Here is a 72089-nt window from a genome sequence, read left to right on the forward strand (position 1 = left end):
GTGGCCTGAGGGCCTAGGATCTACACGTGTGCTTTGCCTTATGGCACTTAAGTCTAATGACTTTGCTTTCCCAGGATTCTGTTTCCTTCCTCTTGTTCCATCTGACTTCCTCCAGAAGAGGTGTTGTTCTCTCACTGTGGTTATCCAACCTCACCTTTCTTGCAAGGGTCCACCTGCCTACATGGCCACGAGCACATGAACTGAGTGAAACATAGCTCTCCACTCAGGAGTCTGGGCCAGAGCTCCAGTGGGTGGGTGCTTCTTCTCTCTGCATAGCCATTCCAAAATGGGCTAGGAAGAACAGTTCTCTAAGCAACACCACAGTCAGTATCTTCCTCTTCTGCTCAAACCAGAAGCATCAGCAGTTCTGTGACATGTCCTTCTGCTCACCAAAATCTGCTACTCACAGAGCCTTCTCGCTCCCGTGTAATTCAGCGAGAGTAGGAGCAGCCAGAGTCTTGTCATAGTACAAGATTTTATTGTTGTCATGATAATTAACGACTACATACAATGAGCTTTTAATGAGTACCTGCACTCTTTTTTTTTCCTCCCTGTTTGTTTGTTAACTGGGTCATAAAGGAGTTCTGAATGATTTCCTGGATTTACAGTACAATGGAGACCTCTACAGGTGCTTTCCTCCTCAGAGCCAGGCTAACGTGATGTGTACACACATCACTGCAGGTGCCATCGGTGCTCCACTGCTCAGAGTACTTACAGAGTTGTGCAAGCAGCACTTCCAGTCTCTCTGTTGTCAGGTCCACATATTCAATCACAGCTTAGGGCCACCCAAGGCTTTGAGATGCTAGCGATAACCTGCACATTCCATCTGTGCATTTCTTGTTTGTCAAGCTGACCTTCCTCAAGACAGCCATGAAGTTATTCTGCTCTGAGCCAGGAGTTCCCAAGGAACAGGACCATTGGAGACCCTATACACAATGGGCTCAGTCTGCAGACAGCATTCTTAGGACACAATCCAGTGTTATATGGCTCAGACTTGACACTAGGTGGCCTTATGCCATACACATCAGCACTCTTCAGGTGAATTATTTTAATATGCACAAGAAGCAGCTGTTCTGCCATAACAAATATTATTTTGCAAGGACAGACATTTTTCCCACAGGTTTGTACCCCATTCTTCTAAGGGGACCTTGCTGGGGTCAGAAAACTGCAGGGTATGTAGATGTTTCAGATGGAAATGAGTGTTAGCTACTGGACAGGTACCTGAGCCCCATCATTAGCAGCAACAAACATGCCGAGATGCTGAGAGCAGGCACCTGTGCAGCAGGAACAGGACTCGATGGCCTGAGGACAGACAGGCTGGAGTGATGCACTGCCAGAAAACACAGTGGGGTTCCAGCAGCCAGGATCAGATCATAGGTGCTGTTGCCCTTTGGGAAGGCAGTCTCAGCCTTTAGCGTCTGTCTGTCAGTTCTACTGAGCTGCTGCCCCCAACAAGCCTGACACAAGACTGTCCAGGAGCCAAATATCACAGGGTCTCCTCCTAAAGAGGAGAGCATTCTTGGCATGTGCAGCTTCCAACTGTGTGCCATTACAGAAGGAGTCTGATAAACAAGGCAGGAAAGATGGTCCCACTCCTCTGCCAGGCCAGTTCTGCAGGAAATTCCGCACAGTAAGCAGCAGCAGGCAATACCAGCCAGGCAGCATCTGTCACTGATGGAGGCAGGGCTCAGCACAGCCAACTCCACAAAGCAATCTGAGGCAGCATGGATTTCCTCAGCATGGTCACTGCATTGAGCCACACTCAGTGGTGAGTCGTTCCTGCAGCGATGCCTCAGACCCAATTGGTCAAATGAAAACCTCAGAACTGCAGCAACGACTCTTCTTCCACATAGGCTACAGACTGTGAACACTCTGCAGACCGACAGAAAGCATCATCCGGGTGGGTGCCCCCCAGAGCAGGCAAGATGCTGGCAGCCTGCTCCCAGGTCCAGCTTAAGCACATATAGCACCAAAGTGGGTAGTAACCCACTTCTGGAAGCCTCAGCACCATTTAGAATAAAAAATATAAAGCAAAGATATCCTTTCCATTCCTTCTCCCCACCTTTGTCTCTCTGTTTTCCTCTCCCTGCACTTACACCAAGTCTCATTTTGCATAGCAGGGGCCCATCTGGCATTCTGCTCTCGAGCTTTTCTTCCATTAGCTTAAAACCCCAACCAGCTTTTACAGACTGCCCTTACAGAGCTGACTAAGTCCACAAAGCAACCAGAAGAAAACACTGCACAGTGTTTAACTTTCTCCCTAATTGAAGTACACACCTTCCTTTCCAGTTGGCTTAAATATTTATCAAAACATAGAAGAAGTAGCTATGCCTTTCTCTAGGTACAGAGCATCTCACTGCAACGAGTAAATTTCTTTCAAGAAGCACTACTGTATAGTCAAATACATCAATGAGAGAATTCACAAATGATTAAAACACATACACAAAAACCCATCGCTCTGTGACAGCAGGAGAGACATTCAGAAGAAGATGAACCTGCATGACGTTTTGCAGCTTTTCCTCTTTTGGACTGACCAGCAATTACAACTTTCTCAGAGGAAGATATCTCACTTGTGCTTTCCTGATGATATGCAATTTTTAATAGGCATTTCAGTTCAGGATTCAGCTACTGACCAGGAACCCCCATGTGAAAAGCCACCAACTTTAGACCAGCCAAGTGCTTAAGCACATTTACCCTTGCAAAAGCCAGTCTTTCATATACATTTCAGCACTACCACTGTAGTCTCATAAATACACAGGTTTTTTTGTTGTTGTTGTTTTTTGTTTTAATAAAAGGATCGTATTCATCATTTGGTAAAAACGAACTCATGGAACAAAGAAATTAAACTTCCCAGCAATTCACCTAAATTAGGTGAATTGCAAAACAAAGATTGCCAAGGTACCTAACTGTCTTTCCCTTGTAGATGACTAAACATGGAAGAAGTGTCTACAGTTTGCAACAGCTGAAATGAAAAAAGTATCTGGGAACCATCTCCAGTCCCATTAGCATTGGCAGGTATAACTTCAAATGTCAGTGAGAAATCACAGATAGTGTCACCAACATTGGAACCAGTTTTCTTCCCTTCTCCATGAACAAAATCTTCTCTTCTTGCCTTTGCACTTCTTTGTAGGAAAGACGAAGCAAAACAAGCATCTGATAATAAATAACCTGTCTGGCTGGAGTGGAACAAAATCCTTATGCTCATTTCTTTTCTTCTTATTAGAGTGATCACATCATGCATGTAATATGAGAAAGGAGTAAAGCTGTTCTGCTTCCTTGGCAAAGCTCTAGCAAATTTCATAACATAATTCCAGCTTCTGTAGCAACCAGAGTCTTGCTCTGAAATCAGAGTACAACAAGGCAAGGTTTGCTTTAAGTTTCAGGAATGTAATGAGCCACCCTATGATCTTTGGGAGGAGTTGTGTTCTTTGTCGTGAGTGCGCTCAATAATCCATTGGCAGAAAGATGTCCAGCTCCTTTTGAAAGGCAGTCAACACTGCAACAGCAGAATCCAGACAGCTTCTCATCAGCATGTGATGTTCAGAATACAGTTTCATTGTGAAACAGGTGGTCTTTCTCCTCCAGAGCAGAAAGGGGAAGGAACAAAAAAAGACAGAAAAGAGCAGTGCAGAATAATAGTAGGGCTTGAAATGACTGAAAATAGGTGAAAGAAATCAATCCTCCCCTCATCAAATCTGAAGCACAGGAGAGCGTTGAGAAGGCTGCAAGTATTCTCCGCTGTTTTGACCCGCTCATCTAGCAATCTTGTCTAAAAACATAAAGTCTTTCTTCAGAAGCAAATGGAGCCCATCAGTTCTGCAGGAGCTCCATTCACGCCCTCACTCTGTCATTCTCTTTATTTCATCCCATCAGCGAGGCTGGGACATTGCTAGACTGCATGGAGTGGCCCTCGAAACAGAACTGCCTCTTGTTTACAGACACACTGGTAAGCATTTTGATGCTAGGGCTTCACAGCGCTGTCTCTCCCATGCAGACTTTGTAGGGAGATTTCAATTTCCTGCATCTAAAATAGAAGACATCGTAACATTTTAATTAGACAAATTTGAAACCGTAGTAGTCTGAACAGAACTCAATTTAATTGCTTAACTCACTGAAGTAGCCCCAATGAAAGCCACTTTTAGTAACATTGTACTGTGCTATACAACTGGCAGAACAGACAGCAGAAGTATTGAGCATCAGTGCCTTTAAGATCACACAGCAGTGACAAGAACATACTCCCAATGCTCTTGTACAACCCCGCTGTCCTCCCCATCATAAATCAGATCAATTCGACGAGGTTACATATTTCCCATACCTCTTCCTTACGTAGCAGTAGATGATTGCAAGTATCCCACTTGTGAGTATTCCTATGCCAATCCCCACAGCAATGTAGCGCTCATAAGAATTATGCGCGTAGGAATTCAGTGTTAAATGTTCACACCTCTCTCCATTGTAACCTGCAAGGCATCTGCAAAATAGAGATACACCATGTGAAAACTATTGAGAACTTCTGCTCTCTATTTCAGAAATACATGCTGGTTTTAAGTAGCTTTAAACTATGTTGAATGAGTCTGAACTAGGAAGGGTTGGATGTGGTGCTTGGTCAGAGCCTCTTCCTCAAGACTACCAGTTGTCCCAGTCCATCTGGTTTAAAGCTAGCTCCAGTACTGCAGTCACAGCACCAAATACCATCTAAACATACCCTCATAGCAGAGGGTGTGGACGAAGAGTTGTGTGCCCTGCTGATCCTCAGCTGCTGTGATCTCCAAAGTTGTTCAGTACTTTAGAGATACTCAAGCACACCATGGTTCTGATTGGTATGGAAATAGCTGTGAAGTGATGGAGCTTCAGCTGACATCTTCAAATATCCTGGCCTCTTCACAATTCTGATGTGAGATACCATCAAGTCAACACCTCTCTCTCCCCTTTCCTTGGTATTACATTAGCACTCCAGACTTTGCCAAACTTGAAGCCTGAAAAAACTTCACTGGCACATGTAAGCTTTGCTTTGCTGAAAATTAGTCAAATTCCAATAATAACTTGTGGCAGACAAAGAAACAATGCCACTGTTGGCAGTTCTCTAAGAAAGATACTTTAAAGCAATGCTGTTTACTTGCATATGGGTTTCCTCAGTTCGCTGTGGAAAGCACAGAGCCCATTTATGCAATAACTGTGGTGTTCTTCCAGACAGGCCTGCATGAGCTTCAGGAGCCTTGGTTGCTCTGCATAGTCTGCTGTGAACACAGAAAAAGGCCATGTTACATCTAGAAAAAGTACAAAAATGAAAGCATTTGAAAGTATTTTCACAACTCAAGACGAACAGACATCTGCAGAAACAAACTTAATATGTTTGCTGTGATGTGTCTCTCAAGATGGTTCGCACAATGCTGATCAGAACAAACTTCTGCAACATATCAATTTGGCTTTGAGGAAGAACAAATTGCTAATAAGTTACTTCTTAATGAGGAGTATGTATAAAAATGATATGGAAGACTCACCCCGGCTAACACTAGTATTACCCAATGTGCAATCCATCAGAAAAAACATCCCAAAACATCAGGGGTTGAGGATACAACGACAACATATGATTATTCTCAGCATGTTTCCCTGCTAGAATTCAAACAATGAATTATTTTTTTCTTCCAATCCCTAGACAAATCATTGCATTCCTGTCCCTCAGTGCTGCAGCTACAATTTTGTGATGAATAGTTCTCCATGGTTCTATGTCAGCAGAGCGTCCAGTTATGGTTTTAAGTAATCAGCACTCCCCATGTGGCCTCTCTATGTGAGAGTAAGCAAGGGCCACAACTGCTCAGTGTTTAAACTTGAGGGCCTTAGTATTTCAGGGCACTGTCTTAGAGATTACTGATGGCGATTTCCTAACTGAGCATATGCCAACACCAGGCTTCTGTGATGACCACAAACAAAATAATATCATGCAGGAAGGTGACAAGGTCTGCTCAGTGATGAAGCAATGGGGCAGCAGCAGAAACCCTCCTTCTGACTAAGTGCTGAATCAAGCTTCAGAGATGGTACAGTGAAGAACAGACTGTCAGATATGTATGCCTCCAGCCCTTCTGTGGTCAACTCGAGATGTCAAGACACATTTTTCAGGAGCAGTAAGACCAATTCCCCCATTTCCTTAACAAACTCTAGTCTGAGTCATTCCTTAGCCACAATCCAACTGTGTACTCAGCTTGGTGACTTTCTGTCCTTGGCGCAGCTGCATCCCGAACATGGCAAGTGATGGTGAACAGCTGCTCTGTGTTATGACCTGCTGAGGCACTTCACAACTTCATCCATGAAGTTGGTTTGGATATCAAAGAGGTTTGATACTGTCATTACTAATCCAATTGAACACCAGTGCTTTGAAAATAGTGTCCTCCAAAATCTGAGAGAGAAATCTGACTTGGAGAGACTTATAGAGAAAAAAAAATTTCTTGGAAAAGCACAGATGGACTAGCTCCTTGTTTCCAGGGAAAGCTGTGGAAGTGGTAGAAATCAACCTATTTTGAAAATAAAGTTGTTATTGGCTGAGAAAAAGATTAAAAGAAAAAACAAAAAGATGCACTTGTGAATTTTTAAACTAGGGATAAAGCAGACCTACAGCTAGAAACAATGCTAGAAGGTATCCACCAGATAGACATTTTTGGCTGTTACAAAATGACACAAGTTCTGATGGAGGAGCCAAAGGTTATGCCCTATTCTCTGTATTACACCCAGTAACAGTAATGAAATAACGCTACAACTGCTAGCCTGTCCCCATCTACTGGAACCAGCATGCTGTCCCTGCTCAGAAAGCCTCATGCAGGGCAGACACACTCACAACCCTGGATCACGCTCTCTGTGAGGGAACCACCAGCAGCGATGGCACACGAGCTTCAATACAGAGCTCTGGAACTCATTTGGTTGGCATGGGAGCAATGCAAACACGCTCTAGAGATGCCAGCCAAGACACTGGGCTCACTGGCCAAGAGCACAATCAGGAGAGGACCAGGCCTTGGAGAGGTAGATTTAAGGAAGACAAGGCTGATCTCATGAGAAGAGATTCATGATGCTACTCAGTCCACAGGACAGTATGATGAGTATGATGCTAATTGCTGGGGAAAGTACGAGATAAAACACATGGCAAGAACATCTGCAAAGAGCAGCATGCTGAGATCCAGGATGCAGAAGAACTGCAAGGGCTGATTTTCACGATATTGCAAGTGAGAGCTTCAGGGAACAAGCCATTCACACTCATTCATGGCTCTCCTCAGCTTGCAGCACAACAGGGCCAAACCACACAGTATGAAGCAGTTCAACCTGACCCTCAAGTAAAACCTTTCACTGCCCATCCCTGCTGCTCTTCCACCAGGCTCTGAGAAGACATTTACTGCATAGTCATAGTATTGCCCTTAGGTCTCTGCCATAAAGAAAAAGAAATGGAAAAGGTGCAAATACAAGTGTCAGATATGTGGAATGTGCAATTGCCTCTGCTCAGACTTCAGCCCAATATCTCTCCTGGTTTACATCACTTTTGCCAGGAGATGGCAGCCTCCCATCCACCCACTGCTTGGGAAAGCTGCCTTTTCCTGTGGGCAGGAAAACCTCTCTCCCCTGTGGACCGTGGTGGTTAACATGTCTTAGAAACAAAGGTCAGCCCAGAACAGAAACATGACTAGAAAGTGCTGAAGACAAACACTTTGTTACACGGACCACAGCCTCCATAGTTGTCAGTAGAAAGAGCTTTGTCCAGTTTTGGTTGCAAGATCTGATCTTATGTGTACATGAACAAATCCTAAGTGTTAATTATTCTGACATTGCAAAAGTACAAATGATGACCTTCAAAAGAATGATGAGTCTCAAAAACAAAGATTTTCTAACCCATCCCAGAGCATGATGCTAACTCCTATCATATTATCCACCTCGATACTAAGCAAGCTGTTGAACAAACACATGTGCCTTTCAAGTCCCGTGAGGAAAGACAGACAAGCATGCTGTGTAAGCACCTGACAGCTGCCTGCAATTGAGTCACTCAAACAGATCCACCTGGCAAGATATGACACGAAGTTAAAACCTGCAGGTACCTGAAAGCCGAGGCGCGTCAACACAGACCAAGTGGCAACAAGAAGAGCGAGCCACCAAGGCCACTACAGCTCAGCTGTAGAATGAGAGCATCAGAAGGGGAAGAAAGGAGTCAGATCCAGGGTCGGAACCTTCCCTACAGTCACATAGAGGAAGGCTACAAAGACCTCCCTTCAGCTGAAGCTGTGCCTGAAATTCTCCATTCTTGCTTAGCCAGCTCCCAGCCAAGCATCCTCTCCAACCATCATTTTCCCCTGTGAGTGATCCACCTTGAACCTCGAATATTCTGTTCTGTTTTGGGCTTCTCACTACAAGAAAGACATAGAGGCCCTGGAGTGCATTCAAAAAAGGGCAACAGAGTTGTGCAGAGTCTGGTGCACAAGTCTTATGGGAAGCAGCCAAGGGAACTGTGATTGTTCTGTCTAAAAGAGGAGGCTCAGGAAATACCTTATGGCTCTCTACAGCTGCCTCAAAGGAGGTTGTGGTGAGGCAGGGATTGGCCTCTTCTCCTGCATAACTAGTGATAGGACAAAAGGAAATAGCCTCAAGCTGCACCACGGAAGATTCAAGTTGAATGTTAAAAAAAGTTTGTTCTCCAGAAGAGTGCAGAAGTTCTGCAATGGGCTGTTCAGGGAGGTGGTTGAGGTACTATCTCTGGGAGTCTTCAAGGAAAGGGTAGATGTTGTACTGAGAGACACAGTTTAGCGGGAACTAATGGGGATAGCTAGATGGTTGGATTGGATGGTCTCAGAGGTCCTTACCAACCTTGGTGATTCTATGACCATGCAACCTAACATTTCCTAGCCCCGGCACAGCTATACAGGCCCACCTGAGGTGTAAAATAAGGAAGCAGGACATGATCTTGTAGGAGGGATGCAAATGGATTTGTTCTTCCTTGAGCAGAAATGAACCTCCCACAGAAAACTGCCAGCTCCTCCAGTGAGTCCTACCCAGGCATTCAATTTCTTCGGTGATCCTTCTGGCATTTCTTTCTCATCTTCTTGCCAGATGTTTCCAAGAGAAACATTCTCTAACTAGAAGCATGGGTACCTGGTTGATTTGCACAACTGCAACTAGCAGAAATACACATGGAACAATTGTAGTCATGGTTGTGCTCCTGTAAACAAAAATCTATTTGTTAAAATCTGACCCATAATTCCTGCTTTCTAGAAATACTACTGGGTACTTCTGGAGTAACAACGCATATTACTAGTTCATTAAATTCCTGTATGCTCTGAAATAACCAAATCACAGACAAATCATTAAACCAGCACGCAAGTGTTGTACTGCTAAGTCAAACTATTGCTGTCAAAAATCAACAGCAACTTGATTTCTGTGTATATATATATATATATATATATATATACATACACGTGTGTGTGTTTATACTACACAAAGCAATAGCGTAACATTTATAGCACACAGATGAATGCATACGTATCTGTAAAACTGTACCAGTATGAGAAACTAGATACAAGAAGAGAACAGAGCACAGCAGCTTGACTTGTTACAAGAAAAATAAACAGCATATGGATCTGCTAAGAAAACTTGCAAGACAGATGACCTAAAATTAGCACAAGATGATTCGCATGCAATATGTTCTTTTAAAAGTACAAAGACATTAATAAGTATCACAGTTCAAATCCTTTCCTCCTTTACTGACCTGCCAAAACCTCAGGTCCAGATTGCATGGCTCTCCCCAAAGCAGTGACATCATTAGCACCTGAAGTAACATCAAGAATGCAGCTGGCAGGTTAAACACAGCGCTCTGGGCTCAAATGTTGGCAGGTAAATAGCTTGAGTTCACATTTCAGTCAGAATAGAAAGAGAAAAGAGAGCTAACACTCTGAGAAGGGCTGCAGAAGCCGTGATAGCCAAGAGCAAAACTGCAACAAAGAAAAACTCCTGAGTAACAGCAATAAACGTAGCATCACTTTACATTGGTTTGCTGCATTCTCACTTGAGCACATAAAGATTCAGACGGAAGGCAGACAGAAACCAGGCATTACTGAAAAAACAACCATCAAAATTTCAGGCAATCTATCCCAAACAGCCTCAAAATATCTTCTTTTGCTCAGTGATTAATAAACAGAACAAAGCACAAATACCTTCAGTGTTGTTTTTCGTCCAGCTATTCCACATTTCTGTGCTGAGGGATGAAACAGTGAGAGCCGCCTCCTCACTCAGTGCCCCCATTGCTGTGTAATGCAAACAGATGCTGACTGAAACAGAAAACTCAGCACGGCTATTCAAGGTTCATTTCATCCACATAACATTTACTCATTTCGTGCACTTCTGATGCAGTGCAGAAATACAGTATACGAAATTCTTGCCTCAAACCTCCTTTTGCTACAGAGCTACTATTATGATTGAAGGGAAAACAAACATTTTCAGAGTCCCTAAATGCACATCCACTCTGTTCTCCATTCTGTTATCTATGTAACTTACGGCACAGACACCTGCAACATACTACAAACAATGTTGCACCTATTTAACAAAGAAATTTCTCTAGGCCAGGTCTTGGTTCCATTCCATCCTTCCAAACCTTGCCCAGTTTCAAAAAGTAGTGAAACAAATCTGCTTCACATTGCCATGGTTCCCACCCCTACAGCTTATTTCAGAAAGACTGAACTTTTCCTTAGGATAGCCCAGTATACCACGACATGGAAAAGTCCCTCCAAACCCACCTTTCAGCAAAATGTAGATGAGCATTCCAAATGCCATGGCAAGCAGCTGCTTTAACACCTTTGCAACTCTCCTTCGCTGGTGCTCGTTGGCTCCACTTATCTGTGCTGCTGTGTTTTCTCTTGCACTTATACGCCACGAAGCGTCATTTGCTGCTCTCACCAATCAAAAAAAGGTGCGTCTGGCAGCAAGCTCAGCCCTTAGGGCAACCACACATTTATTTAGGAAACTGCTATTATCTAGCACTGGGATCGGGTTTTCTCTTGAAACCCCAGTTTCCTATTACCCGTGGGCATTGTTGTGCATGCAGAGATGTAGTTTTAGAGAGACCTGGCATCTGACAGAGCAGATCAATGATATATGGCAATACCAGAAGGTTGCAAAACAAACAATATCGTGAAAAATGAGATCTTTGGTCCCTCGGTGATAAAGCCTTACATTACTTCTAGGGAGGTGGTCAGCATTCAGCCTGTTGCTTCAGGTGCCAGGGTCCAGTCCCTGCTGTGCTCTAGTTCCTCCTGCACTTCAGCTCCTCCTCATCCAGAAAAGGAATGGTGAGAACAGCCGTGCTGAGACTGAGAAGTGATCAGACAGAGATAACGGTGATATTCCCCATCAGTGACTGCCAGCAAAAGGCTTTGATCACAGCTGGAGCTGTGCAAGGGTGGCCACCTGGAGAGCCGTGCAGATACACAATGAGAGTGATCATGCTTTTTACGTTAAGAACCTGTAGGTCTTTAATACCTGATACACACGTTTCTTAACGCCACTCTCCACAGCCCTAAAAGCTGTCAATTCCTTTGTCACAGGCAGCTCAGAACAAGCAGGACTGCTCCCTCTGCAATGTTGTTACATAGCACTGAGGCACATCACCAGAAAGGTCCAGTTCAGTAATGGAAAAGCAGATCAACAGCCTCAAAACTCTTCACTCTCACCCCAAGAGAGCTGCTATCTTCACTTCAAGTTTCAGTTTCCCCACTGTGAGCTTCAGAAAATAAAAAACTTTTCACAACTTAATCTTTTCTTTAGCCAAAACCTAATGACAGATGCTCTAGCAACTCCGGTCAGCTTGAGTTCTCCCTCTGCACCAAGCTCTTTGGTGATGTATGGGATTCAGTGTAACCACTTCATAAGCTCAGGGAAAAAACACAAGCTGGTTATGCACACTTTAATTATGCGTTCTGATGCTCATGGGCTGCATTCCAGGAGGCTTTTCCCTTCCTTCTGTATCCTGAATGGCTGCATGCCTGCACATTGATCGAGTGCAGCCTGCGCACTCCCCACTTGCCAGGACTGGTGTTTGTGCTACCTGCAGATCCTTTGCTATCAGTCCCAAGCAGGGAGCTTCCTTTCAACATACTTCTACACAATGGGAGTTTAATCCAGTGTGAATGTGAGCAGTGGCTCTGTCGTTGGGCAATGCAGTGGGTGTGGCAAGAAGAGGGCAGCAGATGAGGCTATGGCTGTCCCCACCTGGCCTGATCCAGGCACACGAGCACTTTGCAGGCTGGAAATAAGAATCATAACCCTTCTGCAGATTGCAATGGAGAACAGATGCATTTGGCAGCTCTGGAAACAACTTGCCACTAAGCGAAACCTTGGTCCTGCTGGCTTTATGTCATACTAACTCACTCGTGGGAGGTGAAAAGAGAAAAAGCTGAGGATGCACTATAAGCTGCTGGGAGGATATGACAGAGGCAGACTCATTCCATTGACATAAGCAAAGTGCCTCGAGTTGTTATTCCACCAAAAATGCAGACACTATTTTTAGCTAAAGCAAAGTAAATGAACACAGATTTGGAAAAGCAATGCAAACAGGTGAATTAAAGGTAATGAATGAACACACAAAAGGCTGCTGTTGTTCCACTCTTTAGATAGAAAGGAAAAAAAATCCAACCCAAACTGTATCAAAGTATCTCACAGAAAGGTTAGCAGAACAGGCAAATTTTATTCCATCTGAGCCAGTGATGGGTTAAATTATCTGAGCATTATCTGCACATGCACCTGGATACCCCTAACATTCTCATAACCCCTCATTTTGAACAGATACACGGGTGTCTGCACCATTGATTCCATACACTTAGTAATGGATCTGTCAAGCGATTCTGCAAAAAATGTATTTATGCAAAACTCTCAGAGCATCAGAAGAAACAAGCAGCACAGAAGCAATTCTCCATCTGTTTTTTTTTTTTTTATTTTGGTATGCACTTTTTTTTTTTAATAAACAGAAGTTGTATTTAGCCACACCTTTTTGTATTCTTACTTTTTGAGTAGTCTTGAATCTACTGGCAATCACTAAAGGCTCTTGATTAAAATAAAGTTACCCCAACCAAGATAAAAATATGGAGACAGCAGCCCAAAGTGACCCCCCACTGGCTTCAATGGGAACCAGGGTAGGCTCTTCAAGTTAATACATCATATGCATATTAAAAGTGGCATCCTAGCAGTAATGTGACTCTGACTCTTACACTGCATAAGACTATTCTGAATCCACCTTTGGAACACCTTAGGGTACAGAAACACACTGATAATCATTCCTCTCCCATTTATTTTTATGATTTCTATTTCATTTTACAGCAAGCAGCTTATTATCTCACACAGTCCTCTCTAAGAAGCAAAATATTGTCAACAAATACTCACAGAGCTCAGCCTTATACTAGGAATTAAGAACCCTTCATGTTGCTTCAGATGATAAGAAAATAAACAAATGGCTTAAATTCCAATACAAGCATTTCTACCATGGGTAAACTTTTGATTTTCTCTTCCTCTTCCCCTCTATCTTATACAAAAAGTACATACATAGCAGCTTTAACGACATTCTACCCAACTGAAGTCCAATCCAACCACATCATCTACTCAAAACCTTTTTGTGGCATTATGCATGAAAATACCATCAACCAAATTCAGACATGGAAAGAAAACAATTCTGGCCTCACAACTGCAAGTACTTCATGCAAGCCTCTTGCATATATTTCAGAGGAGAGTTTAGCCAATATTGAAGTACACAGGACAGCTTTAAATGCATACTGAGCATTTGTGTTCACTGCCAGAACTACTGTCTAGTAGCTGAAACAAATTCAAGTCTTTTGTTCCTTTCAGACTCCAGATCACACTGTTATCTAAATGTTTTCCAACTTCTAATTACACCCAGAACATTCCACATTTTCCATAAATATCCACTGTGTTGAAACCTACTTTTCATACAGATTGAGCATATCTAATGCTTAAATAATCTCATCAATAGCATCCCATCTCAAAATACACAAGCATAATTCAAGCTCTGGAATTCAAGTTTAGTTCTTCACTTCCATACACACAGCTGACCAACAACATGGTACCAACAAAGTCTGCACCATTCAATTCAGTGATGCTCACAGTAAGTCAGCAGGAGGTAACATAAAGTATTGTAACATTTTGTAAACCATCAAGTTCAATATAGTTTACATGAAAAAATAAATACAATGTAGAAATAAATATCTTTCTAGTAAAAAATAAAGGTTTTGTATAACAATAAATAGAACAACTTGCATTCTTCTTCTGAGACAGCACACTTCCTCTAGTAAATGAGCTTCTTAGCAACTATCAGCGTGTTCTTCAGAAGCATTGCAACAGTCATAGGTCCCACCCCTCCTGGCACTGGAGTGATGAAGCCAGCCTTCTTCTTCACTTCTAAGAGAAAAGAGAGAAAGGAATTGACTAAGAATGTTTCCAGAAAATTTTTTCTCATTCATTTTTCCAGAAAAGTCCAACTGGCAACAAGCTTAAAGGACCGCGATTTGGACAATACTGAAGAATATGTGAAAAGTTACCGCAGAAGTCCTCAAATCCACAGTAGTTCCAGGATGAGTTTGAGGGACACGGTTTAGTGGACATGGTGGTGATGCACTGACAGTTGGACTAAATGGTCTTAGTAATCTTTTCCAATCTTAATGATTCTATGATAGGATACAATCAGGACCAGAGTTGCAAGGTAGTCCTCTTCTTGTCAATGTCATTATCAAGGCACCAGTTTTGGGCTATGGTTTTCCCACCAGCTTAAAGCAATCTGCCTGCAGAAGGCTGCCTTTTCCTCATGGGAGTACACACCTCCAGCCAGCCTGTGGTCAGCCATCTAAACTGCGTGTGTTTCTGAGGAACTGCAAGAGCAGGAGTCAATCAAAAAGAACAGCTGAGCACAAGCACAGCCTTCTTCCCCCACTGCAACCTGAAGCTTCTATTGAAAATACTCTACCTGTTCTGAAGTTCTGAAGGGAACTTCAGAGAACTACAGTGGGAGAAAGTACAGCTTCCTGGTTGGTTTGTTTTCTGCTTCTCAACATGGGCAAAGAACAAAACAGAGCTGAGTCTATAGAAAAACAAATTCCCATTGCAACAACAGCCAGAAATGCTCTGCTCCTTTAGAGAAGGTGTGGTTTTGTTGTTGTTTAACAAACAAACAAAACCAAAGCAAACCAAACCACAAAACAGCCTTATTATGGTGCTTCCATCAAACCTGGACTGGGAGGCACTGGTCTTACTGAAGTGTCAAAGAAAGAATTTTGACAACTGAATTAGCGGCAACTACCCAGGCTACGTGGCTGTTCAAAGTTAGCATGTACCTTGCTAAGAGATAGATACATCTTTTTTCTTTTTTTTTTAAAGCATTTAGTTAGCAATGCACTTTAGTTTACAGTGGCATACTACTGATTGCTGTAGAGATTTTCACAAGTGCCGCCATGAGTATGCATCATACCATCCCTGCTGTTTTTTTTTCCCCCTTCTTCCCCCCCCTCCCCACCCAAGTGTCTGAAGTAAGGCACGGAAAGTAACTGCAAGCATGTCATATAGACACACTCTATGGTGAGCATTAGTATTAGAAAAGCAGCTGAGAAGAGCTGTTAATTACACCAGGGAGGGCTTTGATTACTCTTCTAGCTGTACCACCAGATACACTGTTAAAATACTTGGAAAGCTTAACAAATTGCAACTTGCAATGCTTTTTGTTGTTACTTTGTTTTTGTTGTACATGCAAGTTGTAAGAAATAAATTAAGGTCCCATACGACAGTTATTCTTAATATTCTCACACACTCTTACTAATTATTCTGAACTACCTGCTCTTTGAGATTGGTGTTTATGGTTAGCAGCTACTGCAAATCCCTAACTCTATGTCATAATTATTGAAATGTACCCACATCTGAAGTGAACACCATCATAATTGCCATACAAATTGTTTCAGCCATTTAAAATTGAAATAAGTCTATTTCCATGGCAATGTTATATGCTTCTCTTTGTGGTGTTATTTGGAATACTCTTATCTTAGTTACCAAATGCTGCAGTTCACAGCTGCACATAAGGAAAGCCTTCCAATGCACATCGTGCACAACATCATTGCCTCTCATGTTAGGAGCTGTACTGAAGAGCACAGGCACAGAGCACAGTGTGCTGCTCTCACAGGTTGCAGAAGATTTTCTCTCCCCATACTCTATCATTACAGAAATCACTGTGGCTCAACGTGGCAGAAACCACAGTTTATATTTTGCATACAACCACCTGGATACTTTATTCACAAAAGCTGATCCAGATATATACACAAAGGCTGCTCCAGAAGTAATGCCTCCTGCTTTATTGTGTTGGCCCACAACATAAGAGGTGGATGTCAGTTGTACAGCAGTAGAGGTTGAACCTTTCCACAACTATTCCACATGCAGTTTTTCTTGTTCATCACTGAACAAAATGCATATCTAACAGTGGTAACCATGTCAAAAAAACAGTGCTTTGTAGCTAAGAATTTGCTCTATGAAACAGTGTTATTGTACTCCTTGTACCTGTTACAGTTTCCATGGAAATAAACAGGAGGCATTACTTTTGGAGCAACCTGTGTAAACAAGTGACAGTTGTCTATGTTTAGGAACTACCATCTGATACATCTCCACCTAGAAGAGTAAATACAGGTCAGATGAATGCAATTCTCTAAGATGAACATTAGTGAGCAAAGGGGTAAAAGTAACATCAAAAATGCAAACAGACTCTCCTTCTCTTATGAAGAGTAGAAAGCCAAAGCAGTCCTAAGGCAGCACTTTGGTGTGACCCACCTCATGTCAGTAAATCAGGTGCTGCACCTTTGCTTCCTTCAGGAGGTCTCGTTTCTGCTTCCCAGCAACAGTAAAGCTCTAACCTAGCTTCTGGAGACCAGCAATTTGTAAAATGTTGGTACACAAATGAGATGTCTATGGGGAAGGAGCTGCTATTTTGCAGCTTCTTTAGAATCTTCAAATCTTCCTTTGATTCTTCAGAAGAAATGAAATGTAGATTATTTCCTTGACAAACAGGCTCTGCTGCTTTGGAAGCAGCCCTTCATTCCTCTGTTCCTTTAAAGCAGGAACATCAGACACGGAATAGGGTTCATCACACAAACCCAGGGCAAGTCTCAACCTGAAGGTGGCTCTGAGTCTGGAGCATCTGCATTGAGTGATGCAGAATAATTCCTGCCTAAGCATTGTTTGCACATGGCTTTATTAGTCCCTGTACAGCTTCTCCAGGATCACTGCATCCGTGCAGCAGTGCACAAGTGTGAATCACGTGCTCAGCAATCATAGTAGATATCCCATGATCTGCTTGCTTTACACAGTCTGGAATTTTCCTCACTGTGCACTGTGGAATAGTAACCTGAAAACAATTATTCCATTTCTCAAAATTCCTTCTGTTTGATATTATCCCCTAATGCTCCCCAGCAGAAAATTAAGCAGCATAGCTACTTTCAAATGCAGCTAATTAGCACAGGCAAGTGGGTGAGATATTGCAACAGCCTTGGGATAAAGAGCAGTGGCAGCAGAAATTAAAGGTCCCAGTGAACATTTCCTTAGACCCCTGCATGAGATGTGGCCTCCTCTGTGAGAAAGAACCTCAACTTCTCCAACCCAAAGCAGAGTGACACTAGCTAGTGGTGCTCCATGGCCTCCTGGCAGCCACCACCCAGAGCTAGCAGTTGCATTTAGCAAACATTCTGTCCACAGCCCTCTTTAGAAGCTCAAGTAATCATCTATTGCAGCTGGGATCCTAGTGAACTATGAAAATAGCCTCCAAGCCACCACGTAAGAAGTAAGGAATGATAGAAAGCCTTTGGAATTTGCAAAATAATAAAAAAAAAAAAGTCTTGCCTTGGCAAAGCACACCAACAGGCAGATCTTCCCCTGAGTTCTACCAGGCAGCAACACAGAGACAGTATTACACAGTTTGGACTTCTATTACTTAGACAAAGAATGTCACCTCTTCAAAATGAACTCAACTAAAAAAAAAAAAAAGCAGTAGTGAAAGTAGTTGGAATACCCATGTTCTGTTTTCAGGACTGCTGTTTGGATAAGCAGCATCAAGAGATTGTTTGGAAAGGATTCAGAAGTTTGAGGAAAAAAAAAAAAGCTCACAGCCTCAAAGGTAGTGCATTGGATGTGGAACAGCAGAAAACAACCGTCAGAATGAACTGTTTCCACAACACCTGCACTTCTACATCCCATCAACTCTAGGTAAGACACAATGCCAACACTTAGGTAAAAAAATTGGCTTTGAGGATGATCATGGTACATTTTTTCACTACCTGAACAAGTTTCAAGGCACTTGTCAGCTCACCCAATGGATTGGTAGGAATTAGTGCTGTAGTTAATCAGAACAGGATACATTTCCCTGGTTCTTACTAAACTTACGTGCCTTTTGGTACACTTGTTCCATCTAGAAGTGAGCCTGGTCCATTCTGTATACTTCAGCTTTGTGAACCTCTCCAGCTCATTTCCAGCTATCAGTAGCCAACTTCATTTCTAACAATATATATCATGAACACCCAACACCACGAAGACTTGTGTGTTCCATGAACAGCACGCCACAATTCAGCAACAGTGCCACCTTCTCACAGGCTGTGAAGATTGCAGTGACAACTGAAGTGCAAAGCTCCTCCCTTGTTTTAGTACAGCCCTTCAAGACCACGTTGCCAGAAGCCTTAAGAAGGCAAACCTCAGCCAGCTGCTCCCAGCAGCACCCTGGGGTGATGCCAGAGTTTTTGGCCAGCAAACCACAGAAAATGTTTGGGAGTTCTTGGTGCACAGCTTCAGAAGCAGCTCTGTGCTCCTAGAACATGGGCAGATGCACCACTACCACTAGGTAGATAGGGTGGGAGCTGAACGAGGATAGCAGTTCTGTGTACTGGAACATGGGCAGGTCCACCACTGTCACCGGGCAGGTCAGGCAGGAGCAGCACAGTAGTGAGCACCTCCGTATCAACAATCAGCTCCAGCAGTGCTGCGCCACCACCCTGCTTTACAGTGACTCCTGAAAACAGTGCTCCGCCCATAAGAGCTGTTCCAGTTGCATGCTCTCTTCAAGCTACATAGTCAACCTCCAAATGCACAGTGTTTTCCTGTCTTGCTCCTCTGAATATCTTACAATTCACATAATAGCACTCTGGGCACCTTTAACCACTTACAGCCAAATGGGACATCGCTCACACTGATGCCCACTTTAGAATACAGATCTCAGAGCTTCAGAACTCATCTTGAATAGCTATTCAATACTCTTGGCCTGTGCTAAGAATATTTTCCACCAGGTATTTCTTACCTTGAGTTTATGAATGAACAGTATTAAAAATATATGTATTTGAAATGTCATCTTGATGTAAGAGATGAAAATAAAGTTCTGTTTCAAACCCACTCCCTAGAGATCAGAGGATAGCATCCAAGTATTGCTAGGATATGACAACCAAATCACAACAGTTCTCACCCACCTATTGAAGCTTATTTGCACTCCCAGAGGTTCTCAGCCAAATGACCTTGTTAAGTCTGCCATTCCTATCCATTTCTTACAACAAAGGTTTGACATAGGATTGCCCAGTTCAGTCTCTCACACATCCCCTTGCTTCCACTCCAAATATTTCCCTACTTCAGAAAGGAGATGATGAAAGAACATACACTAGTGGGCTACTTTACATTACACAGCTGATGTACGTCATGCCAGCTTGCATATTGCAAAAAACATTTTGACACAGGCTTAAGCATAAATTCAGTCAAGTGATCAAAAGGAGGATAAGGATAAAGCAATTCGGTACATAAATAGCCTAGCTTGTTCCATTTCCTAACTCACAAATAGAAGATTTGACACAAGTGATATGGTTTGCATTTTTTTTTTTTTTTTCAACTCTGTACACAGGGACAGTTTTTTTGTTGTTAGAGATTTAGTGAAACTTTCACCGATACCAATAAACCAACAACAACTTCCCTTTGGCAACGCACAGCAAAATGCTACTTGGAGTTGCAGTGGCATAATCGAGGTTGAAGATCCTCCCTCCTTTTTGGATCTTCCCTCCCCCCAGGTAAAATCCTGAGAGCAACCCACAGCAGACATGACAAGACACATACGGTGCATCGCTGAAACTCTGAGTCATGGCACGGCCACTGAATCAAGCCCAGCATTGCATTCAGAAGGTTATGCATTTAAAGAAAACAAACAGAAAGGAGACATTGTCAAGTTTCTGAAAGTCATATTCAAACATGCTAAAACAAACAATCAGAAACAAACGAGAAAAAAGAAATTCCTGGAACTCCTCTCTATACTTCATTTCCATATTCAGAAATGAACTAAAAATTATCTTTTACTTCTGAAGGCACAGGGAAGATAACCACACAAAAAATTGTCCTGTAGAAATGTATTTCTACTGGAACTATTCTACAAATGCAGCAATATATTTCTAAATGCATGCTCAAAGCATCACTGAGCTCATGCAGGTCATTCCATAGACTTCAGCAGACAGATATAAAGTTCATTGAAAAAAAACCAAAACAGGCAGGAATGAAGCAAATGATATAATTTCAAATACATCTAGTGGGCTAGAAACATTCTGAATACAATTAAGCTCTGAGACATTGTGCCAGCCAAGATGTTAATAACTATAAAAAAAAAGCAACAAAAACAGTGGCTGATTTTCATACTTATCAAAATAAGGAACTGTTGAGAACCATTAATAATGTGGGTGAACGCTGTCTAAGCTTCCCACACACAGCTCTGCCAATAAGCTTTAATTTTCAGCTGCAACAATCCTGCTATTCCAGTCTGGAGCTCCTCCAGAGCAGAGAGATTTAATCCAATTACACTATGAACTCGCTCTGCAACACATTCAACATGAAAAGATCAATATGTAACATCATATGTTATCTCAGTTGGGCTTGCCTGGACCAAGATTTTCAAGAGCTTGAGATGAACCCATCTTAATCCTCAGTCTAAAGGATACTTCTGAAGCAGAAGTGAATATTTTCAAATACAGATTTGAAGAGGAAGACTGAAAGCAGGCTTGAAAACTCGTGGCATAACAGTATTTGCTACGATCAGTGAGAAACATACATTATGAAAAGGCAAAAACTGTGGATTGCTTCTGTGTGCACGCACGTGCAAATACTTTTGAGAGGCTTTAGAGATTCTCAGAGTATGAAAGAAGCCTGGAGACAAGCATCTCTAGAACTGTTGCCACCATACTGCCATAAAAGCTCATCGGTAACTCTCAAAGTTTGCTCATAGAAGTAGCACTGCCTTTCCTAAAGAACATATAATTTCTTAAGAGCAGGCATACAAACAAATTGCTTGTTGAGAACAAGCACTTCTGTCAGTACTGAGACATAGGCTATTCAAAGCATTTATTATCAATGAATCCACTTGGTTCACATAAGGAGTGTTTCACTGACCTTCGAAGTCCACATCCCCAACTAATTTGGTCTTTCCAGTTAGAGGATCATGGATATGATTGATGCCTACATCTATCACAGCTGCACCTTCTTTGACCATATCAGTTGTAATCAACTTCGGGATACCTGCAATCATCAAGATATTTTATTAACATGGCCAAATAATCTTAGGCCATCAGTTCCAAATTATTAAGTTTGCATGCACCCCCATACCTCTCCTCCCTCCCGTACTGAAAAATAATAATATATATTTCACTTAATAATTAAGCATAGTGAGAGAATCTGATCTATGTCACCAGCTTATTTTTCATTCCTGTAATATATGAATGAGATAGATAACAGGAAAAAAGTATCCAACTCATATCTACCCAGTGTCAGCCCACTCTGCAAGAGAGAAGCAAAGACTTCCAAGAACAAAATCTTCAAGTTAATTCCTGGACAGACTCAAAAAAACGAAGCAACTCCTCAATTGTTATGGCAAATAAGTATCTGAGTGCAAAGTCACTACATGCTATCAGAGAGTAGGTAATATAAAGCCATCAGCTAACATCTGCATGTTATACAATTATATCTTAAATGCAACATCTGCAATCTTCTTTGTGCACCTGCTTTAAAAGACTTCCTAAATTTATTTTCTTCTATGCAGCCTCCCGCTCTGAAAGACAGGAGATTTGAACTTGGAAACAAATTCAATTTTTGCTTTGCTTCTTGGGCAAGCAGCAAGCTCTATGTTATCTGAGGAACGTCTGCCTCAGTAAGACCATCTCCAAAGGGGGATTCTGAGCTCACCCTGCTGCCCTCCCCCTGAGGGAGACTTCTCTGAGGTGGGGAAAAAAAAGAAAACAAAAAAAAAAAACCCAACAACAACAAAAAAACACATTAAAAAAAATAAAGAAAAAGAAAACACACCTGTATGTTTTGAGACCAGTGTTACTGGAGGCAAGCACTAGCATATGAGTGCTATGACTCCACTTGAAGTGCTGGACCTCGGCCAGCTTGTCATTTGAATCCAGGCAATAGAAGAGCTTTTCTTTGCTCTCCATTTCCCACTCCCCCATAGCACACAGCCTTGAAACTCTGATTTTAATGTTGAGCAAACCAAGACCTCATTTTTTTTTTTTTTTCCTATTCTGATGATAAGATCTGGATACATCTCCTTCATCACACTCTTGTGCAATCAATTGCAGGCTGACTGCTAACTGGATAATGCCTCCGTCTGATGGGGTTAACGATCTGTGCACGATAGGAATGGGAGCATATTAACGGAAGTTGCACAGTTACACCCTTTGTAAAATGGCTTGATAATAGGCCAAATACTTAAGAGCAACAAATAAACTAACCCTCAAAGCAAATGAACAGATCCATTTACTTAAGCCTGCTTTGCATACCAAGCAGGGAGAGATAAGCATTGGAGTAGCAATTCCTAAAATGCAGCGATTGAACAATGTGGGATTTTTTTTTCCTTTCTAGCTTTGTAGAAAACAGCGAAGCATGCTTTAAACAAACAAGCAAACAAGTCCCATAAGATCCCAGTTTAGGTATAAGGACTGTAAAACAGTAAAATACTAGAAAGCAAACCAGCCACAGGCTGAATCAAGCAGTCCAGGAATTTAGCAGTTTCTATACAGAAGGGCCACAGGTCATATCCAGAGGGATAGGGCAAGAAGGAAACTTTAGCCAAAAAAAGCAAAAGCTGTGTGGCACAGAGCTTAGGCAGCTCTGGCTGGAAGCAGAGAACAAGAAGGAACTACATCAATAGCTACAAAGAAGAAAAGCTGCACAGCCAATTCTCTACGGTGGAAATACACAAGAGACAACTTCTGAAGATGGGCATTCTCAAAGCCTAGAGTAAAAATGTGAACATCTGATTTGACTTATTTGACAGCCATGGATGAAAGTGAATAAGAAATTCCTCACAGATAGATAATAGGAATCTTCCTACTATACACACAGTACACATAGTTTATGTAGCAAGGTTTTGGTAGTAAAAGGCTTTTCCAATGTATTCTCTCTCACTTCCTTTGAGAAGAGACAGAGTAGCAGTGGGCAGGGCTGCATGCTGTTTGAAAAAAGCCCAGAGCTGGACTGTGTATCACTTCAAGTCTATCTCACATTGCGTAATAACTGTTGTATCATGCTCCTCTTACAAAAGACACAGGGAGAATGAATGAATGAGAAGAATGAATGCAGCTAAATTGCTACTGAAGTGTTTAACTACAAGCCTAACTGATGACAAACTGTTCAGCATGTAAAAAACCTTGAACTATATTAAATTAGCAGCATGAATGTTGATATTACTGCTTTATTCCCAAATAATGCACATGTTATTTTTCATTCACAATGAACCCACAGTTGGCTAATCACATGTGGGAGAACTGAGCCACTTCTTGTTCCTGACCTGGCACAAGAAAGAGATGACAGTGCAGTGAAGCCCTGAAGGAATGGACATCTTGCTTCAACAGGAAGCAAGGAGCTTCAGACACGTGCCTAGCTGTCTTCCTCTGGAAAATAACTTCCCAAGATTACATTTCAAGGATGGTGAGGAGGGAGAGAAGGAGCACAAGAGTAATTATGCTCATATTTCTCCCCATTTATGATCCTCCTAAACCATACAAGAGAAGAAAGATATCTCAAGTTGCACGGGATACAGAATTTTATCAAAGACTGGTTTGTTTTTAAGTTTAATTTTACTAATATCTATTGATGGAAATAAAAGTAAAACCAAAGATTGCTCAGAAGTAGCACTGCTTATTTCTTTGTCCTAGAAAATCCAAACAAAGTATTTCACAGGTCTTTCAGAGCCTCTCCTTCTGCCACTTGTCATTTTTCTTCCTTTTTACATGATAATTATAAACAAACAAAAAAACTCAGCCATGAATAACACGTATGTGTTACCAAAATTACTATTTAATTTGCTATGTTTGCCCTTAATTCAAACAGCAAGAGAAAGATACCATTGTCTTTTATGAATGGCACCTCCAGCTGATTTAAAGAAAACTTCCTGCCAAAAATTAGATGACTCATGATTTTTGCACAGTACAGAGAATGTCTTAATTTACATAATTACACCTGTATAAACTACACACCAACTGGTTCCCAATCTGGAGTTCACTCTGGAGTCTCCCTAAGGGAAAGGCGTCACACGTGATGAAAAACAGTTTATGAGTCTACAAATACGAAGGACAGGAACGAAGTGCCAGATCACCTGTCCATCTTACAAGAAATCCTGCACACTATAACGCCCTTGGCAAGCATGAGCACCATTTATTTGGTAAAATACATGAAATAGCAAGTAGTGCCACCAATTGACTCCAAGCTTTTTTTGGGGGGGGTTTTAAACACTGTTTTTGGTTGTATTAACCACATTACCTGCAGCTACTATGACAATGTCAGCAAGTTGAGTATGGATCTTGAGCTGTTCCTTTGGTGTGTGCCTATGCGCAATGGTCACTGTAGCATCTCCTGAAGCATAAAGATTGACAATTAATAAAAAGAAAGGGCCTATATAGCAATTACTTTCAAGTACAACTGACTCATTTTGGTACACGAAGGACAGTAAAGAAAACCATCAAGTCTGCTTAGTGATGCATCACTTGTTTCAGCATCGGCAGAATGCTCACAACATTTGCATTTTACATATATGAAGAAGCACTTACTCTTAAAAACTGACAGAGGATTAATTAATGCATACGCTTCGGATTGACATTATTGCTTACTGATATTCCCCCTTACAAGAATGAGCATGGCTGATAATCTGACCAACAAGAGAAGAATACAGCCAAGGCTCTCCTTGGCCTGAACTATGAGTTTAGTAGCTATGACAACAATGAGACTCTAGGGCCAAGAGCCTTCATAGAACCATAGAATCACAGAATGATTTTGGGTTGAAAGTGACCCCTTAAGACCATCTAGCTCCGATCTCCCCTGCTACAGGTAGGGATACCTCCCTCTAGACCAGATTGCTCAAAGCCCCATTCAGCCTGCCCTTGAATGCTTCCAGGGAGGGGGCATCCACAAACTCACTGGGCAACCTGTTCCAATGTCTCACCACCCTCACAGTAAAGAATTTCTTCCTTACATCTAGTGTAAATCTACTCTCTTCCAGTTTAAAATTATTTCCCCTCATCTTATCGCTACCTGCCCTTATAAAAAAATCCCTCCCCAGCTTTCCTGTAGGCCTTCTTCAGGTACTGGAAGGCTGCTATAAGGTCCCCCCAGAGCCTTCTCCAGGCTGAAAAGCCCCAGTTCTCTCAACTGTACTCCTAGGGGAGGTGTTCCAGCCCTCTGATCATATTCATAGTCCTCCTCTGGACCTGCTCCAACAGCTCCATGTCCCTCTTGTGTTAGGGGTCCCAGAACAGGATGCAGTACTCCAGGTGGGCTCTCACAAGAGCAGAGCAGAGGGCAGAATCACCTCCCTCAACCTGCTGGTCACATTTCTCTTGATGCAACCCAGGATATGGTTGGCCTTCTGGGAAGAGCACAATGCTGGCTCATGTTGATTAGATATTCAAACAACTCTTCCATCTAAACAACAATTGCAAACGAGGGTCAGACAGCCAAAGCTTTTTGTCAACTGGAACATCAACAGATTTCATAGAGAAGAAATGTTTTTGAACTCACATGCGTAACACAGTCAACATCAGCATCAATATTTACACAATCTGTACAATTTCAGTCGGATATTTTCCCCACACACTCAAAATATTCTAAGTAATCATTTTACTTAGGTCAAATGCAACAACAGGAAAAGACTAAAAAGATACCGGGATTTTGTAGATGCCTGACCAGCTCTATCTCCCGATAAAGCAAAAACTGCTGAACCTGTACTTTATACCAGAGTAGGAAGTGTTTGAAGTTATCACAAGTGTAAGACCACATCCTTTCGGGTAAACTCAAAAGCTCTGGGGCCTGCTCCTGCATGCACCCACATTGCTTGGCACAAAGCTACAAATAAACCCTGCCAGCAAGACATGAAAAGCCTTGTGCAGATCAATAGAGATGCTGAGGAAAGACCACTACACACGAAACAAAATGTCATTGGATTAGTGACTAAAATAACATATAGAGTCCAACAGCAAGAGTGGTAGTCTCTCTGAGACTGCTCAAAAAATGCAAAGATAAAAGCTATTGAAAGAGATTGTTCCCAGATTCTAATGCCATTCTCCATCAACTATTTGTTCTACTCAGTGTTCTTGTGTTCATCTCCACCTTCCATCCACCATGAACTCATAAGCCACTTTATTAACCATTAAATAAAGATTTTTGCCATCTCAGACATTAACACCACAGATGCTTCCTCTGGAATGTGTCTGTCTAATCTGTGCCTCTTATCTCATTAACTCTCTTCCCCAAGAATCTCATCTTCAATCTGTCTGCGCTCTGAATTCACTGCTCTTTTCCCTTATCTCTCATCACTCCTCTCCTTCAGTTATCACCAGTCCCTTTTCAGCCTCTGCAATCATGGAGAAGTAGATGAAGACATTTGCAGTTAATGTCAACAGGGAAGTGCATATGTGCATAAACTATTTCTACTATTTCTATAAACATAAGGGGAATTCCTAGGAGTTAGAAGTCTTTCACCGATTTTCTATAACTTCCCCAAGTCCATTGAGAGCTTGGAATAAACAACTGCCTTCAAACTACCTCTGCACTTTCTTAGGGTAAAAACATCTCAAGCAGTACATAACGCCTGCATGTCTACTTTCCTTCCTTCTCCCCTCCCCCCTTTCCGCAATATCACCTATTGATATCCAAAGTAACTAATAATAAAAAAAACAAAACAACAAAACTCAAGGGGAACAGGACAAAGGAATGGAATAAGGATAGAATAAAAAGGAGAAAGATATCCTGCCTCACACTGCAACCCCTACTACCAAAACTATACATTACGAGGTTCTTTTGATCTCTTATACTCTATTCAAAGGCTCAGAGTAAACAGTTATCCAAAGCTATGTATGTTCATAGCTTCTAAGCAGTAAAATCAGTACTATTTTCCTCTCCAGAGCTTAAGGAGTCTGTGGTCAGCTCCTGAAGCCAAAGAATTGCTCTCATCACTATTAAGGAGAGGTGGGGAAAAAAAAAAAAAAAGAAAGGATTGTCCCTACCTTCAAAATAGCAGTTCACCTCAGAAAGAGTGGGTTTTCCATTTAGGTGTGATCATGCCAGAACAAAGAATAAGTAACTTAACTTTGATAATGCTACTTCTGATAGAAAAAAAAAAGGATATTAGCAAATAAGGCCTAGCACCATGTTGCTATGTTAAGTCACTAGTTCATAAAATAAGAAGTGTCTTGATCTGTCTATGGATAATAAACTGTTTTGTAAGGAACCCTTCCCTATCTAATCACATATTGCCACCTGCAGGACATTGCAGCTGCAACATAAAAAACATCACAGACGAAGACAGACTGCAGCTTTTCATTTTTGCTTATCATCTCCAAAAAACTGAAAACCTATCCAAAAACATACCCTTTAAAGGAACCTTTAAAGATAATCTAGTTCCAACTTCCTTGCCATATGGAGGGATTCCTTCCACTGAATGCAGCTGTGCAAGGTCCCAATCACAGAATCAATCAGGCTGGAAAACATCTTCAAATTTAAACAGAACTTGTTTCAAAAGGAGGATAAAATGATGACATAACATCAGAAAAAGCCCAGCCCAGAAACTGACCTTTTCTGCTGAGAAACCATCAGCAAATGCATTAGCAATTAATCTCCTTGCTCCAGGTGTTAATGTCATACAAGAGAAAGGCTTTCCCTTTATCCAAATGCTCTGGTGAGCTTTATTTTAACTAGTTCATTAATTGTTAAAATGGAAACATTACAACACCTGACAACACAAACTTACCTCCAGGCCTTTCATGCTCTCCATCAGTATGCAGAAGCATTGAAATGGGCATTCCAACATTCTTAGATCTTCCAGCTACAACAATATTTTTCCCAAATGTTTGTATTCCTTATGAGAAACCAAAACAGAACACAACATTTTATTCTTCTATTTTGAAATACTAAACCCCTTCTTCTCAGTGCCAAAATAATAGCAATTATTTGCTATTGTGGACTGCTGACATCAGTGTGACTTGGAAACCCACAAGGCTGAACTTAAAGTATGAACCCACAAAATAACACTCAGCTTTCACAGCAGAGAAACAAAACTGGCAAGTAATTGAGTTTTTCTGAATCATCCTTTGTAGGCTAAAAAATTCTCTTTCCTGACCACAAAGTGAAATCAAAGCTCTCTTGTCCATTGGTAGGAGCATACTGTACTCAGAAAATAGCACCTATTTAATTCATCTTTTCCCCTTCTAGTAACCAACTGAATATTCCCATTTCTGTTCTGCACTTTCCCCCTTACCCTACAGGGATTTACGCATTGCAGTCTTTTATTTGATAGCTATACAGGAAGTAAGCACAACTCCTTAAAATTCTATGCAACACTAAACGGTAGAAAATAAGTTACTATTCAAAATGCTCAAAGTCTTTGACATGAACTATAATCTACATGTAATATTTATAACACTGGCAAAATATCCCATTCTCCTTGGCATTTCCTTATTATTTAGACTAATCCTCTAAATACCGGTTCTTCCTTGAGAGCAGTACCTTAAAGACAGCCCACATCTTTTAACCCACACCTGACTCTATCCTTCATTCCTTCTATGTTTAATAAAAAGAAAAAATAATTAAATACAGATGAATTTCCTACCTGTCCGCTTTATGATTTCCCAGACAGCAGCAGCAGTGGCAGGTATTACAGATGGCTGATCGAGACACAGGCGTCCAATGTTGATAATGTGAAATCCATCCACATCCTTTTCAGGTGCGATAGCATTACAAACTGTCCGCTCATCTATATGGTCTGGGAAACATTGCTTTCCAATTACACTTCTTTCAACTGTCAAAGGTCATCACTCCTATCTGAATCATTATACAGACAAACACACGAGTTCCATCTAGCTAGAGTAATCGTTTCCCCTCGAAGATAGAATTTGCAACCCCAACCATCAAAGTCTACTGAAAATTAAATGACTCCATCTGTAATATTGCTAATGCTATAGATTCGGTCCAAATTATAGGCTGACACTAAGCTGTGAATGATGACAATAACTATAAAAGTAGAAGCTTAAGCAAGATAGCTCTTGTATGTTCTGCAAGAGTTATCATCACATGGCTCAAAAATGATTTAAAAAAAAATCATAGGAAAATTTTTCTTTTAGTGCATAAACGGGATCTATGTCCTAAATTTTAATCAAATGTAAGGAAATAATGAACTGATTTTTTTTTTCCTTCCAGTTTTGCTTTCAGTTTCCACTTTACAACAAAAGTGGCTTTAAGAATTTGTTAATCATTGGGATCCAGTTATGTCCTACTTCAGAAAATTGAGAACACAAATAATTGTTTGAAACTGCTGAGCTCACAACATAAAATATGGCTTAAATGGTGATACCTGATTATGAAAAAGATATGCATTAGCAAGTGTCATCTCTGAAAAGTTACAAAATCAAGTTCAAAGCCTGCACAGATTTGGACACTCCAGGGGAAGAACGCTGTAAACCCGTATAACCTATAAAGGAAATTCTGTTTGAGAAATATATTTATCTAGTGATATTTCAGTCAATTTTAGTCTACTGCTTCATTGTTTAACAGTTTCCTAAACTTTTATTAGAGTTACACTCAAAGTTCAGTATCATCTCAGAGTTACTATTTATCTCTTATATGATGACAGAACTTCCATTCCAGGCAAGATCTCGACAAATCTCACATTGAGGAAGGTTCAACCTCTACTATCATACCACCGTTATCTGCCTGTGACACTGTGGGTCGACACAATAAAATAGGAGGCATGACTTCTGCAGCAGCTCTTGTTAACCAAACTTGCACGATGACACTGGCCATCACTTGCCTAGCTTCTCCAACATGCTCTCTTATTTACACAATAAGCACATGCTCTCCAGTCTAGACATACTAGAAATGAAGTCCAGTTCTCAAAAGAGAAGACTGATGAAAATAAAAACAGGGAACAAAAAAAGATTCTGAGAAGCGGAGGCAGGGAGCAAAGAATAAACTGTTCCAAAGCACAAAGGGACATGATGTTTATCCTAATTTATCCCACAATTCTCTGCTGCTTACAACTAAGAAAATGTCAACTTTTTCACATTCTATCTCAAATCAACATCAAACATGTCTTCCTATCTTCCAGGCAATTTAAAAGATAGAGCAAAGTCTCCATGAAGCCATTACCACATCAGAAGTACAGTGCTCCAGAGGGGCACAGAAAGGAAGTTTTCCTCAGGCAAAGATGGTAATCCTCAAAGTTAAGTTGCTGCAGCTCACAGGACTGAAAGAACAAAGCTATCCTCTGCTTCTATTTTTATTCCAGTGTTGATCAAAAGCCACACCTGTGTGTGGCTTATTGTGAAAAATAAATAAATATCAACACTCCACACAACAACCCCCCTATTGTGGGATTAGCAGACACTGCTGATTAGGTTTTCACAACGTCTGGGCTTTGCATCCTTCTGTTACAGGATAAGTCAAAAGGATTTTGGAAAATCAAGTACATCAGTTTTCTGCCCATCTCTCACTCAAGTTGCATGGAGGGCACACAGTGTTGCTGCAGAAATAATAATTCAGTAATCAAAGTTATATCCAACATCTATTGTAGAAATAATTTCCTGAAGATTTTCAGTTCATGATGGTTTGGATATTTACCTTTCCTAGATAAGTATACAAACAATGTAACACTGAAAACACACTACTATTCATCAAATGCCTCTAAGGTTTTAGTAAGGTAGACAGCAGCCAGCCCTAAAACAACAAGTTTCACAGGCTGAATAGACTATTTATTCCTAATGTGGTTATGGCAATAGACATATCACAGTTTGTAGGGAAGTCACTACCTACCTGAGAATTTAAAACATTAAAACATATCAGCAACAGATACCTTAACTGACTTAACTAGAATTATGTTCTGATCCTTCCTTGTGAAACGTTCAACAAGCTTAAAAATGACAATTTGCAAGGCTCAAGTCCTTTACTAAACTATTAAAGCAGACCGCTCAGGAGAGGATTGCAATGACTTTGTATTATGTCACCAAAAAAAGAAGTACTCCTGTAAGTGGTACCCAACCATTTGATGGAGTAGCAGTGCAAATAAGATGTATACAATACCTCCCATTCCCAGAGGACACAGCAGTGGATTGGGAATCCAGATGAACTATGAACTATAATCTGTGAACTATGCAACACACAGAGAGGAAGATTTTTATCCCCAGGTGCTTAACCTTTTGTATAAGTTCTTAATATCGAGGACAAGTCATTAAATCACCTGTTTGCCCTAATATGTTATTGCTGGGATAGATGTTTCCCAAACCAGCCCACCCTTTAGTTGTTCCCGACTTTGTGCCCAGGATTTCCTCCTCCTTCCTTGTGTTCTACTTCCACCTAGTGGCTAACTCACTGCAGCAGATGGCAAACTTGTCCACAATCAGTTTTCTCATGTAATGACAGAACTTAATAATGAACACTAGTTGTTATTACAAACATGAACAAAGCATATGCTTCAGTTCCTCCATGAACTCAAAAAAAAAAAAAAAGACAGTTCCTGCCCTTCAGTGCCCAGAAGCTCCTGCCCAGTGCCCACATATCTAAATATGTGATAAAAGACAAGATTTGGAAATAAAGAATAAAGGGGGAAATTCAACACATCACCCAGTCTATTACAATGATTCTCTTAGCTTCGGCAAATCCCTAAGAGAAAGCATACACTGGTTTAATGAAGTTAGAGACTGATATGAAGAGCTACAAATTTTAGCACTAAGTACCATATTGCCACCTGCTGCCGACTGATTCATAAGAGTGAGATTATTGTACAGAACTGGAGCGGGGAAACAATCGACAGGAGCATGCTAGAGGCTTTCAAGCCTTTAGCACAATGCTTATCTCAAATATTGGTGAAAGCACACAACAGGCAAATGAACATTTAGGGCACAAGCAAGAACCACTCTGAGAAAGACTGTCCCATTATCTGCTAAGCAGCATATCTTGGCACAATGCAGGGGAGGAAGACATGGCAAAGGTTTTGGTATTCAAGACAAAATACTGCAATGCGGTAGGAAAAAATAAAATAAAATCAGAGAAGTTAACTTGACAAAGTTAAGAGAAGACTTGCTATTTATACAATAACAGAAAAAGACATCTCTTCATCAAGCCCCTCATTATCTTATTTGCTCTCTTTCTGGAGCCTCTAATGTCACTATGATGCACTTGCAACAGCAAAAGTTGTCAAACATTTTCCTCTTACATGGATCATATGTAGGGAGTGAGATAACACCCACCTGGGAGAGGCAGCTGAACTAATACACCACTAACTGTTGAGTCCTTGTTGAGTTTTAATGTCATATCCAACAGTTCTTCCTGAGAAATATATTTAGGCTTCAGTATGACCTCACTAGAAATTCCTGACAGAAAAAGAAAGACACTTATTTGTATCAGGAAACTTAGGGAGAGCTTACTCACATTGTATAAAAATCTGTTAATGTTCAACAACTGTCTCGAATAAGACTCTCTGGTCTTTAATGCTATATTTCCAGTTATCAAGAGCAATCTCACAACAAAGTTAGTAGTTTGACACAGCAGCTTCAAAATTAAAACAAAGAAAAAATATTTGGAAATCAATGCATATAATAATTTGTCTATAATGATTTGCCTATAACCACGCTCTTGAGAATTATGAGTAAAACCAAATGGACCTAGCTTTGCTAGTAATGCTGGCACCGTCTGATGGCTCTTCTACTTCTGCAGAACCAAACTTACAACAGATTTTTCAAGTCACAGGAGAAGATCGCAGCTCCACCAAAAGCAACAAAATGCTTTCTGCTTAAGCTGTGATGCTCTTCCATTCTGAGGTGATTGAGTCATATTCCAGGTAATCAGTCCCTCAGCTTTACTATTTGATTTATATCTGAAACTCTGCCATTGACATACACGGTTATGAAACTTTGTTTTTGGATGAGATTGCCTGGCTTTACTGCAGACCTACAGCATCCAACAAGCCAGAAATTCCATGAGATGCACCACATACATATGAAGGTAAATATGATGCTATGAAAAAAAAAAAGTTATTCCCCAGCACTCACGTTTCATTTGCAGTTTCTAAAAGTAACAGTGCAAACTACCTCCCAATAACATTTTAAGGTGCACCGTTAAATTTATGCCTTCCATGCACATGACATAAGAATTACTTTATATATCACTGCAACTTTTTCACCTTAGCTAAATCAGAGAAGGTGAGGAAGAAAAAGGTGTGACATAAGATGAAGATCCAAAGGGGGTTCTCTTCCCCACTTTTAGAATATTTTAAAGAACAGTGTCCTGTGCTCACCAAAGGAACGCTTATATTACCTAGTACATACCTACAGCTGCAGCTGCTTTTACCTTATTTCTGACATAGATATGACTAGCTGGGTTGTCGCCTACTAATATGACAGTGAGATGAGGTCTCTTGTTCCCACAGGATATCCACGATTCCACATCCCTTTGAACTTCCTTCAAGACTTGTTTAGCGAGCTTTGTCCCTGAGATAATGGCTGCTTCATCACTAAAAAGACAAAAGTACACACAATAGTCACATCTGGACAGTCCATAACCATGGCACTTCTGAGCACACCATCCACTGCATTAAATACCTGCATATGCTTTGATGCATTAATTTGATAGTAATTCCAATACTACTTGAAAAATACTCATGCAGTTTCCTGCATGAAAGACAGAGGGAAGCTGAAGAAAGAGTCTTGTGCCTCAAGCTTGCCTCAGCACCTGCCACCCACCCCCTTTTCCTCTCTTTCATTGCTGTCATCAAGACCCCAAGCACAGATGTGGAAAGCCCCATGCACCCCATCAGTCTGCAATAACCGAGAAGCCTCCAGCATGCACTGCTTTCAAATGCTACGATCTGCCACTGCTGTATCACGTAATCCAGCCATTAAACACGGACTTTGTTGGATGGGAGACAGAAGCAGGAAGGTATGCAGGAAAGAGATTGGGGCAGGAAGAAATCCTCAAAAGTACCCAAATCCCATTCTGTGGCTTCATTTATGCAAGTCTTCTACATCTGACTGACAGATGAAATCCAGGCTACACTTGTATTAATTACCACAGAGCAATTCTATGAAAACTTTGCTGCACAGGAAAAAAACAAAGTATTCAAAAACCACACAGTTCTGGACCAGAACTAAGAGTACCCAACTCTCGCATTTTTCCTGCTGCTCACTCTCTTCAAATAACGTAACTTTGGAGCAATAAAATGACAATCATACAACACAATAAATGAACACATTGTTGACCTCAATTTTACTCCAGCTTTAGATACATCCAAGGTTATCTTTGGCATTACTTAACTTGATTTTTTTTGTTTTTAAATCAATACACGTGTTTTTATTCTTTTCCTAATGGCCTACTCTGTACTTTCTCATTTTCCACTTCTCTCCTTGCTGTTAGTCACGTTTAGGCCATGTATAGCATTGGCACAAGACATTTGTTTCCATGTACTTCTTTGCCAAATAAGTAGTTAGTGCTTAACAATGTAGCAATGGCATAAATGTTTAAGGATAGAAAGAGCTAACAACCTTCTGGTGCCAAAAAAAAGGTTCTCAATTCACACACAAAAGTCAATAATACTATTTTTGCTCTAAATGCATGGCCAAAGTACTCATTCTTCTCAACTTCGGGCAGCTGATTTCAAGTGCCTGCCTCTCTCTTAAAGGTATAACCACATACTCATTTAGTAGGTCTCAAAGATCAATCCAAAGCAAATGAAGAAAACTTCAGTACTAAAACAAAAACAAAAAACAACCCAGAAACAACCAGCCAAAAACAAAAACAAACAACCCACAACCATGCATGCACACAAATAGAGAACACTCTCTTGCATCCTACAAGCAAGGATACAATGCACATTCTCTATCAGAGCCAGGAGCCTGTCAGTAGGCTCTCCCATGCTTGGATCTTTCTGAAGATAGCGTAGAGCAACTTCTACAAGCCTAAGTGACATGAAGTTACAAAGGAGAAAATAATGGAAACTCATACAGGGGTACCCCAGATACCAGGGACCAAGTCAGTGCCACGCATTAGTTCACACATGCAGAAATGAGCAAGCAACATTCCATCTTTGCATTAAGGTGTGCAACAGTCCAACTGTCTGTGACCTATTCCTTTTTGATGTTACAGTAGAGACACTCAGAAGACACAGAACGAGGTACTAACTTAAAGAATAGCTCTATTTTTTGTATTCCTAACTTTGAGGTGCTTTGGAGTGAGATGCTAACGAGCAGACACATTCACAGCAAACAGCCAGGAGAGCAACTCCCAGTCTCAGAGAGCATCACAGTGAAAATAAAGTACAAAGAAAAGGAATACTTGGCTGAAATACCAAGCAAGCACTTTGGAGACTGACCACGAACCATGGAGCAAGTGAGACAAATCTTTGGAAAATGGAGCACTTCAGGGAGAAACAGATAAGAAGTTCGTCAAGTAATGCATTCTCCTCAAAGGAAGGGAAGAGCCAACCTAAGTACAAAGCCATTCATGGACACTTTTTTTTTTTTTTAGCAGAGCACAGTAGTTCTATAAAGCTTCAGCAAGCCAGTGCTCCATTTGTCATGAGTCACGGGCGATTAGAAGTGCTCCACATACCCACCAGCTTGGCCTTCTATTGGTAAATGGCATGACTATACCCAACTTGTCAATATGGCTACCTCGAGAACCATTACATGTAGCGACCTTTTCATCAGCCTTCCCTGAGTACCACCTCAGTGGCCAAGCACCCAGGAGTTTGGCCTCATCTCAGCCAGTATCTAAATCTTTACAAATCTGATGGCAACAAATGAACAAACAAACAAGCATACAATAAATATTACAGTACTTAGAATACAAAGATTATGTTCTTGTACACAGATACGTGCTACCAATCTGCTGTCTATTTGGTTAATTGCAACAGCAAAGACCACCTTGCATTTACCATTAAACATACATATTCCAGTTACACAAACCCAGATCTCTACCAGCACTTAAACAGTCAAATGAGGACCACTGAGAGATGCCCTAAATTTATTGTCAATACAACTGATCTATCTCATCTGATTATCATGACAGCAAGCCAACATACTATTCTTAGGAAAGATTTCAACAAGCAATTAATTCTGGCAATTAAATTTATCTTTACATATTGTGCTCAATTACTTTGATATCTGTTACTTGAACTTTGCCTGTCACATCAAACAAGATAAGAACCTGTGCTGGCATTTTGCCTCTGTTTTCTAGGAAGGCAGCAGTATTTATTATTTCTCATCATTACTATTAATTTCTAGCAGGTTCAGAATTTTGTCTAGAGTTCTAAGACAAACACAGAAACTCAGAGTAGGTGGAAATGTGCACTATGTTTTGTCTAACAGAAATGCATTTTCAGCTCCTAATAAAAATCACTCTGGGAAAAAAAAAAAGTTGTACAACCATTTGGAAGGTAGCTTACAAAAGCAATAAAACTTCTTGGTCAGATTAAGAATGGAATGACTTCCTACCTTTACAAGCCTGATCTGTATTTGGTTTCTCTCCTGTCTATGTCATATTCTTTGGGGAAAACAAGCCTGCGCTTTTGGAACATGCAGAATGAAGTTTTGAGCTCTATATTGCCTTTACTATAAGAAAGTATGAGACCACAGTGCAACAACTTGCAATTAACCTGCCACATAATTGCTCACATCTGCATATGTTTAGGAGCACAGCTAAACAAGAAAAAAGGCAATTCCTCAACAGATGGCAAGAACATCAGTTCAGACATTTGAAAAAATTTTACTCTTTGAAAGAGCAGTGGTGGATTGGCACCAGCTGCCCAAGAAAGTGGTGGGGTCACAGTCCCAGGGGGCATTCAAAAACCGTGGAGATGTGATGCTGAGGGATATGGTTAGCAGGCATGGTGGGGACAGCCTGATGGTTGGACTTAGAGATCTTTTCCAATCATAACGGTTCTGTGATTATGTGCCAATGCTTCTCAGGCTTAAAAATCTCATTTAGCTCCTTGAACAGAGACAGGACTCCAGAACTACAGCAAATAGTAAGGCATCAGGTGCAGAGGAAGATTGCAGTGCAGCAAGTCAGTCCAGGCACTGTAATCAACATATCCCCACTGAAAACAACCCCGCGTAGCTTCTGAGCGGTGGGACAGCAGCCAGCACCGTCACTGTGCCCTCCACCCCACTGCATCCATGGGTCACGTTCTGCATCCTCCTCGGTTGCGCTGCTGACGACACGCGGGGCATCGCAGAGCGGTAAGCTGCGAACTTAGACCTGCGTCTACACGGCAAGCCTGAAAGCAGGAGCTGTCACAACAGAATTTTTTTTCATCCTGCTCACACTTTTTTTCCCAATAGAAGCATCCCTAACGCTGACCCGATGCAAGCACCCGCTGGTATCCGAGCTGGAAAACAGCAGCTCCCAGCAGGTGAGCACAGCAACAGCGCGCGTTCATCTAGAAATACCGACATTGCCTAAAGAAGAGCCCCATCCGCCCCGGGGAGGGCCCGGCCCGCCTGGGAACACGAGCACCGGCAGGGCCGGGCCTCCCCTCCCTTCAGACAGCCCGAGGAGGAGGAGCAGGGAGGACGAGGAGGAGGAAGGCGGCGTGCCGTACCTGGCGGCGCTCCGAGGGACGCTGCCGGCATGGCGGGACGCGAGGCGAGGGAGGGCGGCCCGCCATCGGCACAGCGGAGCCAGGCCCGGCCGCAGCGCGGAGCACGGGGAGAAGAACGCGGCCACGGCCATTGCGCTGCGGCGAGCGGAAGCGCCGCCGCCCGGAGGGGCCGGGGAGGGCGGTGCCGGTCGCTGTGACGGGCAGCGGAGCTGGGCGGTGCGCTCGCTACAAGACGGGCATTGAGGCGGTGGAGCGTGTCCAGAGATGGGCGACGGAGCTGTGAGCGGTCTGAGGAATAAGTGCTGCGGGGAACGTGTGAGGGATCCGGAGACTTAGCCCTGAGAGAACGTTACTTCATCACTAAAAAGACAGAAGTACACACGATAATCACGTCTGGGAAACTCATAACCATGGCATTTCCTTCCAGTACTGTTTGAAAAATAGTCACGCAGCACAAACCTGGCAGGGGAAATAGGTATTCCCCCTCCCAGACCTGCAGAGCAGTCAAGGCTCTCCAGCACATACAAGAGCATCCTGCCCCCCACTCCCTGCCTTCTCAACACACGTCACCAGCCTGCTTTGACATCTATCACGTGTAGCCCATCTGGCTGCATATCTGTCAGATCTTTGTAACCAGTTCTAGACTGTTTACACGTAGAAAATGTTCTTTTTCCTGCTGCTTTTAAGAATGGGCATAATAAACTTCACAAGCATAAGAAATACTCAGGGTCCCTAGGACTGAAGGTAGAGCACTGGATGCCTTTTCCTAACATGTACCTCATCAGGCATTCACAAGTGTCTCTGTGATGATTATTTCTTGCATAAACAGACCAAACTCAGTCTTCTATCAAGGCTCAGGCCTTGAATACAATCTGCGCAGTTCCTGAAAGGATGACTGCTTTTACCCTTAAAGGACGTGTGGTTAAGTTTGCTGATGTGAAAATGTGAATTCAGATGTGATACTAAATAACTTTGCTCTATGCTACTATGTAAGCAAATAACAGGAACTGTTACTTATCAAATAAACTGTATTTTGTGATCAGTGAATTCATAACTGGATGTTTTTCTGCAAACGGCTTCTGCCGTTTGGGTGTTTTAATTCCACAACTAATTTCCAATTAGACATTCCAATGCTAACCATTAAATAAGGTTCTACGCATTTCCTGCTCACAAGTGAATTTTAATTAGAGAAGCCACAATAATTCAATTTCTGTGCACACTTTGTTTTCACTAGAAGCTGAACTCAAGATTTATGTAAAACGTTGTTGGTGAGTTTCATATTAAAGTGTCCAATGATAAAGATTTGGGACTTTATGAAAAGCACTTAGGAATGCATTTGAAACAGAAGAGTGGTGGCAGCACACTGAGAGATACTAGTCTGACAGTTTTTCCCAGAATTATGATAAGTATACACATGCTTTTATTTGTTTGTTTCCATTTTTCAGACCTTGCGCATGAGTACTGATTGCCTGCCTCGCTGTACTTGTTTGTATTGCAAGACATTTTATATTAAATTTATGTGATTGGTTTGCAAGAGTAGAGCTCCCAGCATCCAAATGCTCAAACTCTGTTTTATGTACATTTTCTCCCTTAATGCATTATCTTCAGAATTAATGTATTATCTTCAGAACATCAATACACAGCTTAAATACATTTGTTAAGTTTGCAGTTAACAAAGCTTTGAAAATAAAAGACAATAGTGAGGTATGTTATTGTATGGCAAAAATAGACTAACTTAAACTGAATGTAATTTTAAGCCATGCTACCATCAATTTCTCTGAACGGAACTCATGAGAGAACAGAAAGATATAGAAGATAAACACTCTAAACTCTTGTAATTCTAATGGTCAGAAGGATATACTATTTTCTTTTTCATATATGCTAGAAAATAGACTTCAGAAAAAATAAAGATATGAAAATATGAGGGTGCGTTCAGAAATGTTCATCATAGCATATGAGTTGCAGTGTTTCAAAGCTCTATAACCATAAAAAACACTCTCCAGTCTCTTTTCTGAATGTTTTTTCTCCAAAATATTTTGCGTAAAGAAACAAAATATGCTTTACAGTTCACAAACAATAGAGAAACACGAGAGAACAATAGGCCAAGACCATACCTAAATTCAGAAATAAACTGCTTGAAAATTTCATTTTATATGATCAATGAATATAAGGATGCTATAACTATGAAATACACAAGAGAACTTAGCAAAGCAGATGATGATAACAAATGGAGAATAAACAGAAAGCTTACCTCTATCCTGGGCTCACTTACAAAACTTCAACGAAGCAGAATCCCAGAAAAGATCCTTCCTCTCTGGCAGTCAGCTCTTAAATGGGTCTGGGAGAGGTGCAGCAAGGTTCCACCCCTTCCATCAGCATAGCTGAATTGCCTTCACCTGTGCTCCTGTGGCTGACTCATTGCTTGCCTCAGGTGATCAGTCAGAGGTTCAGGCCGTGACTCAGCAGTTCCCATACACATTTTTAAAAATGCCAACAAATTACTTTATAAATTAGTTTTGAAAATTATAAATTCCTCCAAGGCTGTCATTCCATACCCTGTTAAATCCTCTGGTTTCTTTCAGGTAGTCAGATCAGTCAGCAAAGGTGCCTCTGCCCACTCACAATACCATAATCTGATTTATTGTCATGGTTTAACTTCATTTAGACAATTGTTTGGAGAGGATTGACAGCCATGTGGAACTGCCTTAGGACATGAACAGTAGATCTTATTGAAGCTAGATGTTCTTGGAATATATACAGACAATCTACCCAGCAGCTTAAAAGCAGCACTCATAACTACTACATCTCAAGACACTGTTTGGTGCCAGCAAAACTTTTGTTGTTGGCAGATACTGGCTCTTGCCAAATGAAATAAAAGTTACTGTATTTTCCTGGAGAAGGAAAGAATGTTTAAAACCTGCAGTAGTTTATTCAAAGAGTAAAACCTAGAAGGTATTTAAGGAAAAGTCCAGAAGTGCCCCTAGGTGCTTGGAGAGAGATAGAAATGTTCTTTATAGGTTTTTTGCATTGTGTGTATACACACAGTGCTCTGAGGTGTATTCTCTTAGTGTGGACATTTACTTCTAAAAGTAACACCACAAGGAAAGATGAGATAGGAGGAAACAATCACGGGATGAAGAGCTTGCCATCTTCAGATTTATACGTCATACTTTATTGCTATTTTTAAAACATCACAAATATTTGTTTAAAAATTCAGATAGTTTTATAAAGTCCCAAAAGCTTTAAAAACAGAACTAAGCGAGCAAAGATTGTAGTAAAAAGTGCAGAGAGGGATGTAGGGGGAACAGTTAGGTCATGGCCTGAGCTGTTGATTGAGCATCTGGTGGAGGGTTGGCCCAAGAAGCACAGGTGCAAACAATTTACCTATGCTTCCCACATGACCAGAATAAGCGAACCCAGGGTTTGCTTCTCCCCCTCTCCTCCCCGGCGTTTCGGGATTTATTTAAAGGTTAGCCTCTGACAGGAGAATGTCTTCTGGAAGAAGGTTACTTCTTGAGGTGGTGTGCTTTGCAGGCAGAGATCCTTATCACCAACTGGGTGAGTTGCCTTTTTCTTTCTCTATGTATGTATAGTAACTGTTGAGTCACAGCCTGAGCCATTGATTGAGCACCTGGGGAAAAGAACCGTTAGCCCTGGGTGCACAGGTGAAGGCAATTTAGCTGTATGACCAGAAAGGGTGGAGCCTGGCTGCACCTCTCTTAGATTCTCATTTAAGGGCTGACCCCTACTCTGGAAGACTCTTTTTCTGGAGGTCCCTTTTTTGTGGAGTTTTCCCTGTGGGCTTAGATCTTCAGTGAGGGGTGAGTAGATTTTTTTTCCTTCCCTTTCTATTGAGTTAGTTTCTCTGTTACTACGTCTCTTGTGTCGGTTTTCCATTGTGTTGATCTTCCTGGTTGTTATGATGTGACTATTGCTGTTCCCTGATACTATTAAAGAACTTACTGGAAGCAGTTTTGCTCTTCACAGGACAAATGAGGGCTTTCATGGAAGTGCTAGTAGGGTATCTATCTAGCTTTTTTTTTCTGTTATATCTGTAATGGAATTCCTAATACCTTGCTGCTAGCATTCATCTAATGTCTGTGTATGTGTAGCACTCCATTTTAAATAGCCTTAAGATTTGAAGCTTAAAAGGAAGAGTAGCGATCTCTAATTTTCCTCGCAATCAATCGTGCTTGGAAAATAAGGGATGAATAAATATGAAGCTACTATTCAATTACAGAGACAAGCAGGAAAAGCACAAGATAAATTAAGTTTTTTCACTTACTCTTTTGGGTTTTCAAAATTACTAAAGTAACCTCTTTAAAAAATCTTTTAGTGAAATGCACTAGCTTTTCATATTGAAGCTTTTTAACTAGCAACGTCTATAGCATCAGACTAGGTATTTTCCAATTCTTTTTTTGTCTGTACAGTATTTTGAGTATATTTTGAAAGTATTTGTCTAAGCATAGGTAGCATTTCTTTTGAAGGACATTTTTGAGAGTGTTTTCTGTTACTTATACTTTTTCAAGAGCAGGAGAGGAAAAAAAAAAAAAATCCAGAAACTAACTTTAGGATTGTTTAGGATTGAAATCACTGCTGTTCATGAACTGGTATTAACAACAACAACAAAAAATAACGTTGGGGATTATCTCTTTAGTAAATTCTGGTTCAACTTCTCAACAGCTGTTGTGCTGGAAGAAAGATCATGCTCTTCTCCATCAGTAATCTGATTAAATCTCTCATATAGTTCATAGATTCTCAGTCATTTAAATTAAACTAGATGCCTTCAGACATTTATTTATTATTATTGCTTTCACCCCATGAGCAAGTTAAGTAAGAATACGATAACAGAATCAGATAAACTCACGAAAGTAATGTGAATGTTGCTTCTTATGAACTTTATTTCTGCTTTCATTTTCTGAAGTACTCACTGTGCTCAAAAGTGATGTAAAGCTCCTTGATGAAGCTGTGCAAGCCCTCATCCAAAAACCTTACACTTGCTGTTTAACTCTTGAACCACTAGTCAAGGGTAAAAGGGAAGAATGAGTTTGATAAAAGCTAAAGACAGAATTGAAATATAGCAAAGAGCTTTAGGTCTAAAGGAATTTCTTATTTTCCTTATGGAGAGTGAAACAGGCTTTTTTTCCTGGCTGGAAGAAAGCAACCTATGAGGGCTGCAGCAGAGGTTTTCATGTTATTTCTTGTCTGAAAGCTGAAAAGAGCTTTGGAACCAGGAGGAGGACTAACCAGAATTATTTTCCTCTTAAGGGTGAGAAGTAGTAGGAAGCAGAAGGAAAGAGGAAAAATGGCCCCCTCAGAGATTAGATGGCTTGGTAGATGTCAGAGTGGGTGGTTGTGGAGTATTTCTCTAGGGTATTTTGTAGCATTGAGAAGACTCAGACAGAAGATTGAGCTTGCAAAGGTGCTACTTTCTACAAAGTATGTCAGTATGTAAATTTCTGAGCAGCTCTGCAGGGTGGGGTCTGTAGGGGTCACAGAAAGTGAGCCAGCTCTGTGTGCTTGTGGCAGGGCCAGTGAACTGCATTTAGTGTTGCATTGGAGGGGAAATAGCCATCAGGTCAAGGGAAATGACTATTTCTCTTTGCCTGGGGGGTGCAGAATTTTATCTGAACCATATCTGTGTAGTTCTGGATTTCTCACTGCATGAAGATATTGACTAATTAGAGAGACCAGCTGAGCTCTACCAGTACCTTCTCAGGGGGCTGGAGTGCACAATGACCTTGGCTGAGAGCAGGGCTTACTTAGCAGAAGAGAAGGCAGGACTTTATATGCAGCATCAATTGCTGTTTTCACTGAAGGAGAGGAACTTATCAAGGAAGCAGTGGCTCCTTAGAGAGCTGCACAGAAAAAGGGAGAGGGACAGCTCTGTGCTCAGCAAGGGAAATTTTGACTGTATTAAGGAAAAAATAATGAACAAGAGCAAGCGCATAAATGAGTTGTCCAGGATATATGTGAAACATCATCAGGAATACTCTTCAAGGATGGAAGATGCTGGGGAATATCTCTCGCTTGCAATTTGGCCTTACTTGGATCAGGTTGGATGAGCTGAATGCCAGAGGTCTCTTCCAGTCTGTGTGTTTCTATGCATTTGAGATCCACATTACTTGTCAGCTACATTTCTCTGGCTATTTTTGAGTTCTGTGCAAGATTCTTCATGCAACTTAACTGAATTTCAAGTTCTGTCTTGCATATGCTTCAGCTCCAATCTTTTTCACCTTCTGATACTGTTATACCTATTTTTAAGAGGTGCTGGCAGAGGAGTAACGATATAGGGTTGCTGATTTGATTGCTTTGGCAGTAGGAGATGGGCTTCTGTGCAATAAACTTTCTCATGATTTGTGGAGAAAATGTTCTTTGGCAGCAAAGTTATTTGGCAGTGTATAAGATGGTGTAAAGTTGTTTGATAAGAGTACTGGTAAGCTTAAACCTTGCTTTTTGAATACATTTCCTCAATTTAATAACTGGTAATATTGCAATACAAGGAATTATATATTTCTTTTGCCTTTGGGTGTTTTGAATGTGTTTTTTTTTTTTTTTTTTACTGTTTCAACCTCTGCTTTAAGTTCGCTCATGCAGACTTCACAAATGATTAGAATTTTGTATAGTAGATGTAGTCTGGCCCATCTCAGGCTAAGGAAAGAGCAGTTAAAAAAGCAGTTAACTGTGCCTGTTCTCCTACCTCTCTCCAACAGTATGATTGTAAGTTTAGTCACCATTTTACACAGCTTCTCTTCTCCTTGGACTTAAAGGGTGAGTGCTGTAAAATGTTTTGTACACCAGAGTACTAGGAAAATATTGTTTGCTACTGTTAAGTAGAATTGGGCATGGAAGAAATTAAGAACTGCATAAAATAAATGGAAGTCTTATTCTGTAACTTTCTTTTGTTTGTAGGGTGTAAGATATTTTACTGTCTGGAGGCTGATTGGCTAGGAAAGAAAATTACATCAACAATATATGACAGACTATAGGAAGAGAAACAAGCCACTGGGGGGATGGGGGAGTGAAGGGGGAGTAGGAATCAATCAATGGTTCCACATAAATAAGGACATTACCTGTGTGACAATCTGGGGAAGAGAAATATCTTGAGAATCCTTAATCTGTAAAAGCATGCTAGTTCAGCTACTTCACCCTCGCAGGTACAGAGGAAGTTGACTTCTGATAAGTCACTTTCAGTTTATGTTCCTGTTTGGGAGCGTTTAAAGGAAAATAGCTTGCTTCCCTATGGAGCTTGATTTTTTTTTTTCCCTTTTTAACTCAGAGTTCATATCTCAGATAATTCAACGTTGCTTCTCTTCAGAAGGTAGGGATCTGATTCTGTGAACTATCTGTTTGCAGAACTGTCCCTTGGGTGTGGAGAACCAAAAGATTTCAAATTCTCCTCTTAATACCTTGTCAACATACTCCATTTGCAGCAAGTAATGAAGTCAGTGATTTTCAGTAACTGATGTAATATGCTCCCTATGATTAACACAGCTAAGTGGGTGGGCAGCCTACTTCTGACTAAAAGCAAAGGCTGGTATTAACAAAACAAATAATTTGGGGGAAAAAGCACTTTTTCTTTGCATGCAGTCACATATGAATCATTAACTTTATATCACCTGTACATTCAAATTGTTTGTTTTTCAAGTAAACATTCATCAGCTTGAGAGAAATAACAGCTACACAAGGATTTCCTTGGTTCTAGCTACATATTTTGATTTCTTACTTGGTCAACAAACTTTCTTGATTTATGGGAGACCCCGGTGGTTTTTTCATTAGTTGTACTTTAAATCCCTACTGATGTTGTGTCATCAGTTTCATTTTTGTTTCTTATCATCTAGCCACTCACCTGTGTACACTAATTTCCCTTTTAGACTTTTAAAAGAAGAAAAATGGAACTTATATACCTGTTTCTGTATTAGACCATTTAAAGTACACATGTATAGCTATCAGCAGCAGCTCTAAAAATCAAGCATATAAAATCAAACATCCCAGAATACAATCTGCTTGGTTTTTTTTCAGAATTTATGAATGTACTTTGTGTACTACTCTGTTTAGACTGTATATATGTGGAGTACATTCCCTGCTCATTTCAGTGAGACAGACTTGTTCAGGCCACAGTGATCTGGGCTGTATGCTTTTCCTTTATAAATGTCAGTTGGTTTTGTGAATTGAGAGTATACCCATAGCATAACTTATGTTGGAAATAAGTTATGTTCTATGGATATACACAGCATTACAACTCTTGTGGTGTTTGATTGTCTTCTGTAGTTCTATTTACAAGTATAGGAAGCAGTTTATGATGCAGCAGTGCTCTTGGGGGGAAGCTGGCATTATAGCAGAATCTGAATACGGCAAGAAATAGAGAAGCATTCCTATAAGTGCATCTGTCAAGCCATGAGGTGCAGGATAAAATGAAGTGACAGGTTGCACAGAAAGAAATAGCATAATATGAAGTGAGTTAGTGATGCCAGCAATTCTTAGTAGTTGAGAAGATAAGGGCTGCGAAGTTGAGGTGGCACTACATGATTTATGTGCAAGAGGCAGGCAAAGTGATGTTTTAAAAAAATGTATATTTTAAGCTGCTAAGGTGAGTTTTTGTGTTCAATTTCTACGTTGCCCAGAATGAGCACTGTAATTAGAAAATCTGTGTTGCTGGGCTTAAGCAGTTTTTCAGTGGCTTACTGTCTCTTGTGGTATAGCTCAAATAGGATGACATGCTGTTTAGAAATATTTCTTGAGAGTAGAGTCTTGCTTTTCTTATGCCAGTTGTATGCTGGCAGGGTCTATTAATTTCAATTAATAACTCCTGACTTTCATTTGTAGAAGTTTGTAAGTATTTATAATAAAATTAAACTTAATTTTAAGAGAAGATATTTGTTTTGTCTCAGTGTGTTTATTTTCAGCCTAGTCATAAGATACTATGTTGGGTTTCAAAAGCAAATCATGCCATGCAAAGTACCTGAATTATTCATATTTGAATTGAGCTGTGGTATTTTCTTTATGAAAATCACTGAGAATGGAAGGAGTATACAATTACAAAAAAGCAATTTTTATAGATGATATTAGCGTGATCCTAGTTTTGAAGACTCCTAAAAATAAAACAAAAAATGTATGAAATAAATAGATACTGGATATTATGTTAAAACAATGTTATTTTATCACCCATATTTTCAAGCTTATTGAACATTTCTATCTGCTGTATTTTTACTCTAGTTGAGCAATTGCAGTCCTAGCTATTCACTTACAGTGGTGAATTCTTATTTTGGAGCTCAGTGTCTCTTTCAGAAGGATGTCTCAATGTTTAATGGTGGAACTTAAGAAAAATTTATTTAGTAGGAGTAGTGAATACTATATAATGCATTGCAGGTTAGAAGTAATCTAAAAACAATGAATAACACTGTCAAAGGAAGCTTGTTGAAGTAAATATACTTCAACAAATATTGTAACTATTAAATGATAATCATCTTAGAGCACAGCAGTACAATAGTTGGTTGTCAGGTCAACTTATAATAGTCACTGCTCACTGCAGGGATAATAGCTTATTAAGAGGCACAGAAAATAATATATATGCATTTGTTGGAGTATGACTGATACAACCCTCATTGTACTACAGCATTCCTGTGTTCATGACAGCTGTGCTGTAAGGGACTTGGGGCCATAAATGTATTTACCAGCTGCTGTGTAGAAGGAAAATCTATTGCAAGAAATCTCTTGTTATAGGAATGCAGAAGAGGTGTTGACCGTTGAATCAAACAGTGGGTTCTCAGGATCACTGTAATCAGGGCAGGCAAAATACCTTTTTGATGTTGAATACGCCTGTTAAAGAACTTCGCCTGAATCTCATCAGTAGTTGGCAAACTCAAGTGCTTTAGCAATGTTCTCATTATTGATGTGTCTATAAAATGGCATAGTATGTTATATTGTTTTTCTGTATTCTCAGTGTAAACTAAGAATATATTTTAATTCTAACCTGTTAGAAGTATAAGCAATGTGCAAGACAAATCTTTGTGCTTTTATACAGCACATCCTATACTGGAAACTTCAGTTTCTGTGCTAATTCAAATCACATTACTGTGCTTGAAAAGAATGTGCTTAATCTGTGAGCTACATATGTACCTTTATTTTAAGATTTTGGGTGTGCAGAAGCAGTCATGTTCTTTACTGTGTTTTTCTAGTAATAGATATGTGAATGTTGTTTGTTAACTGTTAACACAGTTATTATTCATGGTGGAGAGCTCAATGTATTAAATGAGCACTTTATAGAATATTCTTTTAACTTCATACATGTTATTTATCAGTTTTAAATGGCTCCTTGCTCTTATATTATGAAAGAAAATAGATATACCTCAACAATTCCTTTTCAGAAATCATGAGCAATAGCTCATGAACTTAATCTTCTGAAAGATTTTGGAGAAATGCCTTTAAATTATATGCAAGTACATGCCTTCTTGTCTTCCCTACAGCTTACCATGCTTTAGGAGCATGTGTTGATTTATGCATGACCTTGCTGTATGTCAGTATGCTCCCTGATAGTTCCTCTTCTTTTTGAATATACAATCATCTCTAGTTCTATGGTATTGTGCCTAATCTTTCTGAAGAATCATGTTAATAAGGCTTTTGTTTCTCCTGAATGCAATTTCATATTGAACATACCTAGTGTCTTAAGTTCATCACAGCTATGCAGTGCCTGCATTACTGTGTTAATAGCATTCCTAAAATTGTTACAAATAATTATCCTTGAACTACTGAATAATATACTGTATCACATATTCTTTTGCTATTCCTGCAACTAAATTGCAATGGCAAGATCATAAATACGTGTGACTGATGACAAATACAAGCAGTTATCTGTGTATAAATGTGCCTGAATTCTGTAGGCAGGATTACTACTTTGCAAGATTTAACTTCCTTTGTAGCACAACATGTACCAGTGGAAAAGGATTAGTATTAACACAGGAACCCTAACTTTACCACTAAAGACATAACTGCTGTGAAATAACTGAAAAGCTTTTACTAAATCTCAAATTACAATCTTTTTGTTCAAGGAAAGTAGTGATATAGCTATAGAAATTATCAGTATCATAAAGATAGATAAAAACTAGAATGAAAACCCACTACAGACAGGCTGTGGCAGATGTTATTTTTGGAGCGTATTTCTGTATGACTTGTGAGTTTCTCTCATGTATTACTATCAAAGAAAGGAGGAAATAGCTTAACTTCAAGGAAGTGCCTTAGTCCTTTACATCTTTACATCTTTTTCCACCAGAGGGTGGTGATGCACTGGAACAGGTTGCCCAAGGAGGTTGTGGGTGCCCCATTCCTGGAGACATTCAAGGCCAGGCTGGATGCAGCTCTGGGCAGCCTGGTCTTGTGGTTGGTGACCCTGTACATAGCAGGGGGGTTGAAACTGGATGATCGTTGTGGTCCTTTTCAATCCAGATCGTCCTATGATCCAACTCAAAGCACCTGTCTCTCTTCAGAAATAAAAACTATTCATCTGTCATTCTCCAGCTTGAAACTGGATGTTCCCAGGTACTGTTTTCCAGGTATTATAACATCAGTTGCCACAAAACAGTAGGTTCACTATTGAACTATCACTGTTGAATTGAGTTGTAGTGAAAAACTAAAATAACTAATTGAAGTTGTACAAGGTATTTCTTTAAAGGTTAAGGTTAATATAACATACACTGTCAAGAGATTGATAGCAAAGGTGATAATAAGGAGATTGTCATGATCACAGTCCTTAAGTCCATATATGTTTGCTCTTCAGACAATTGTGATTCAACCTGAATTCAAATGATGCATTGAATTAATCAGTTGATTTCTGAATTGTGTAGAGCTGCATTAGGACAGACAATCCATAAGCGGAAAGGGCAACAGAAATACATATGTGAGCAGCTACCCCATCTCCATATCTCTGGTGAGGGATAATTATCAGCTGAGAAGTGGTTATCTCCATCTGAGCTCTAACAATGTTGACAGATTAATATTTCAGAAAGTATTCTGAGAAAGCAGGATTATAGTGTATAGATCCTGATTTTTAAATAAGAATAAGAGAACTGTTCCAATTTGTTTTCTACAGAGCAGTTAATGCAGTACAGCTAGACTCAAAATTAGTTCAGAGCAGGAAAAATGGAGGTCAAATACTTGTCTGTAATAAGTAGAACCCTAGCTTAACTCCCTTGACTTTATTAGGTTTACAGTAGGGAACTTGACTCACTTTCCCTGGCTGAAACTAGCCTCCAGTTGTTGATATTATGAAGTTAATTGTTTGGAACATCAGTCCATGTCAACAAAGCTTTCAGAGTGCTCAATGGGATTTCAAGTGTCAAGCTGTGAGGTTTTTTAAAAATGGTGAGTTTACATTCAGGTAAAACAGTGCCCTTCAACTGTAATAATGAATCACTTCTTTGTTTACAGATGGGTATTCATCATGAGACATAGCGTGTGTAGACACTTTTGAAGGGGGAAAAGAATTACGACAGTAAATGATCTTTGCAACTAAAGCTGGGTATGCAGCAAAATGGGAAGAGGGAGAGCATGTCAAATTATCTTTTCAGAAAGGAATTATGAATGTAAACACACACTGCTGTTGCCTGACCCATATTTAAATAGGAACAAAAGATACAGTTCAATATTAAGATGTCCTTCAGTAAAGACAAATCAGCACAATATGAGGTTTCATTATCTGTCTGAGTTGCTTGGTATACAGTTTTAGACTTAGAAGAAAATACTTTATTTTATAGTGAAAGGCTACATTATCTAATATGCAGCAGCTGCCAATGGTCTACCTCCCTCTGGCAGCCAAGGAAGATTCATCTATATTTGCTGTTCTTCCCTGTACTTCTACAATTTCTTGGAGAGATTAATGTTATTTATTAGACTCGACTGATGAAATTACTCATGATATGATCACACAGTTAATTTAGTGAAATTGATTAGTCTCACAAAGGTAGTAAAAATACAGCTGCACAGGCTTAAGCAACCCAAAAATGTGCACAGAATTATCAGAACTTACACTGTAGTTGCCACCAAATTACTAATACTAGTCATATGATATTTATCAGTTGTATGCTCACCTGTCTTGCAGTAATACCTGTCTCATGCCTTACAAGTCTATATTTGGAATCTAATTTCTTAGTTGTGTCATCTCCAGGGTGGTCAGTATTGTGTAGAGAATTATTTTCCATTGTTGCTCTCCTAACATATTAGTTGTCCAGGAAAACCTCAGAAGTAGAAGTGAGTTTTTCAGATGAGCAGTTTAGAGCCGACGTTCTGTAGCTGGAATGTGTAAATGTGAAGAGTTCCACAAAGCTACTTAATAGCATAATCCAAAGACACATACCTCAGTGAACTGCTGACATAAAGATCTGGATATGACACTTCTTAATTCTAAAGTTCCAAAATTTCAAACACAGTCCATTCTTCAAGAGAGGAATATGCTTTAAAAAATGCAAGTGTAGAAAGTCTGTAATCAGATCATCCGGTCTGGGTACAATCTCTTTTGGGGTAAATAAATTCTAAGACTCCCAAGTAGCCTTTTCTAGGATATTCTGTGTCTGAAAGTCCTGAGAGTAGTCTTGGAGGATCTCTTCACAGATTTAGTCTGTTAGTATCTCAATAGCATAGACTGATAGTGAAACAATGCCCTGGACAAAGTGCTATAAACTTCAGGTGTAGAGGCAGTATTTCTCCTAGGTAACCAGTGATTTGGAGTTAAGGAATGTTTCTGCTTTCCTCAGAGTATGAGAAAGGAATCTATGAAGTCAATTGTTTAGACAATGATACTATTCTTAATTCGTAAGGAAATTGTGCTCTTTTTAAGGATTACAGTTTAAGAAAGCAAGGAAGAGTATGTTGCCAAATTCAATGCAGGGATTTTCTTGGGGGAAAAAAAAAAAAAAAACCTCCACAAAAGAGCAGAACTGAAAGTATGTTATCTCAACAAAATATTTTTAAAGTTACAACACAAGTGGGAACTATTTATGTGGTAGCACACCCAATTGGAAAAAAAAAAAATCAAAATTTACTAGTGATTATTAAGAAATGCATGGAAAGCGTGGCAGATACAATTTGTCCTCATTTAAAAAAAAAAAATTGTAAAATCAGCTTTTCTCTGCAAACTGTAATTGAATTGAAGAAACAGGAATACCTATGGGAAGACATTTGTAGAATAATTCTGCTAGATTGAGTGTTAGGCTAGGTAGTAGATGAAAGTACTGTTGCTACTGTTATTTAACTTGCCATTTTTATTAGTGGTATTGATAATGAATGTAATGCAGTTGTGACTTCTTTGCTGCCATTGAAAGACCCAACTAAATCACTTCATTTGTATGAAGCAGCAAAAAATGCACTGAAGTAATTTTCTTTATCCTTTCTCAGAATATCTGATATGCTTCTGATGATGCTCCAGCAATATTAGTTTTGGAAAAAAAAGAGGGACTTCTAAAATGAATCAAAGATGGTGCAATTACTGGTGCCAACTTGAATTTGATGAAATAATTACATCTTACATCAAGAAAATTTAGGCACAAAAGCTTTTGAAGTGGGTAATGTTATGCAAATCATTGTCAAAGCTGTGAGTTTCATGAAATCCAGGAAGCTGGCATCATCAATTCCATGAGTCTCTTAGAAGTATGGAAGCTGATTATGGGGGCGTAATTTTCTTCTCTAAAGTAAGGTGGTTAAGTTAGCATAAAATGCAGAAAATATTTGACCATTTGAGAAACAGAACCAAGGGTAATGGAATCAAAAGGAAAATTTGTGCTAAAGTTTTTGTTAAAATTGACCTCTCATTTAAATGAGTTAAACATCCATCTTTAAGGCAAATGATCAACTTAACTGTATTGCTTCGTACCATAGCAGTATTCAAGATGCTTCTTAATATACAGGAAGCTCAAGTTATGGCATATAATGTATGCCTTTTGATACATTGGCTAAACACACTCCTGTGAACAACAAAAGAAGCATGCAGCCTTGTTTTCTGCTTTGAATTTCAGAAGAGATTTCAGAATTCATAATCATTCATAATTCAGAATGCCTCATTCATGTCATTGATTTCGGCAGTATGTATGTTTGCAAACAACTGTTTTCAAAGGTAAAGTACAGAAATGGAGCAATATCATCAAAAATCTGACAAACACCTTGAGAATGCTCTAAGAATTGCAGGCACTTCAACTGAACCAGATATTAATGCATTCGATTTACAAAAATAATATCCTACTTCTATGGCTTTGTTACATTTTCTTCAAGTTTTAATAAGAAATACATCTTTAGAAAATATGGCTCAGGCAAGCCAGAAGGTTGAACATCCATGCCTTAGATAGAGAGACAAGGAAGTCAGCCAAGAATGGTAAAAATTTTACTGCAGCACTCAGATTTCCTCAGGTGTTTCTTAGTACTTTGGTTTATCTGATATAGAAGAATAGCTGTTTGTGTGTCAAAACCTTGTTTTGAGTCATCTGAAATTTTGGCCTTTTACCTTCTGTGGATCTTTACTATCAACTTATTTAGAATTAGTATGCTTACACTCTTACATTGTAATTATCTCTATAATTCTAATGAAAAAATCAATTTATTACAGAAGAATTTTCCACATATTTTGCTTATTTTCTTATGTGTGTCACTTACTTGCACAGTGATACTTCTAATATCTAAGACTAACATATTTGTAACACAGAATACTGAGAAGTAGTACATCCAGAGTTACATAGAGGGAGCTCTTGCTTTATTTTTCCATGACAGAAGGTTAAAATATTTCTGGGTAATGAATCATTTTGAGTCATGATGAAAATCATTTGTTAGATGGTAAAGGATCAGATGAGAAAGTCAGCTATTGTATAATAGTTCACTTAAAATGCCAATGCTTTCAGCTGCCATTTCTTTATGTACACATTAAAAGAAGAAACTGTGTGGCACTGAATTTTCATGATACCTCAGTACTCAAAGAAGAAATTTCTTACTCCACTTTGTATAAAATAAGAACAATAACACTGTGAAATTAACTGTGAAAGAGTTAGTACTTGTCATGAGCCCTGTGTAGCTTGGCTCCCTTCTTTATCTTGAATTTGTAACCCTGGGTTTCGTTCCCATCATTGTTAACCTGTTATGTAATCTGTAGATGCAGTTAAGAACCTTTCATCTGTTCAGTGTGCTTGCTGTGTTTCAATTTGCCTTTTCCTGGAGTTGTTTGCTTTTCATAGAATGTTTGAAGTCTAGCTGCTAAACAAACGCTAGAAAGAATGAGGTTTCCTTCCTTGTTACCTATATGGAAACTCAATTTCATTTTTATCACAGATAATGTGAAAGCATTTTCTTTAGTAGGAATCAGAAAGAACATGCTTTGTAGGCCCTTTGGGTAGCAGATTGAGTTCTGTGTGAGGAAAAATATGAACCCACACCTTAGCCAGCATATAACTAATAAAACAAGTACTCTAATTGGTGTAGTTTTTGTGAACCTCTTTCATAACCAATTATCTATCACTGTATTCATCTTACAGTTGTTTAAAGTCTGCAAGTAAGACAGTATTTTTAAATGGTGTTACATGTACAGGTTTTTTTATTTTTAGAAAATGTTTCACATCAAATACAGCATATTTATGAAACAATGTGGAACATCTATAAGCTCTGACATCCTTTACAGTAATTCAGCACACTGTGTTTTTGTGTTTAATAAGATAAAATAGTTGTATGAACTGTCTGGCTGTCAATCCCAAAGGCTGAATAGGTTGGCTGCTCAGGCAGGATGTTATGCTATGTTATACTAGATGTGTTGTGAGGTACCAGGGGGTAGTATTGCCTCATGTCACCATTCCCCTGAGTTATACCATTAAATCTGTAAAGCATGAAAGATTTAATAGATATCTAGAAAAAAACTAATTTAAGCAAAGTGACTAGAACTTGCATGGTTTATAGAGATGGAAGAGTATGTGACGTCTTTCTTTCAAGATGCTTTAGAGAACAAAATTTTTGTCATATTGAGCAGATTAACTCTCCTGGAATGTGGAGTCACTATATCTGTTTATATAAGTTTACAGTAAACATGCTTGCAATTAGGTGTTTACTGTAATAGCAACAATCTGAAGCTTTAATAAGTCCTGCACCTGTGTCTAGAATCAGTGTTCTTGTAAGAAAAATGCTGTTCACTGGCAGCCATAGCTGAAGAGTCCTTATGTTATTTGTATTAGAGTGTCTTCATTTTCTGGGAGCGGGAGGTCAATACTACTAAACCACCAAATTGCAGAATGTCTCAGGTTGGAGCAAGAGATAGAATCTCCTTGTTCAGTTCATTGTTTGGCTTTTTGGGGGGAATGCAGTATGTTGTGCCATAAGATGATGAAGAATTTCTTTCCATGTTTCTTTGCAAATAGTGTGCTCTGTTCCCCAGTGGTATTAAGCTTTGTAGAGTCCAGGCTTGTACGAATTTTTGAATGTTCTTGAATATGCTAATTTGTATGAAAAATGAAAATATATGATGAATGCAATTGTCATTTGCTTCCATCTTATAAGTTGGTGTGTCTGTCATTCATTTAAAAAAAAAATAAATCCAAAAGAAGTAGGCTCATGCCTATGAAAGATACTATAAAAATTTGTTATATACCCAATGTCCCAACACTTTCTTATTCAAAACTGAACAATGACTGGAGTCTATCCAAATGCAGACAAATACGAAATGTTGCCAGTATACTGCCAGTATAAAACCAGTCTCTCTTGCTAGTGTTCAGTGTCCCTAAGGGAGTAGTGACCTGTACACTTCCATCCCTAATAGCTACTTTCCCAGGAACAGAAGGGAAGAGAATGTTTGTACAATCAACTTTGGTGAGTTCAATTGCTTTTTCTTCATATTTTGCTGTGGTCTAGTGGTAGCCAAGGACCCCCAAGAAAGGACCGTCTTACTAAATGAGGTTTCATGAGCAGAAGAAGAGGAATCAGAGGAAGTTTTAACTCTCTACTCATCTATTATGATACATTGTTTTCTAGTCTGTTTTTATAAAGTCCAGTAAAAATTGTCTCATTATTCCTTCAATTTTGCTGTAGCCTAAAACTGTTCATCAACTTATTTGGAATACCACAGCACAGTTCAGTTTGAATTTGGTCCTTTTGAGCACTAAAATATGAGGCCTTACAACAACTGCCCAAGAGCCAAGATTGTATATGGGAGACAAAAGGAGTCTAGGAAGTCTTAAATTAGGATTTTCCCCATCTCAGGCAATGTCTACAGGATGAAACCACCCCCATAGTTCTTAACAGAGGAGGATGTTTCTGATAGCAATCATCTGATTCAGACAAATTCTTAAATAAGGATAAGCAACATAACTCATTAGCTAAGCAGTCTTCCCCTTTGACACAAGTTCCACATTCTATCCAGAGTTTATGACCATGGGAAAGGAAGTAAGAATGTTCCCAGATCTTTATGGGCTAGACAGGCAGAATCTGAGCTATTCCAGAGGAGCCTTATCTTCCTCTTCCATGTCGCAGTTCTGTCCTTGAGTTCATGAAGACAGAGCTATTCACAGCATGTCTAGAAAGACTCAAGAGCTGAAGAAAGATCCTATGCACTGTGAGAACACTACTAGATGAGCAGGGCCTCTTTATTGTAAGCAAGAGTATTGCAAGGCATTTTTATCTTTAATTAGTTCAATTGAACTGCATTCATTGATAGTAGCAAATTGTAAGAGTTTGTGTTAGCAGAACAAGATCTTGCTGGTGTTCAAGTTTTTTCATTTTTGATTAACTGTCATTTAATAAATTCAGATTGCAATCTCAGGAGTATTCCTCCCTATTTTGTGCATATGTGATGCTGAGGGTCTTAAAATGATAGGCACGAAGGTTTTGTAGTGTGGTCTGTAGCTGATGGTGTGCATTACCTTTAATAAGGGAAGTTAATTCAAGAGTGTGCAGCAGGTGCTGATTATGAAGTGAGGATAACAACAACAATTTCAAACCATGCTGTTTGTTTAGTACTAAATTTTTGTGAGACTTTGCTCAACTTCCCTATTGTTTGCTAATCCCATCAGAAGAAAGAGCAATGACTGGAGTATGATAAATAGGTGCAAATATTGTGCTCTGGTTACTAATGTTATTGGATAATATTTCCTGAGTATCTAAGTATCTATTAACTACTCTGCACCCTATGTTTTGACTTTTCTCTAAAGCTAACTAAAATTTTGAGAACGAGATGAATAACAAGAAGAGAAGCAGTGGTGGCTCTCTTGACAGTGGTTGTTTGTTCCCGTAAGTGTCTCCTATAGAATTTGATGACAAGTAGGCTAAAGTTTTCAGCTGAGATTCCTCTGAACAAAATGAGAAACTTTGATTTGATGCAAGGCATGGTAAGCAGGAAGACTCATGTGAATGGTGTACTGCAGGTCTAAAATAAAACCTTAATGCAGATCTGTGAAGAATACCCTGGTGGTACAGAGACAAGGGGAAATCCAGAAGGTATCAGATCAAGTAGTGATCTCAAAGGATTGTGTGCTAAGTAATGTTGCAGACCATGGTTTCCTTCCTTTTGGTATAGGAAGGCTGGCTGCATTCCTGCTGTTTATCTCCACAAATGTGGTCATAGCAGGTAAAGTGAAGCTTGGAAGTAATTTACTGTTGTAGGTGTGTGCTTAATGCGACCTGAAAATGCTTGATAGCTGTGGACTCTGCTTTTCATTATTGTCTGATATCACTTATTTGATCATACAGAAATTAGGGTTTAGACTAAGAGAATAAACAGAGTGGTACTTGGTGAGTATATTTAATTGCAATTTTCTTAAATTCAGACATCGCAATTATTTCTGTGGCTGGGTTTTTTTCTATGAGAATAATTCCTGATGTTTATAATTATGAAGAAGCTGCCCTGTTAAGTGCTGTACAAAAATAACTGAGAGATATGGCTCTGAAAAATATAATACCAGAATAGCAGAAAAGAAAGAGCAGAAATATCTTACCCTATTTCAGCTGCAGAACAAGGGTGTGAGTGTGTTTCATTAGTGTAGAGGCAATTGACTTCATGTTGCTTTTCTTCCAAATAGAATTATTTGTTCCCATCTCTGCTGCAATGAGATGGTGCTGGTATCTTGATAGATGATTTAACTTTGGTGTATACCTTTGGTGTATATGTTTTGGACTTCATTTTTTGCAAAGTAGCTTTATTGTTTTCAAGTATACTCTATTATTGTGATGATTTTCTGACCCTTGTTTTGCTCTGAGAACTACAAAGATAGCTGTTTCTGGTCTGATTCTGTAAAATACTGAGTCCCATTATCTTTAGTAACTTGCATTAGCTCACTGAAGGATCAGATGTAGTCTAACTGCAAAGTACATGATCTAAATTAAAGACTGTAATACAACAGTTAAATTCCATGTCACTCAGTCAATGAGGTGGCAGTTTGGGAAGTATTCATCAGTTTACAATTTCAAGTCTTTCTGGATTATAAATGTTGTTGTCCACTCTGCAATACTGTAATTTCATAATCTGCTTGAGGCCATCCTATCCTTCTCATAATATAATATTTTCAATCTTTGTTAATGAAGGAGAAAGTGCATCCAAAAATATTTATCTTAGAAGTTGATAAATATGGACTGCAAGTATTGGAAGGTACTGCCAAGTCATTATGGTAAGAAGTGGAGAGTAGAGAACTATTGAGAAGATGTTTACACAAATACTCATTGGGAACACCTGGACACATCAGCTGTATTAGTGAAGTTAATTGTTGAGCATGACCCAGTGTCCCTTCAGTCTAATTGCACTGATTCCTAAATGTCTTGAAAAACCAACAGCTGAGCAACGTGCAGCTGGGGGAAGGGTTTCAAATGCAGATGTTTTCCCCTTTTTAACAGTGATTTAGAAAGTTGTTATTTGAGAGATCATTATGATAAACAAACTTTTCCTCATGTAAACTGTGGGGACAGTCTGCCTGCACTCTGCTTTCTCATGAGAGTTCAGTGAAAATAAGAACATGCAGATCTTTGCTCTAAAGAACATATATAAGTCAAAAACTCGCCTGTTACTCACTGTAACATCTTTATGCCTGAGTGTTCATAGCTGAATGAATTCACCAGTGTACTAGTGACTCTAGCTGAAAAGCAACTCTATTCCTTTGTCATGTCAGAATATTTCTTCAGAACTGTTTTGTTTGAAAATATTTGCCTGTTTCTTTTTCAAATGCTTCCTGCAAACTTTGTAATTCTCCCTCAAAATGAAAAAAATATTGGTTAAATATTTCAAAAATATTTCCACTAACTTTGTATATGAGATTCAGGGGTAATAACTTTGAAAACACTTCATGATCTGATCTGAATTAATTGCAAATGTATTTGTTTGATACAAGTTGATACTAAAGACATTATACCACCTAAGCTGGGCAGTATTTTGCTACTTTTTCATGATATATTCAACCAGTATGAGCAATTCGAGCTCACTGGGATTAGCTTTCTCTTCTGTATAGAAGAATATGTAAATATGGTAAAAATACATTAATCACTTAATATTTTTAGCGGAAGAAAGAGTTCAGTTGCCATGAGAAAAAATATTAATCTTCTGTCAGCATTTCTTTGTTTTGAGACTACTTTTTTTAGTGTGTAAATACTATGTGTATTGTACAGATATCCGGTACTGAAGTGGAACTGAGTACAGTTCACAAAACTTTTACTCTATTCTTTTGCTGAATATAGAAAAAGTCAAAGCACTAGTGGAAAAATTAACCTGGCTTTTAAATAAAACTCAGTGCTAAATATCTGTAATCAACATAGGAAAATCTGCCAGAGAATTTCAAGCATCTTGCTTTTGCTTGATGTACAGTTTTCAATCCAAACTACCATAGTTTGTAATCTACTTCACATGAGTGCATTTGGCAGGAAATTACAGCACCAGGTGAAATCAGAGCTTGTGCAACATTCAGGGGGGAAGTCTGAGCATAAATTTTCTTTAACATCCTATGTAAGAATATGCTCTGCATGAGACTTCTCTTTTTTTTTTTTTGCTTGATTCCATATTACATTATGGTAGATCAGATTTAACACAGGTTTCTTTGATCCTTACTTCATGCAGTGCAGAATCAGTGCCTCAGATCTGTGTTGTAAAATTCGAAGTAAGAAAAGTTAGTTGATTGCTTTCTTTTTTATGTTGATTTAAATGGATTGTGTCTAAAGAGTGGAATTGTAGTTACCTTTTACTCTCAACATAGCTTCTGTAGCGATTTTGGGTTGCTTTATAGTTCCATCGGAGATCGAGCAGAATAATTTAAAAGAAATGCATTTGCTCTAATTCCATATCCCTCCTCTTTTCCTGCCTATTTCTGCTTGCTTTCCTGGAACGCATCATTAAAAATGCACCATGTTCAGCATGAAAATTTTTATCTGATCCTGTTTTTTAATATGTACTTTTTAAATTATGATTGTGTGTAACTTTTTTCTTATATCATTTCTACTCTGGGATACAGTTATGATGTGAAAACCAAATTCTTTTTCTATCATAATACTGAATTTTGACCAAATGTGTTTTGATGATTTTTGTATGTTAAGTGAGTTTAATTCATCTTTTATTTAATGAGTGCACATAACTACATGCTGGTTCTCTTTTAAACATAGCTTTGTATTTCCGTCTTGCTCAAAACTTTGTGGTTAATTTTCATTCTCAACTTGAAATACATATTAACACATTCCAGGTACAGCCAACTCTTGTAGAGAACTAGAATAAAATGAAAGATTCTTGGTAGCACTATTTCCTATGGTGGTTATGTTAAGTCGATATCTACAGATAACTTTGCATTTATGCTTTGGTTACTCTACCATGTTCAAATCTGATTCAGCTGGAAGACACTTCAAATATATTTCCTTTCTTAGGAAGTGCCACAGTCTAAACATTTGAGACTACCTGGTAAACCTCTTTCTTTTTTTAGTAAGTGGTATTGGAATGATTTGAATATCAAGCATCACTTTCACCTTCAATTCATTTTAAGTAGCAACATTGAAGTGGAGTGCATAATTCTTATTAGAAATGCATCAGTAGGATGTGCAATGTCATAACAGCACACCAACTAATAGAAGCATTTCTAAAATAGGAATGTTGCTTAGAGTATGATAATTCCATTTACTTGATATATCAAAATTTGATAGCTTTTACACTTTCATTTAGGACTATAAGGATATCACTTAAAAGGAAAAAGCATCCCTTCTGTGGGACAAAATGTCAGTGATGTTAGAGTTCCTAGAGTCCAGTTTGCTTTAATGCAAACTGTGCACTCCCGCTGATCCTGCAAGACTCTGGGAGACATCACTTTTTCCTTCCATGTAGTCAACATATTGACTTATCTGAATCCATGGACTTACGAAACCTTGCTTTTTTTTTTTCCAAGATTTAGTAAAGCACAATTTGTATGACTTCAGTTAGAAACTAGAGGCTTCTGAAAAAGTTTGGCTTGGTCTGAAGTTTGTCAAATGGTTCCCCAAGGTGTGTTTAATATGAAGACTTAGAAAAATCTGAAGTAACAGAAGTAAGTCCTAGAAACACTTAAGTTCAAAGAGTGAACTTTGTATGCAGACGGTTGCATTTTTTTGTAACAGTTATAGCTGACTCACTCTGCTCCCTCGATTACTTTTTTGAGGTCTATATTTGTTGTTTAAAGTGTATTTCTCTGGTTTATCCTATGCAGTAGGGGATAGTGGGAGATGTTCAATCTGTGAGTCCACTTTCAGTCAGGAAATATGATTCAGAATCACAATTTCTCCTATGTCATTTGCTTGCTCTGGTGGGGACTGTTTGCAAGGAGCAGTCTGCTCACTGTTATTTAAATGGTCAGGGTTCTTTGGCTAGCAAGTGTCAAAACCTCATACTTCCATGTACGCATGTGGAGACAGAAAGCACAAATGATGAATATTCAACTTGAAAACATACCATAAACAAGGTTATTCAAATCATAGAATGGCCTCTGTTGAAAAAGACCATAATCATAATCTGGTTTCAACCCCCCTGCTATGTGCAGGGTCATTTTCCCGTGGAGCCAATAAGATGTGTAAAGTAGCATTCCTTATTAGCACTGCAATCTGCTACTGAACTGATATTCCATACTGTTATTCCAATGATCCAACGTTGCAGTTGAAAAGCTTCATTGTACTGGAGCTCAAACCTGAAAAATTCTTCTCTTAGAATGACTCCTTCGTGGATAGGAGTGCTATGTGTAAAGAGTGTAGTTTCTTGCTATCGTGCCACATCAATTTCGATTATGAATAATGTAATTCTTTTTATTTAATTGAGAAATAACACCTTAACACTTGTAAGTGTTCTTTTCTCCATTAAAGTATCACTTCATGTTGAGATTCTCCACAAGCACAGTCAATAAAAAGTCATAGAAATGCATGTATTTCTCCAGTAATACTAAGAAAAAGCATTGTAGACCTGAAGTAGCAAAGGAATGCATTCTATAGAAGACAACCTTCAATTTTTGACAGTTGCTTGCTTTCAAAAAAAAAAAAAAAGGCTTGGCAAGTATTTAAAAAAGCACACAGCAGTGAACAAAAATAGTAACAGAACACTTTGTGTTCAATGGCCATGTTTCAAAATGAAATGAAATTAGGTAGTCCTTTTGCTTTGTTAAATACTGAAAATCATTAAGCCAGTGTGAATCTGTTCAAAAACTCACATGTGTTAATGCATGGCACATTGTAGTAGATATGAAAATTATATCTGATTTAGCAAAATAAACAGCTTAAAGGAGCAGATTTCTACCTGCTGGACTTCATTAAATGCTTACTCTCAAAGTGACCTCTGAAGACTTTGCCTGTTCCAACACACACTTGCTGAAATTTTCAATTCTACTAACGAATGTGTTGTGACTACAATGCCTGTGTGAGTTTTATAGACACAGTTGAGACTTCCTCAATACAATGCCATTCAAGTGCTTTTTTTAGATAAAATATGATTATTACAGCAAATAATGTCATACAAAATTAGCTGTAGGTTTACATAGCCTTGTTTATCTTTATTCATATCCTTGCCTTTATCCACTACACTGCAACAGTAAGCAGGCTGATTGATTTCAGTGAGAGGAAAATGCCAATTTTTTCATTGTACAGGACATATGTAAGTTCACTGTTATGAATGATATTCAAAAATTAGGATAAGTGAGGTTAAGATCATGAGCTGATGCTGCCATTATGAGGATGCCAAGCAAATTGTAATTTAACAGATTGCCTCCTGCATGTGTTGTAATGGATAAATTGGCCAGCAAGTGTTATAATATCATATTTCAGAGATTTTAGTTGTCCAATAGCAACATACTGAGACAGAGACATCTACGTTCTTTCAGTGATTATTTATAATAAAACGTAAAACTAGTCTGAATGAGGAGAAAAATTGTCTAATTATGTGATTTTTAGTAAAGCTTGATTAGTTCTAGTCAGTGGAGTCTTTTATTCACTTTGTGAGGGCTGAGAAAGGAACTTTGTCACATCCATCAGAGTTGCATGAAGAGAGATTATTATCTCTTTGGACTCTGTTTTTGGCTTTTGCTCTTGTTTCCCAAACCTTTGTTTGAAACTAAGATGGAAGAAATAATTGATTTAACTGAACAAAGGGAGGCCAATATTAAATACGGTGAAGTGTCTGACTGCCAGTGTTCCTAGGAGCTTGATTGTTGTAGGTGATGAGAGCACAACTGGACATCTGAGCAGCTACTCCCACAGAGGGGATACTAGTAAGGAGTTTGTTTCACATTCTTGGTGGAAACAACAGATTCTATTCCAGCTTGGAAAGCCCGCTGGCATGCAAAGTTCCCTTGCACAGAGGCCTGCATCTTGCTGTTATTCTTTGTGTATTGTGTATCTTTGTGCATATTTCTGGTGAATGCATTTTGATGTAAAAATTCATTTAAGAAGCGTTTTTATATTGTGAAAAACAGATTTTGCAATATAAACACTTAAACAAGCATTGCACTTTAACTTACCTAATAATGACTTATTAGACTCATGAGAGCATAGTGGTTAGTGCTCTTAGCATCCACAGAGCTTTCTTCAAAGTACCATCTCTGAGAATTGTAACTAATAATATAACAGCACTCTCCCTAGCTTTTTTGTCTGAGACTCAATTGTATACATGTTTATGGGCTGGGTGTATTATAGGTCACAGATTCCAGAAGCATCCCTGCATTATTTCTAAGAGTAAGTCAGACATAACAAAAAATTGTGTTTTAAACTGTAGGGCAGAGAAGGGTGTAAGACTTCTTGGAGAAGAGGAAACTGCAGTTATATAAAAATATTTGTATTTCAGTTTTGAAAAGCGTGATAAAACTAAGCATTTTCCTACTGCATATGTTATTTATGAAATATATTCTGAAGGGAAATATTTTTTGTAGAAATACTTTCTTACAAAGTTAGACTATTTTTAGACAGGAATGGTTTTCCTTAACATAACCAACTTTGTATTAAGTTCTCATAGTTCTGGCAATCCAGGAATGAGAGCATCTGCCCTCCAACTGTTTGGAGACTGAATGGCACAAAGGTTACTAATAGACCATAGGCACTTTTATTTAAACAACAGTAAAAAAAAAAAAAAATCTTTTTTTTTTTTTGGCCTGCATCCTATGAAATAGAGGCTTTGAGCAATCTTGACATATATGTCCCAAATGAGGTTACCTCTCTTGCTTGTAGCTGTGTGTGTATATATATGTACTTGTATGTATTTCAATTTAAAATTTGCTTTTCTTTTAAGAATAGGAAAGGTGGTTTTCAAACCCCAAATAGTAACTACATGTATAAAGCTAATTGTAATGATGTGTGAGAATGTAAACATATTTCTTATACTATAATTAAAAATAACTTACAGCATTTTCTTTTGATTTACTTAATTCAGCTCAAAATCATGAAGCACTACAAATAATACATATTATTTAGGTACTGTTGCATCTAGCTTGGTTTCCATATGTGATAAATGCTTTGGTATTCTCATCACTGATACTGTATATATTCCTTAATATTTTCTACTATAAATAATTGATAGCTTTATGAAATTTTTACTTCAGATTCTTCATGCAAATCTTTGAAAAATGAACACTATTCAATTATTATAAGTAACCAAAATTCATCCAAAACACAGAATGTGATGGGACTGCAGATAATCGTAAGGTCACAGGAGAAATATTTTTCAAGTAAATTAGTTTCACTCATCTCACTGGGTGGGAAACCTGATAGGACTTTGATTTCCTAGGTGTTCACACGGTAGATTCATTTAATTTAGGTTTCTAATTTTCTGGCTGCTAATTTTAATTTGTGAGTTACAAAGTAGATAGGCTGAATATAGAGTGTAAAATTACTCAGAGTAACAAAAGAATAACAGAAGTATTAACAAGCAGAATATCTTGTTAAAATCTTTTCTTTTTGGAATTAATATATCTAGGAAAATATTGTGTTGAAGATTACCATATGTTTGACTGGTATGAACTTAACCAGTTCTTTTTTTTTAATTATAGAAAATAAGATTGAGGATACTGTGCATGAAATCTAGGAGAGTATGTCCTGCAGAATTCAACTGTAGCACAAAACATATCTTTTATTAGGTGCAATAAGTAAATTAAAATCAATGTCCATTCAGAAGCAAGAGGTATTTCATTTACCTCGATAGAGATAAAATGACTTAGTATTATAGGCTGCTTACTAACACTGTCAAATGTTAGAGCCAGACTGTGTATGGTTCTAGGCAGCCTAGTCTAGTGGTGTGACTCTGAACATAGCAGGTGATTTGAAACTAGTTGATCATTGTGGTCCTTTTCAACCCAGGCCATTTTATAATTGTCAATACAACAAATGTCAGAATACTGCAGTGTTTCTATGCTGGCTCTGAGTGATGAGCTGTTTATGTTTCAGGCTGCAAATGGAAAGCAAACAAACCCATGAAGCTGCACTCAGTTATTTGCGAATTCAATTTGCTGGAGAATGGTGATTATTAAGGGACTCTTTCAATCTAATTCAGAAGAATTTATTTGTTCATTTCCAAGTATTTTACAGCAAAACATCAAGTAACTAGAATCTGTAATATCTGATATATGACTGGTGAGAGGGGCTGCAAGCACAGTTACCTATTTTCCTGCCACTTAAAGCTTGATCAGTAATGAAAGGAAGTAAGAGGGGAAAAAAACAAAAACAAACAAAAAAAATTCCCATCTTTGTGTCTTCCACATTGCAGGAGGACTGTTTGCAAAGTCTACTGAAACCAAATTTTTGTGGTATTTTTTGAATGCAAACAAGTTTTTTGAATCATCTGTACATTTTATAATGATGCATTGTTTTTGCACTCTGAAAAGGTTTAGATAAAAGATCTTAATAGCATGCTTTCCCACTGAAGAAAAGTTAACAAATTTAAAATAAACTCTGAGAAGAGATCACTGAACAATATTACAGACTGCACTGAAATATAAATTATCTAACCTGTTTCTCCTTGCTTGAATTCTGTGATGACTTTACTGATGGCCACCTTTTAAAATTCACTTAAAACTATGCAGAACAGATGCAGGCACTAGAGGGAGATGTGAGCACACGATCTTAACCAGCGTATTGACACTGTGATTTTTGAGTGTTGTGAGAACTTGATGAATAGAACAGGTGAAATGTTAGCTATGAAGGAGGACTTTAGATAACTATAAATGTTAAATATATGATCAGTAATTTTGGGAGCTCTAACTAGCCTTTTTAGATTCCTCCTAAATTCAAGTCCAAGTGCACATCGACTGACTTGTTTTCAGTAACATATCAACAGTTAGAAATACCCTTTCAAATATACTTAAGTGCAATGTGTCATCTAAAACTTACAAAAGTGCGAAGCAAAAAAAGACCTATTACAAGGTTCTTTACAACTTTACCTGTACACTTCTGCCAGTATTTCTGTATTAAGACTTATTTTGGGGCAAGCATTTTTGGGGAGTGATACGCTTGTCTAGAAAGTTGCTAGACAAATATACTACGTTCTCTCGGAGAGGCACAGATTATTCAACAGTCTCCCTATTGAATTAAAGAAGCTTGTTTTCTTTAACTCCATTCACTGTGGTGGTTTGTGCATATAGAACATTATTCTTACACAACAGTTTAAAAACACAGTATGTTTATTTGACATCTTTAATAATTTTGACAATAGTTACTCAATGTTTTTTCAGGGTGGCAAAATATATTTTGTTGAGATATTACACATTTTTTGAAAAAAGAAAATGGAGGCAACATTGCCCAATGAAACACTGTGGTTTGGGAGCTACTGTTGTAAAGAGAAATTTAACTCTTCCTGCTAGCTCTAACTTTGGGTAAATTCTTACTGATCTTTCAGAAAATAAATATTATAATACAGCTAACTTTTCCAAGACAGTAAGTTTTGTTCTCTCTGCATAATGCTAGTTTACATCTTGAGATAATACTCCTGAAGCCTAAAAGTTATTATGTATGGAAAGTAAAAGTTTAGTCGCTTCATGTGATAATTTTCATTAAGTAAAATAATAAAACAAAAAAATAAGAAGGGGGGGGAGGGGAGGAGGGAAAGTGTGTATAGGTAGTCAGAAGATGTGCTTTTCCCAACTATAATGCTTTCTTTTATCTGTGGGCATGTGACATTTTCATGTTTTGTTAATCTGGTTATGGAAAGACATTTGTTAATATTATTATGAGAAAGCTGTGGGTTTCTTCAACAAATAAGAAAAATGATTAGATTCCCACTTCTATTCTGTCTCCCCCCCTGCATGCACTGCTTGCTGTGTGTCAGGGAAGAAATTTTCAAGGACTCACAATACAATACTGCTAACACCTCTTGACTCTTTCTGTAATGGTAAAGTGGAGCTAATAGTGGCCCTGGCCACTGAGAAGTTATAGGTGAATTGAAAAATAGACTAGAATAACATATATTATAAATTATTTACATTGAGAAAACTCAGTGACATAGAAAAATCATTTTTTAAATTCAAAATATAAATAGGTACATTTATGTATACATTTTTATGTAAAGTAATTGCTGGAAAGGTAATAATCAGAAGTTGAGATGTTTTTAAAATCTATTTGTTGGTGGAGTAGTATTTTTTTTTTTAATGTATCCCTACACTGTGTTTTCAATTATACAATTACAAAGCAAGGGCCACAAGGAAAGACCCAGAATGAGGTAATGTTCTAAAGGCACTAAAAATCAGTAGAATACAATTTCTGTTGTATTTTATTAGAGACAGTCTACGTGACTGGGGAGAAAGATCATATGAATACTTGTGAAGCTATCATGTGGTTGGGTTTAGTCCAGATGTTGTCTGCAAAACTAGCTTGCAAAGGGCATAAATGTGAGATCTGCTTCATGTTCTTTGTAGAAATGAGCTTTTTGAAAAGACCCACTCTTTGCTCTCAGAATATAGGTACATTCTTAAGAAAGAATATGAAAATGAACAAATAAAAACATACACATATGATTTCCAGCATCCTAGGTGAGCTGAGACATTCCTTCACTTGTCCTGCTCCTGCCCCCCATCCCCCCCCCTCCCCCCCCCCCCCCCCCCAATGACTGTTGAAGTATTTAGAAATTTTAACATTGTCAAGGGGAGAGCCTTTGCTACTGATGACCTTTTCCCTTCAGTAAATGGACAGTCAGTCTTCTCCTTTAGTGTAGCAGTTCAAATTACTGCTCTGTGTCATACAGAGCAGTGTTATTAATGAACAGCTTCGAAGCTGTTGTGCCCCATCCAGACAAGTTTTCTAGTTCTGTGGTTTGGTTCTTTGTTTTCCCTACTATTTTTTTTATTTAAAAAAGCCTTCATAAACCAATGAACTTCATTAGGAAACCAAATTTGGCATGGTTTTGGTCACATGAAGGGAATAATTATTTCCAGAGAGGCTGTATAACTAAGCCTTACTCTTCAGTACTATTTATTCCTGGTTACTCATCAGCGTCTAATGGTCTTTCCATGCATTCTGAAATTATATCGTAGTCAGATGAGGAGCTCAAATATCTATTCTGGGATTCAGAACTTAATCACCATGTGTTTCCATTATTATTATTGTTATTGTTATTATTATTTTGCCTAGTATCTTCCATATAGTTTTTAATTCCCTGTATTTTCTTAATCAAATTATTCAGCTATCAGAGTAAGCATCTCAGGTAGTACTTTCTATAATAGTTCTAGTATCATTCTAGAATTATTCATTAAAATGCATTTAATAGAAGCCTCTTTATCAGATGTGGCTAAAAAAAAAAATTCCGTTCGTATTGTGCTTAACTTTTGTATCAGCAGAAGAAAACATCATTCATCTTTGAAAGATTGTATTTGCTGTTAATCTAATGTTACACAGCTGAAGGCCTCAGAAGAGCAGTTAAGGTTTAGGCTGGCTTTTTTTCCAATTCCTTCTTACTTTTTCTGAAAAGACATTTGAAAATGTGAAATTTCCTTAACAAAAACATTAATTATGCTGCTGATTAAAATAAATGGGCAGTTTATCTGTCCTTCCTGAATTAGAAACTTTTATAGCATCAACAGTTCTTCCCATGACAGTTTTTGTTGTAGGCTAAATACTAGGATCCTAGTATTTTTGTTAGAAGATTCATACACATTGAAGTTATAAACGCTCTGTTACTAACAACTTCACTTGATTAATGCAATTAAGAATGCTCTACGCTCTATGTGGTGTGGATCTCACTGATGTGCCCTAGAAGTCCTGTGAAATTCTGTTAACACTGCATATATACCTTGCCCAGCTGCCTCTGAGCACTCACTGGTGGTTCAAGTGACTTGGTTTTAGTCTGTGGTTAACTAACTAGACTTAAGATATTCCTTTATGTGGTTAAAATGACTGGAAAGGTGCATCATAATTACAGTATCTCATTCCAAAATAGAACTATTTATCACTTAAGTATCACTGAAATGGTGCTGGGAACCTTATGCACAGTTAAACAATTTTAATATAGCTCATGCTATTTAGTTTAACATGGATCCCTTACAAACTCATCTAATGCCAGAAAAAGTAGAAGTTTAACTTGCCTTACAATATAGCTCTATGTAGGGGCAATTTTAAGTCACAAGGGCTGACCCAATTAGGTAAACTCTTGGAAGGATTACATATTCTGGACACTTCTTAACCAGAAGAAAAACTCTTTGAAGTCTGAGATCTCTGAAGCTGAAGACAAGCCAAATACAGGCTTTTATATATCTTCAGCAGGTTGGATAGATTAGTCCTACTAAAACACTTTATTTTTTTAGGGCTATTTTGGAGCATTTATTTAAAATGCTAATCAGCTTGGAGTTACCTAAGCTGCTATTTGGGCCTTTTAGGTTTTGTTTTGAAAACTGTTTAAAAATCAGGTTGTGTATCACATCCAGGGAGTTGTATTAAGTGATGTAGGTACAATGAAGAGGTATTTCAATCTTATGAAATGAGTACAGTTGTTGTCAATGTACTCAAATAAGAACAACCACTAATGTGTATTCCTTCTGATACAGTGCTTGTGTAATTACACGCCAAGTTAATAAATTCAGAGTGCATTTTTAGAAGGCAAGATAAAGGAAGACTGCAGCAATGGAGATTTTTGTTCATAGCAGTCTAACTTTAAGAAATAAATCTTTCATGTTTTTAAAATCAGCATTTTGAACAGAAGAAGCATTTTGTAAGGATAATCAGTCAAAAGCTGAACATTCATACTTGATTCATTTTGTAACTGTCTAGTTAGTATCAAAATTCTCAATTGTATTTGCCATCTTTAGGAACATTAAAACAAAGACAGGTCTTCCAGAATTCTGAGATCATCTCTGAGATGTCTTTTTAATGTTTTGCTTATCCATGGTGACTTTGAACTTCAGAGAATCAAGTTTAGCTCTGTAATACGTATGAAGTTAAAAACAGGCTACTTTTAAGATGTTTTTTTTCTTCTAATTATGGAAGAAAATGATTACTTCAAGATGGTTAACAGCCTTTGTCTCTACTAACTTTTCAGGAGTGCTTTTGAAAATCTGTGACATACTGTGTTTAGATGTAGGGGAAAAAAGCTTGATTTTATCTCTTACAGTCCAGGTCAAGTATTTGTTTGAGAGTACAAGGCTGATTATCAGTAATCCAAATTTAGTTGCTGTGGCACAGTGCAATTATGGAGTTATGTAACACACACAAAAAAATTGTTTAGAAGTGTGAGAAATGAAGTAAAAGATCAGATTGCCAGTATATGCTGTAGTGTTGTCATACAGGGACACTGATGAAGAGTGATGATAAGGCCTGTTTCAGTTAATCACTTGGCTTTCAAAGTCAGTTCATTTTCTCAGAAAATTCAGTTTTCTTTGAGCTTGGTGATGGGCGATCTTGTGACACTTAATTTCTGTACTCAAAACAGAAGTTATTCAAAGGAAAATTACTATAATATTTAAAAATATTTGCTATTATCTGATGTCGTTGGCCTTCTTCAATGCCAGGTTAGTTTTTCTAGCCAGAAGAGACTCATTTATTTAAAACATATGTTCATTGTTTCAGCCAGGCAGTCAAAGAGCAGTGTTTATCTAAAAATTCTACTGAGAGCTCATATTGGCATGGACAAGCCATTACCAATAGTCTGGCTGTGAATATGTTGGGCCATCTCACTGAAGCAAAAATCAGAACTGGACGAGCAGAATACTTACACAGCTAAGTGGCAACTACACCTATTGTTTCTCAGTGGATGAAAGACTCTTGCTCAAAAACTGTGTAGCTAGCATGTGAGATATGAAGTTCAAACTAATGAGGAGTACTATCTGGTGGTGGTAAAAAGTAATATTCACCTTATTTATTGGGTTTCTACATGCCAAAGTATTATAACTGCATATGTTGTTGCAGAAATGTTTGTATGCCATGTGGTTTATACATCATGTAATTTATCACATTGTAGTTTAAATTGAAAGGTTATTTGATAACTGCAATTCTTCAATATGTGGGAAATATAAGTTGGACAGTATAATTCTGATCATTTTAGTGCTCCTCAGGAGATACAATTCATGGGATG

General features: G+C 38.8%; 2 protein-coding genes across 6 annotated transcripts; both read right to left on the reverse strand.

Annotated features, from left to right (window-relative positions):
• Positions 1 to 434: 434 nt before the first annotated feature.
• Positions 435 to 13166, reverse strand: EPGN (epithelial mitogen). 4 transcript variants are annotated; one of them, XM_052682159.1, is made up of 6 exons: positions 11191 to 13166; positions 10176 to 10265; positions 9731 to 9790; positions 5114 to 5234; positions 4316 to 4468; positions 435 to 4024 (listed from the first exon to the last, which is right to left on the reverse strand). In XM_052682159.1, exons 2-6 carry the CDS (start codon positions 10261 to 10263, stop codon positions 3970 to 3972), a joined length of 477 nt encoding a protein of 158 aa, XP_052538119.1. In that variant the 5' UTR covers positions 10264 to 10265; positions 11191 to 13166; the 3' UTR covers positions 435 to 3969. The 4 variants fall into 4 exon arrangements, with proteins under 4 accessions (XP_052538119.1, XP_052538118.1, XP_052538117.1 ...); XM_052682158.1 differs by having other exon boundaries at positions 5114 to 5231; positions 10755 to 13166; XM_052682157.1 differs by having other exon boundaries at positions 10755 to 13166.
• A 792-nt stretch (positions 13167 to 13958) lies between these two features.
• MTHFD2L (methylenetetrahydrofolate dehydrogenase (NADP+ dependent) 2 like) lies at positions 13959 to 38305 on the reverse strand. 2 transcript variants are annotated; one of them, XM_052682155.1, is made up of 8 exons: positions 38135 to 38297; positions 33864 to 34048; positions 32787 to 32909; positions 29156 to 29308; positions 28298 to 28405; positions 24817 to 24909; positions 21448 to 21573; positions 13959 to 14421 (listed from the first exon to the last, which is right to left on the reverse strand). In XM_052682155.1, the coding sequence occupies exons 1-8, from the start codon at positions 38263 to 38265 to the stop codon at positions 14309 to 14311; spliced, it is 1032 nt and encodes a 343-aa protein (XP_052538115.1). In that variant the 5' UTR covers positions 38266 to 38297; the 3' UTR covers positions 13959 to 14308. The 2 variants fall into 2 exon arrangements, with proteins under 2 accessions (XP_052538115.1, XP_052538116.1); XM_052682156.1 differs by lacking the exon at positions 21448 to 21573 and having other exon boundaries at positions 38135 to 38305.
• Positions 38306 to 72089: the final 33784 nt, after the last annotated feature.

This window comes from Tympanuchus pallidicinctus, unplaced genomic scaffold (genome assembly GCF_026119805.1).
Source record: "Tympanuchus pallidicinctus isolate F22 unplaced genomic scaffold, pur_lepc_1.0 scaffold2, whole genome shotgun sequence".
Taxonomy (NCBI): domain Eukaryota; kingdom Metazoa; phylum Chordata; class Aves; order Galliformes; family Phasianidae; genus Tympanuchus; species Tympanuchus pallidicinctus.

Coding starts and splice junctions, on each gene's coding strand:
- EPGN (XM_052682157.1), bottom strand. CDS start 10,791: ATGGCATTTGGAATGCTCATCTACATTTTGCTGAAAG. Junction 9,791..10,175: donor GACGAAAAACAACACTGAAG/GTATTTGTGCTT, acceptor ATGTTACTTCAG/GTGCTAATGATGTCACTGCT. Junction 4,469..5,113: donor CTGAGGAAACCCATATGCAA/GTAAACAGCATT, acceptor TCTATTTTGCAG/ATGCCTTGCAGGTTACAATG.
- MTHFD2L (XM_052682155.1), bottom strand. CDS start 38,265: ATGGCCGTGGCCGCGTTCTTCTCCCCGTGCTCCGCGCTGCGGCCGGGC. Junction 34,049..38,134: donor GTCCCTCGGAGCGCCGCCAG/GTACGGCACGCC, acceptor TTGTCTTTTTAG/TGATGAAGCAGCCATTATCT. Junction 24,910..28,297: donor AGAGCATGAAAGGCCTGGAG/GTAAGTTTGTGT, acceptor TTTATGCTTCAG/GAGATGCTACAGTGACCATT.